We start from the raw sequence: 60948 nt of genomic DNA on the forward strand, positions 1-60948 counted from the left end.
CCTGTTTCATGAGATCTCTAGAAAGCAACCCCAACTTTCATAAGAAATGGCACCACTTCTAAGCTCATAGGTTTATGACTAATTGGACAATTCCATCGCTGCACCGCCAACGCTGCACCACCCATCATCATTGTTGCCATGCCGTCACTACTACCACTGCTGCATCACTGTCCTAGCGCAATCTCACCATTCACCGTTGCCCACCATCTTGAGTTGTCGCCCTCACAATGTCGTCCATCCATCGTTTGTCTACTAGTGTTCCCTTTTTTTTTTTTTTTTTTTTTTTGTTAGTAGATTTCCTAAACATTGGCTAGGCCATTGCATTGTGTAACTTGATTTAGGTTCAATTCTAGTGTTATTAGAGTTATCCTAGGTAGAGGAGCTCATGTGATTAAGTTTGTATGGTTTCTTCATGATATGCTTGGACTATAAGGTTTGAGGATAGGCAAGGAGCGAGTAAGTGATCATCAAGATTGTTCTGGTTGGTGTAATTTGTAAAATAATCCGTTTAGGCTTAAGTTATTGCTTGGGTTAGAAAGATTGCCATGATTGTTGCTTGGGGACGGTTCGTTATTGACATCTAGGCTTAATATTATGTTTGATTGTTATGGTTGGTTGTATAAGTGTTATGTAATGTAGATTATTTTGTGTCATGACTATTGTTGGTTGAATCTTCCTTATGTGTTACTACTAGGTTCGATTGTCAAGAATTGTTATTGCAATATGGATGTGGTCTTCGCATATAGAAATCCATAGTCATGGTCGATGCTTGAAATCACGTGAAGCCTCTGAAGTTAGAAATGTGTTGGTTCTTAGACATGCATGGGAATACACCGAGCTGGGTCACTCTCCTGCATCGGTGATATTGAGACGTTTCATCCGATCTAGGTTTAACCTAAGCTAGTGCTCAAACGTAAGGGGTCAAGCCACGATTCTCATTTCGTGCTCAGCATATTTTATCAATACATTTTCGATAGGTCATGAGTTACACATCACTTGGCTCGCACTTGGGACACTCATACCTTAAACTATAATGGAAGATAAAACCAATTGTGTGCTTGATTCGTATGATCACACGAGGGATTCCATCACCGAAGGTTTTGAGGGATGATGCCACCACCAAGAGACATCAGAGGGCGATGCCCAAAGGTTTCCGGTTTCTGTTCGCAATGATGATTATGGAACGATGCCCAAAGGGATGCCCAACAAAGGTTCAGATGCCGTGCTTGATAGTGCGAGTCGATGTCCCAGATATTTTCAAAAGAGGTGGGGGTTTTGGCTATGTGTAATTAATAATTTAGACTCGAGATAGCATAATATTATGGGGTATTATGTGATTGTCGAGGTGCTAAACGTGTGCAAAGCAGTTGAGAGTTATGTGCATATTTTAGAAGTTGATATATGGCTTGTGCGTGTTTGATATGACCTTATATGAGATGTGTGAAACACATGCATAATTTAATTGTCATTTTTAGTGACTTGGAAGGTACATACATGCAATGATTGTTATTATTTTGACATAAGAGGCATGTGGATGTTTTGAAAGTCATTATTTAAGTCTCGAAACCTTGGTAATATTTTAGAAGTTAATAAATGACACGTGGGAATATTAGTAGCTATTAGTTGCACTATGTATAGCACGTGTGAATTTTTATGTTATGATTTAGGACTCAAGGAAGTGCACATTGTTGAAGTGATTAATTGGTGTGCTTAGAAAATTTATGAGGGTGGGATATTCTGTAGATTCTTGTTAGAAGGGATGTTTAGGCAAAGGATGAATACCTCTCATGTACATAGTCAAGTCAAAGAAAAAGCTTTATTATTGATATGCCATTGACATGTTGGGGTCGAGTAATCGTAAAGTTTTCATGCAAGGCATCTGCCTATACAAGATTTAGGTTATTTACTTATTGAGTTTTCAACTCATTTATTGTTGTTAAACCTTTTTCAAGCTAATAGTTATGGATCCACTACCTGCTTGGTTCATGCGTTTTGGTGTACCCATGAGTATGGAAGTTACGGTCATAGATGTGTTAAGAGAGGATGCCACCTTACGAAGGATCACCATCACTATTTAGGTGGATGAAGGCTATCGCGATCTCGTCCTCCATAGCTACCAAGCTTGATATGCATGGTTCAATAAGGATCTCTTCGGACCTTTCTATGGGTTCCATGGTCCACCCGGACTAGACGGGGATGTTGGCTCACCAGACAATTCAGTAGGTGATGCTTAGGCAGCAGATCCTCATAAGGGAGCCACTTTTAGTTGTCTTGTTAGAGGAGATAGGCTCACCCTGAAACTCGTAAACCCCTCCCCCGTATCTATTTTTGTGGGGCGTTAATCAAAATAGTCCTAAGAAATAGGCTTGTAATGAATCATTCCGGTTATATAATGAAGCATATAAGTTGCGTATTATGCATGCTTTCCTTACTATCCATTTGATGTTGTTGATTAGATGATTGAGTTGCATGGTTCTGCATATGCTTAATGGAAAGATAAAATCAATAGGACGACAAAGCCTCTTGGGACATCGCAAATTAATCCCGACGAAGCGGTTGTCGCATTTCCTTGGCGAGGGTAAGGTCCGGGGCTTGACAATTGCACTTGGTGACAAATTCAAGACTCAATTGCACTCCGTGACAAGTTTCATGATTCAATTGCATTTCATGATAAATTTCATAACTCAATTGCACTTTTTGATAGTTTTAGGACTCAATTGCACTCATGTAACAAGTTTTAGCACTTTCGATACACTTATTCCATTTTAATAAAAACAATTGGAATATACATCAATTATTTTGGAACTTGACCTTGAGACTTGACTCGGATGAGACTGATTAATCAAACTATCTTTGTAGGTTAATGATTTTCTTTTGAGGTGAGATTGCACAACGTCGACCTAAGGCCTGGCCAATATTATATATGCTAAAACTTGCGGGGACTAATTATAAAATGAGCTCAAAACTTTAGGTGGAAATAATGGGATGGTGAAAATCGTTTCTAAGGTATAATTGAAAGGGAAGAATTAATGAAGTTGTGATGGTTGGCGATCACAAAAAGGAATTTGGTTTGACTTAGAGGGATGCCGCCTGAACCTCATTTATACGTGTTAAATAACATTTTAATGTTTACCCTTTATTGTGTTGAAAAAAAAAATTAATTGTCCTCTCCTTTTGAAGTTCTCGATGCTGGACAAGCGCCTTGTCGTTCACTTTTCAAGGGATGTAAAGCCGTCCCAAAAGAAGTGGGATTTTGGTACCGCCTCTATGATTAACATTGACAACTCTTTTTTTACTTTTTTTTTTTTTTTTGAGGAGAGCAGTTTTTTTTTTTTTTTTTTTTAATAATTCAGAGACATTGGCTTGAAACTTAATTATCTAAAAATTTATGGAAGATCTTGCAAACCTCACGAATTTAGTTTTTTGTTTTTTTTAGGATTAAATTTGTTCTTGTGGTAGTTTATAGAAGTTGAATGGCAAAGTCATTATCTCTCCTCTCTATCTTTTTAAGTCATTTTTTTTTATGCCCAGGATCTGCCGGGCGTTTTAAGTTGTCCGTGGCCTTTAAAATTGAAAAAATAAAATAAAAAGGACACACATTAATTGATTTAAGTTTGGCTGATTAACTTATATTGATATCTCTAATAGTGTACATCAGATGTTGAAATTTATTGGAATTTAAATTGATCTCGGAAACTCTAACTTGAGGCTTGACTCAATCAACACCAACTAATCAAACTCTTTTTAGGGGGTACACTGAAGAGATTATGCGGTGTCATCGCAGGAGTAACGAGACACTAATTTAATATGTTCACCTTTTTACTATTGAATAATTTACCTTGCAGGCCGCAAGCAATTTTGATATCTTTTAGGAATGACAACTATCTTAATATCAATTTCAACAAATATGTCGCTGCTCCATTCGTAGGGCCTGAAGAGTTTCGGTAGCTATGGGGTAAGGTATGGATTTTAGAGGTGACCAATGGATAGTCTCTGCCCCGGTCCATACGATGGGCCTAATTTGCCACTAAAATCAAGTTAATCTATATGAGTTTTGTTGTGATCATATTATGACTTCAAAAGTGGCAAAGCTTCTTATATTATACCAGATGTCTTTCAACAGTTTTAACAACTTTCTAGGTTAGAAACTTAATCCTTATAAACAGAATTGTTTTTGGCTACATACGACAGAGCATATCGGGATGATATGCTCCAAATAAGTGGCATTCTAGAAGGTGCATTGCCTAGTAAATACCTTGAACTTCTATCAAAATCTGGCAAAGCTGAGTGACAAGGACTGCAAACCATTGGAAGAATGTCAAGCATTTGACTTTTGCAGGCAAACTCCAACTCATCGAATCAGTTATATGTAGTTTGGCAAGTTATTGGAGCCAAAATTCTTAAGCTGCCAAAGAAATTGTTGAAAGCTAGGGGAAAGCATGCGCACAGGTACTGCAAAAGGCTTAAATAGCAATGAAGAAATCATTTTTCGTGGGTTAGCAGCTCAAGATTGCAATTGAATAAGTGCACGCTCGTCCGACCGGATTCAATACTGTGCACTTCAATTGTGTCTCCTTGCATATACGAACTTGAGAGCTTCAATTAGGGTGAGGGGTTTTGCGTGCGTTGCTTAGAAAGCTCCATCGACGATGCTCCTTGTAGGTCACTGACAGGGATTTCATTGACTTATAAGAGATTCAAAATCAACAGGAGAAATTAGTTGAAAACGATTCGAATCGCTATGAAGTGTTCACACCATATACAATATTAATTTTGTAAATCAATTTTCTCTAACGAAACTTCAAAAGAGACTATACCAAATAAAATTATTCGTTCTTATGGTTTGAGGGAGTTTGATACTTGAGAATGATTTGTATTTTCATTGCAATCCCAAAGAACCTTTTTTTTTCTCACTTGGTGAGACCTAACATGAATCTCAATAGTCTTTTACCATTTGATCACGTGATTCATTAGATCGAATCTAGCCAATTACTTTTCAACAAATAGATTATTCCTCTAGCAAAATGCTTTGTTATTGTTTTTTTTATTAATTGCTTGATACCTGCCCCGAAGATTAGGTGAGTTAGAGACAAAATTGAGACACCATCCTTGTGCCCAAACTACTCTGTCAGTCTGTTTCCCACTTGATTAGCTGGAACGCACTCGCTGAAAATTATTTATTAATTATATATATATTGATTAATTGAAAGGGCTATGTATAGGGATCGGCGCTCGATAAAGACACTTTAAAATGTCAGTGGCCTTATTAAATCATCAAGGTTAATTCATAGATCCTCAACTTGAAAATGCTGGTCTCTGTATGAAGTTAATTGTGTCCATAAACAAGTAGAGTTCTATGCCCTTAATTTCTTGATTATAATTTTCAGTGTATCACCTTCGTCTTGTTATGAATAATCAATAATTATTACAATACAGTTCAAATTGACCATAATATATTTGAAATTATAAAAAAAAAAATCATTTTGCATCACTCAAGGTTACTCACCTCTGGACGAAACAAAAAAAATGATTAGGGAAACTATGAATGTCATTCATTTGGTTGATCAAGCAAACTGTGAAAGTCATTTATTTGGATTTAGAGATATGACATACGGTGTAAACATACTGCTGAGATTTACATATTTAGGCAATTTAGCTTTGTTCATATTGCGCAAATAAGAACATATAACATGTCTGAATTTCCAATTCTAAATGGAATTCACTGGAGAAGATTAGCCGACTTCAAGAGCTGTTTTACCTTTGCCATCTTAAAGGTAAAAGTCAAAAAAATCATCATCAACTTGCTTTTATGAGCCCACCGCACATTACCAATTCAATACCAACTTATAATTTCTTTTTTACACGCAAAATGATTCCTACTACTTTATTCACATGAGACTTCATAATCTTTTTTTTTTTATTCGGGCAAAAGCAGAGATTCATGAATATAAATTCTTTTACCATGTGAAGTTAGATAGTGAAGTTGCCTAAAACTGGAGATGGAGTATTTATTCATTAAAATTTCAAAATCTAAAATTAAATCGGAGAGAAAAGCTCATAGACATATGATCGGGAGAGCAAAGCTTCTAGATCTAAAACTAGATCAAGAGAAGTAGAAAAGAAATAAAAGGAAATAAAAGAAAAAGGAACTGGGAGGGAAGGGAGAAATCTAGGTAAAATCCCTCCCCTCCATAAGTGGAAAAGACGAAAAAAGAATAGAGGGAGAAAGAGAGAGAGGAAGGCTGCTTTCTGAGACAAATGATTGGATCGGATCGGATCTTATGCCCGATTGCAATTATTAGTTGACTGTTAGCTAAATCGTAGGATGTGCCCTGCACTGGTCGTTCGTTATAAAAGAAGAGAGAGAACCAGCTCAAGACCAGCGAAAGGAACGAGAGAGTAAAGAGAAGATCAGATCGAGCGTTGAACGATCATAAGCATGGCCAAATCGTCGTCCAATTCCTCCAACATTTTCCTTGCTGCGGTCTTGCTTTTCTTTGGAAACGTCTTCCTCAGAGCTCAAGCTAGTGATGTCCACTACTACGACTTCGTCGTAAGTAACTCAAGTTTATGTCTGTGATGCTAAGTGTGCAGTTCACGTTGTTCAGATTTTTGCTAAAATATTTAATAGACAAATGAAACTTTCAGTTTCCAGAGCATATGGAACCAGTGATTATGCAATTTGCATGATAGCGATTAATTATTCTCAAATCTTTTTCTTCTTTTCCTAAAAATCGTCTCGGGTAATGATCCATTTAGAGGCAAAGAATCTTACTTTCCTCGGTGTGGACGTTAATCCAATTTGCATGGGATGTTAAATGAGGTGGGACCCATTTAAGACGCATGTGATCTGACTGTGCATATGACTTGGGCTCACATATACATCAGCCCCTCCACGGTCCCCTTATTTCGCCACTTAGAGAACCAGCGGGATGATGGAGTCGTTTTCACCAGACAAATCGTGAACATACCCATCCAAAAGAATCTGCAATTTGGGAGACACCGTACAGAGGGACCAGCCAACGGCTCGGCTAAAAATGGTCCACAATCATTTTGCACGTGCTTAGACAATCCCGTACCTTACGATTTCATGTTCTTTTATACGGGCGGTAAATTTCATGGTGACGGTATGAAGTTTATCTTCTTCCTTTTTTTACGCTGCAGTTGAGAGAAATCAACGTCACAAGGAATTGTACAACCAATACGATTCTAGTGGTGAACGACAGTCTTCCCGGACCAACCATTCAAGCTCGAAAGGGCGATCTTGTGTACGTGAAGGTTCACAATCAAGGACCATACGGGGTCACTCTTCATTGGTAATTTTACCCTGCCCACCTTCTTCTTACTTTTTATCGTTCTCCGGTTGTTAGCTTGTGATGCCATAGACAGTTAAAAGGAAGCGAAATTGTATCTGAAATTATACTACAGGATATATTCTCAAGAACCTCTGATTTTCTCTAGTGGTGCTCATTAGTAGGTTTAGGGTCGATTTCATAAGATTTCTCCTTCTGACAAGAAACAAATCATTTTCTCTAATTTTTTACTTCATGTGTAAGTGAGAAGAATCAGTCTGTCTATGTCTTGTTTCTATCACTCATGAAATAGTTTTCTCTTTTTGATAATTTTCATTTGTTTTTTTATCCATAAATCTCTTCTAATATCTCCTAAGTATACTTATTCGGGCTCGGGCACGTTCTTAAAGAGCTCAAGAGAAAAGAAAAAGTAGGAGATCCACCCTAGGGTGAGAAACCCTGTAATGTCACCTCTTGTATTCCCCGATTGGTGGAGAAGAACAAAATTCACCTATCAACGAGAAATATGAGGCGTGCGAGTATCGGCACATTAAAATAAGGAACGCTACCTGAATGAGCGTCCCATTTGGGGACTACCCTGGTGAAGATAAAAAGGATTCATCAACAAATCCTTTTCTATCTAATGATCCTCAGGCACTCTCCGAGTTGATTATTAATGTCAATCTTCTTCTGCTTTTATGGAAAGCACGACCATACACAACATTTTAAAAACGTGACTTCATAATTTCATAAATAATTTCTTTGTAATTCATGTCACGTTGATAGATTATAAAATAACTAAAACAACGTTGACTCTAGTTTATTAGTTCCTAATGTTATTTTTAAATATAGAAGCTGCGTTTAGTAGGTTCACTTATAAGCAAATACTTTGAAACTAAAGTTTTCAACTTGATTCAGCACAAACAAACAGTAAAAATCGATTTACTTTCTGAAATTGAATTTCCTGAAAACATTTTCCAGCGGCAAGAAGTCTTTGGTGCAACAAATATACCCTTAATTCAGCTCGGTTTCTCAGTTAAAACAAGAATGATTAACATATGTGCACAGGAAATCTGAAAATCAAATACTTTTATACTTAGGCTCCATTTATTTTTCAGAAAATAAATTATTCGGAAAATATTTTTCTAAAAATGATCACTTGTATCGCTTGAAATAATTAGTCAATAGAAAATGATTTCAATATTGATAACAATTTATGTATAACATTTTTGTGGACAATGAAATTTTTTTTTCATTCATTCATTTTCATAAGTGACACAAACAATTATTTTTAGGAAAATATTTTCCAAATCATTCATTTTTTGCAAAACAAATAGAGCCTCAATGATGAAAAAATATTTTACCTAAAATATGTGCAAGAAAGACAATGAATTTTGACTATTAAATGCAAACAAAACATTGCCTAGCTCCTCGAGTACTTTTTATGTGATCAAATTCACTGATTTGTAGGCACGGGGTGAAGCAACCGCGAAATCCATGGTCAGATGGTCCGGAGTATATTACGCAGTGCGCTATTCCACCGGGAACAAATATTACTTATGAAGTAAATTTAACTGATGAAGAAGGAACTATTTGGTGGCATGCCCATAATGAGTGGACAAGATCTACTGTGTATGGTGCTATTGTCATTCTACCACGTGAAGGATCAAATTTCCCATTCACTACGCCGGATGGAGAACATTTAATCTTGCTCGGTATGTGCTCTTAAGATTTCTTATGGGTCCTTTTAGACATAAAACTGGAGGCCAAGGGCAGGAAGTGGATCAAGAGTTAAAAAAAGTAGAATTCATCAGAGCATGCCTCTTCCTAAAAGCATACAAAGTAACTGATGATCGTGGGCTGCTATCTATTTGAAAACCTTGCAAAAGTGTATATTATAGTGAAGATCAAACTCCCTCACTAGAATATTGAGATTATTTGAATGTTTCATTTGGACATTGTGTTTAATGATCAGAACTTTCTACGATGGAACTCCTCCATCGCTATCTCTGTTTTCCAACTATGCATTTCTTTGCGGTTGCATGGTAAAGGCAAAGGTTGATGTAATTCAGCTTCCAATTTTCCTTTCATGATTTGCAGGTTCTTGGTTTAATGAAGGAATTTCTCTAAATAAAGCTTTAGAGATGGAATTGTCTGCAGGCACTAATCACGTACCTCGTGCAACTGGTTTCCTGATCAATGGACAATATGGAGATTTTGTTCCTTGCTCCAACGGTACATTTATACTCCCATCTTCTTTTTTTCTTTTTCTTTTTTTCCTTTCTGGTTGGACATTATGCTTATGAGGGTAGGGATGCAGACCATGAGGTAAAGGCTAGTTCCTTGAAATGTTTGCATTTCAAGTTATTGTAGATATATGATTCTCTTTGATAAAAATATGCTGCAATGTTGATACTTATTGTGTATCTAAAAGTAAAACTAACATTTTCAGTAGCGCCTGTCTATAGTAAATCTAACTTGCATTGAATTACATAGATGTGTATGATTAAGCATTGAATTGTCTAGATCATGGATAATGGTTTGTCGACATGTTTGTTATGTACAATGTCTAATATATTGTTTTTTCATGCTATTAATTTTACAGAAAGCACGCCTCACTTTTCTGTCGATTATGGCAAGACCTATCTCTTTCGTATAGTCAATGCAGCGGTCGGTTCAGAAATGTTCATCTCCATCGCCGATCATAACATGACGTTAGTTGGGATGGACGGAGCGTACACAAAACCAATCGTTGTTTCATATATAATGATAGAATCTGGACAAACGATGGATGTATTAGTTACGGCAAATCAATCTCCAGGAAGGTATTACCTGGCCGCTCAAGAATTTTCAACTGAAGACATCGATTTCACCGATTATGTCCACGAAGTTGCTACTGCTATCATCCAGTATAAAGGGAATTTTAGTCTGACGTCACCACCAAGTTACCCAAATGACACACTACCACTTTATCATGACTACAGTGCTGCAGCGAGTTTCATACAACAGCTGAGAAGCTTGGCATCTGAAGAACATACCGTGGACGTCCCTCGCAACGTGACGACAAGGATGTTCATCACAGCTTCCCCGAATCATGTGGCATGCCCAGATGATTCGTGTTATTTCAATGATTACAAAGTTGCCGCAACCTTAAATAACATAAGTTGGGAGGACCCATCTGTCGATGTGCTACAAGCTTATTACAGGTTCATCTCTCTCTCCCTTCTGATTTGAATATTTTTTCACGTTAATGATAGATGAAGATCATGAGAAGCGCATCCTTTTGCCATTAATATGCAGAAACATCAGCGGAGTTTACACCATGGATTTTCCCGATCTTCCTCCCGTTATGTATAATTTCACGGGAGATGATTTGTCGACCAGTCTTGCCGACGCTGCCCAAGGGACATCCGTGAAAGTTCTGAACTATAACGAAACTGTAGAGATCGTGTTTCAGGGGACTAATCTGTTGGACCAATCAGAATATCATCCAATGCACATGCACGGATATAGCTTTTATGTTATTGGGGTCGGCTTCGGAAACTTCGACAACGAGACCGATCCTCAAATGTACAATTTGGTTGACCCGCCTAAAGTCAATACGTTTGGAATTCCTAAAAGAGGGTGGGCTGCGATTAGATTCAGGGCAAATAATCCAGGTATTCCTCATGCCCTTTTCTTTCCTTTTTGCATTTGGACAAAAATACCATTTTTGCATTAGGAAAAGAATTCCACAACTAACATTCGAACATCGTACGTGGCAGGTGTATGGTATTGGCATTGTCATATAGATCGACATATGAGCTGGGGAATGAGCACCGCTTTCATAGTGAAAAATGGGGACACAGAAGAGACGAGTATGAGGCCACCTCCTTCCTATATGCCTCCTCGCATCACCTCCAAGGACAAACCATACGGCGAAATAGATCAAACTTTAAAAGATGACATCTAAGTACTAAGATCGGGTACAATCACTTAGCCATGGAAAGTCAGATGCATCATATGAGTATAAGTTTGGTGCTTTTGGTGTCACAAAAAAAAAAAATTGGAATAAATATGTTATATAAGTACAAGTTTAAGGTTTTTTGTGTCACAATAAAAAAAGTTCGGGACAAATATATTATCGTGAGCATAGTTTAGGATTCATAATGGCTTCTTCTTCTTTTTTTATCAATTTGTTGTTATTCTTGTTGTTGTTGTTGTTGTTATTTGTTGTTATTTGTTGTTATTGTTTTTTGGTCCTTTTGTTCTCATATGTCTGCAAATTTACCCTTTCTTCCTCTCTTTCCTTTCTTTCATTCCTTCTAGGTATTTCCTTTTATTTCACCTAAAAAAAGACAAAAAAAAAAAAAAAAAATCAAAGCTCCCTAAATTTCTCGGTGCTTGTTGGGATGGACCACCATTGGTAATTTTATGGGTTCCTAACATTTTCCCTGATGTGGCTTTAGAATTCATAAGGAGAAGTGCGGGATTGTTCAAAGGTCCTACGGTTAGGATTCTGAAAGTAAAGGAGGATACAAACTATAATTGAAGGAAAGGATAGTTGAGGGGATTTCATAATTTGACCTTTCGTTTGATTGGTTTGAACGACAATAGTCGTCTTCAATCATAAATGTTCCGCCTAACATACAACTTTTTGACATGTGGTGAAGTTGTGGTACTAGCATTGCCACATAGACCGACATCTGACTTGGGGCATGAATTTACGATTTCCTTAGTCAAAGATGGGGATACTGAGGAGACGAGAACGAGGCCATGATGCCTCCTTGCACAAGTGCACCCAACATTGCCACGAAGGACAAGCCCTTTGCTGAAATGGATCGAATTTGAAAGGTCTTACAAGCGCCTTCACGAGTGGTGGTGGTATTGAGTTAAGAGTTTATATTATCCCACAGAACGATTGAATTATATAAATCACTTGCATAATATCCGTGACATCAAACATTGCCTCCAAGGAATCTAGCATGGTATTAGCTTTTGGCTCAGATATGTATGTTTTGGGTATAGTGGGTACGTGATGAGATTGGTTTGAAGCATCATCCTTCTCGGCAATGCCACTCCCTTTTCTTGTGTGGAAATCAGAGAGAGATAATTACATTATGCGATAAAGGGGAAGGACCAACACGATGAATGAGATTGATGGTCATGGTTTGGTCTCGGGATACCTAAAACCTTTTACCGAGATGTTATTTTCTTCTATTGTTAAAGCCCATCTATTCATCTGTACAATTTTTGTATCATCATACTACAATTGATTAAAAGAAAGCTTTCATGTGTTGGATGTAGAAACAAATAGAGCATTGGGGAATAGGTGATTCTACCAAATTTTAAATGAATTAGTTTATTATCAAATAATATAAATTTTATAAGTGCTGTAAGTGAATTATCGACACTCATATAACTGAAGAAATTGTCCTATAAGTCCTAAACTTAATGTACGGATGTCTATTCAATCTTAAATTTTTTTACTAATTTTGTCCTAAAACTTTATGCGGAATTTCAATGTTATCTTTCTTACCAATTTTCCTCAGGAATCACTATCATGGCAGTGTGCTATGCAAGACAGCCAACTGGATTGCCACATCAGCGATTTATAAGAAAAATTGACCAAAATGACTATATCAAAATTATGCACATTTTGGAAAATTTAAAAATTTAAAACTGATTTGACATGCTTACGTTATATTTAGAATTGATTGGGTAATTTTCCAGCTATAAATCTACCAACATTCCAATAAATAGTAAGTTACCAACTCCTTTGAATTATTACAAGCGTAGTCACTTACATACCGACCATATAAGGAGTTTACCACCATCCTTATATATTAGTAAATTACCTATTTCTGTTAAAGTTTACAAGTGTTGTTAATAAAATACAAGTACTACGAGGAATTCACAACATATCAATAAATTAATAGATTAGCAACTCTTTTGAAAATTGAGTAAAATGTCAACCGAATCATTAATTTACCAATAAACCAATAAATTAGTAAGTTAGTAACTTTTTTGAAATTTCACAAGTGCGTTTGGTAAACTATAGATACGATTGCGCATTTTCCTACATGCAGCAGCAAAAACTTGATTCTTGGCACTATCAACTCTCGTTGCGAAAACCTAAAATTCAAGGACTCACGAGTTCTAAGAAATAGTGATGTTAGTGCTTCAAGGTGCTTCATGGTGATTGTGTGGTACGTAAGCCAAGAATTTGATTCGACCTTTAACGTTTTTCTTGTTTGCCAGGATTCAATTTTTTATGATTACGTGTTGAGATAGAGGGGACGGAATTAGGCATTCATCTATCACCCGGATTCAATTCTGGCGAGTGCACTTTATTTCATTCGATTCAGACCCCTAACAAAATTTCGAGGGAAAAATCTGATTTTTCATCCAAATGTGGACGAAATATTCAGAGACAACACCGACAAATCAACACGTGGCGTCTACTTGAATGGATTTTTTAGAAAACTATGCTGCGGTCCACGTACCTTTAGAAATATTAATTTTTAGTCCATGTGCTTTGTTTCAGAATATAAAAATAGTCCTTGGATTATTTTTCGCAACGAAAATATAACTTCTATATCATCACATATTGATTGGAGATCTTATGAAAATGTTGTTTTAGTGGGAATTACTTTCACCATAAGAGCAATTGCAATAATGGAGCACTTCCGTTCCACTAACTCTCATCAACTCAGTCTCTTGCTCAGAATCACACTGAAGATCTAGCTACGGGCGACAATAGTATCTCACTCTCGTTCTCCTCGCTGCTTATTGTTCTCCTCTTGGCCTCCAAGGCTTCGCCATCGCCACATCCAAGCAACATCAGCGCCTCTGCCGCCGCCGCCGCTCCTCCTCCTCCTTCTTACCATGCAACCGCAGCAGCGGCCTCCCCGGCAGCCGCCTCATCGCGGACAACTTGGGGCTGGAGCACCTGATCGATTCTCTGCACATCCTGAGCCATATTCTCGCGGGTTCTTCCAGCGTGACCACAAGCATAGCCGACCCGAACAATGCAGCCAGATGCGGGAGAACCTCAGCAGGCAAACCTTACGAACCATGCACTCCCGAACAGAATGAGAGACCCGCCAATTGCTGTGTATACAACCGGGCTTTGCTAAACACCGTGAAAGATCCAAGCATCATGCGCATTCAGGCGGTCCCAGGGTCGGCAATGCCGCTACCATTTTAGTTTGCTTGATGAATCCGCCTGTGCCATGCAAGTCCGGATCATATAACAGTACTTGTACCTTAATGTGTGCCTCTTTGGACGATGGAGACAATGAGCCCGATCTTGGTCTTCCTCCCGGGTTCTCTAAATTGTTAGAGTTGCACTGTGTGGAAATGCGTCGTATTACCCACCTATTGACTTCTACATCGACAGGCATCGGCGGTGCTCTGTGTCGAGGCCTAGCGATCACCCATCTATCTCACCTCAAACCATCTTATATGGCGATCAGCCACAAGCGACAACGACTTCGACGGTCCTATTTCTTCTTATATTGCATCGTTGTAGCTCAGATGCTCCGGTATGACATTTTTTGTCTCGTGGAGTAGAAGAAGAGGATGGAGGACTTCCATTCCATGCGAGAATAGAGTTTTATCAGGATTCGACTTACTTAGTTTTGGTGTGAAGCTAGCGTTGTGGATCAGTTTCGGACAATTCGACGGTTCAATAAAGGAAATTCTGAGAAAGAAAATTCACTATTGGTAAATTTCCAAAAACGTTGGTCAAAAAATTATTGACCAGTGATTTAATTGTTAGGTAAAACAATAAATTGATTATAGCGATGGTAAGTTATTAATGGCACATTGGACGTTTGTAGAATCCTAACAATTTCAGTCATTTTGAAGAAGTAGGTAATTCGTGTCGGTAAATTCATTATGTTATTGTAGTTTACTAGTTCACGCTTCCAAAATTCGAAAGAAGTTAGAAACTTAGGTCATCTTTGGTAACCGGCTAATAAACAAAAAAAAAGAATAGAAATCCATTTGATAACATCAGCTAATTTTTCTATTCTTGGGAACAGATCGTGGTCGAGAATAGATTTAAAATGAAATCAAAAAGTAAAAAAAAAAAGTTACTTCTTTTATTGAAAACAATTCAAGATTCAAGCCATTTTCTTTTTTTTTTTTCTTTTCTCTTTTTATCCTCTTCTTTTTCATTTCTTCTTCTTCCTCCTCTAGCCAGTCATCGAGCTCGACGATGGAAGTTGACCAACCAAATACAAGGTCCGACGACCTCACCTAAGCCTTGGTTGATAGAGGCTGGCCTCACTATGTTGGGCGAGATTTGGCGAGGTCAAGCCTCGCCCATACACTGGCGAGGCTTGACCGAGGTCTCCGGCTCTTGTCCTTGGCCAATCACTGGCCATAGCCGAGGCCTATCAACTGACTAGAGGAGGAAAAAGAAGAGAAGAAAAAAAGAAAAATCTCAGAAAATGTTTGAAAAATTAAAAGAAATTATATATCACAAAAGAATTTAGGGTTGTACCAAACACATTCTTACTCTCTCTCTCTCTTTTTTTTTTTTTTTTTTGAGATAGAATTTTTTTGCAGTTACCGAATGTATTCGAATGCTCACAAAATCATTTGGGGATTTTGGGGATCAAAATCAGAAAAAACTATTTATGATTAGGAATTATTCTTAGGAACATAATGGTTACCAAACATACCCTTAGTAATTAATTGGAAGACTAGTAAATTCTTTATAGAACTACTATTTTGCTAATCATAGTTATAAAATTTCACAAAAGTTGGTTAGCTATTAATTCGGTGGAATGTTAATAACTTGTAAAATTTAAGAGGATATGGTAATTTATTAAATTGTAAATTCTTGTAACGTTGGTAACTTAATTACAAGCTATCTAACAAGCGAGTGGCCGGTCAAATTTTCTTACCAACAGTATTGAAAAAATTACAATGGACATGAAGTACCAAGTTATGAAGTGCCAAGGATATCTTGGGCTTGTTTTGCAAGATAGTGAACAAATTAAGGAAGATCTCACCTACAATATTATATGCAAGCAAGTTTAGAAGGAGTTGAGAAACACGTGAGGTTTTGAGCAAATTCCAGAACTCTAATAAATCTCACGCACTTTCTCTATCATTGCCTATACGGCATAGCTCCCAAATGAACCAAAGTCATAAATCAAAGTAGGGAAGAATCGCCCTTTTGCTCGTATCAACTTTTGATTCGTCAATACGTCTCCCAATCTTTTCATCCCGCTTTCAAGGGAGTGAGAATGTCGAGAATCGAAGAGAGGAAAGAATCATTTGATGTTGAATGTGGTTTGGGTCACCAACCCGCCCTAACAGTGATCACTGATTGGCAGCTCATATCCTCCAACGCCGATAAGTTCACGGGCTTAATTGGCCGAGTCGTGCCTTGGGGACCAGGTCCCTTTCTCACACTAGCTACAAGCTCCCTCACGGCCTCCCCTCTCATGTGAACACCATTAATGAAATTTGATCAAAAGCCCTGCCGTCCTGCTGATGATGCTAACCGAAATCACGACGATCCTAGCATCTGGCACATTCAGGTGGTCTCAGGGTTGATGATGTCGTGACCACTTAGTTTGCTCGTTGAATCTGCGTGTGCTATGTAAGTTGGGATCATATAGCACTTCTTGTTATCTTGATGTGTGCCACTTTAAACCATGGAGGCGATGAACCCGATCTTCATCTTTTGCTCCTCTAAATTGGTTGATATGCGCTATGCGAAAATGCATTGACGACCAGCGGGGTTGATACGTTTACATACATCCTGATGAATTTATTAATATTTAGACGATTATTATTGATGAATTGCTTTTGACATGTCATTATGTACTCTAGGAAGATACCGTATTGCAATATTGTATTTTACAGGATACAATTATGTTTATGTTGGCGCCCAAATTAGCACATTGGGCTTCGGAAGCTGGAGAAAATAACGCAGGCCCAAAACATAGGAATCCATGAAGAATAGGCCAGGATGTCAACAGTCGACAAATGGGGGTCTTGAACAATGCAACAAGGGGCTTGCCGAAACCAACGAGATAATGATGAAAGCAGTTACTGGAATCGATACCAACAAAAACATCGGCCAGGCAGGGCAATTATTAATGTAGAGTAGAGACTTCCGAAACACCATGGATATTGAAATAATAATTGTAAAAAGACAGTTATCTATAGAATATCATTATAAATGGCCGAAAAGGCATCAATGTAAGAACCTTTTGCCAAATCAACAATTGATCATTCAGTTTCAAGTTATCTTTCATTTTATCGCACTTTTGCATTCAATTGTGCTTTACGTTTCCTCTTGTTTTCCTGCACTTTACTTTGCCATTAGTTTAGAACAGTTGCTTCATTTCCAAAGCTACATAGTACCCATTACAAAAAATAAAGCTGAAGCTTTGCCTCTTTGGTGAAAGATTTTGTCGAGGGAACTTTCCATGACGAACAATTTACCTGAAAGAACCAATATATGTGATAATTACAATAAAAAGCATTATTTTTTAAAATATGATGGTGATGAAAAATTACCTTTTGCAACGTGACCAATCTCTAATTTTGCCTTGTTGGGAGCAGTCCAAGAATAAAAATCTTGAATGCATCAAGGTCATATAGGGGAGTGCTCCCTTAAATCCCTCTATGAATGATCAATAATAATAAAAAAAATGAATAAATATGCATGGAAATGAAAAGAAAAAATCAATTTAAAGTAACCTCAAGAAAGGAAGTGAGTAGTTATCATCTGAGTGGATAGATGGAGACTGACCGTTGGTACCTTTACTAAAGCGGATAACTTAATTGTTCCATTTTTCTGGGTGTTTTGGCTTGATTATCCAAACATGGAAGAGATATAAACACGATATCATGAAATTTTCTATTTTATATTTACTAGGGAAGTTATTTTTTTAATCGAGCAAAATATGAACAAATCTTGCTCCTTAGTTGAATAAAGTTTTTAGGGATGAAAAATCTAGATTGGTCTAGCAAGTTTGGACCTATTTTGGACAGGAATGCCCTAGGCCCGCCTACCTTTTTTTGGCATGTTTGGATAGATTTTTACTTTTTACCTTTTACATAATTTGAATCTTATGGCATACACTTTTTAAGCTTTCTAACAACGCATGAAAACTTCATGATACATTAATGTTGGCCTGTAGACTCATATATGATATTTTTCATAATTTTCTGAAATATTGTTATATTTTAAATTTTGCTGGCAAAACAAAAATTTGTTTTTAACTTTTTGAATTTACTATAGCGTTGGTAACTTGCTAATTATAAATTGATAATTTACTAATTGATTAGGATGTTGTTAGATTCTTTATAGATTGGTATTCTACTAAGAACACTTGTAAAATTTCTTAAAAGTTGATCAATTATAATTTAATGGAATGACATTACATTTATTACAGTTTTGAAAGTTACTAATGACACATACATTTGAACGTTGAAAAAAATCTTATGTTGGTAATTTTGAAAAAGCAAGCAATTTACTAAATTGTTGGGATGTTGGTAAATTTATTTTAGTGTTGATCAGTTAAGAATCATGCTTGTAAATTTTGAAAGAAGTCAGACACCTACTAATCAATTGGGAGGTTGGCAAATTTTTTATAGGGTTGGTATCTTGCTAATCGTTTATAAAATTTCAATGAAGTTGGTAAGTCATTTTATTATAGTTTTGGTAAAATACTAAGTAACACCAGTAAAATTTTAGAGTTAGTAACTTATTAAATCGTCTCAACGTTGGTCAATCCTAATTAGGTTGAAAAAAAAATTACCTGAATGCAAGTGCCCAGTCCAATTTTATTACCAGTAACTTCACTAACCGACCAACACAGAAATTGTTCAGACTTTAGGACGTTAGGAGTTTGCTGCATGTGGAGCTTCCTCCAAAAGTTTGATACTGACCTTGAATTGTTCGTGCATATTTTTAGCGCTTTCCAACTAGAGAGTTAAATGTTCTATACGTTCTTGGATGTGCCAACTGCCAATTCCCCACCTTATAGTTCTCTCTGAATGTTTTTTTTTTTTTTTTTCTCGTGAATGTAGTTCTCTTTGAATGTTCGTTGTCAGCTTCATCAAGAAAGTAGTTTTCCATAGTTCTCCTTTTCCTTGAGCCGCAAGGTAACGGAGATCATTATAGCATTTCAAATAAATTTCATGATGAGTTAAAAAGCCAGTACTCAATCATCTGCCGTGCCGAGTGTCACCATGCGACCAAATCTAAATTTCCTGCTATATAAGATCACGATACAATTCAATTTCTCCTTTTTTTTGGCTGCCAAAGGGCGTGGATATACGAAGCCAGAGAGCTCGATGACGGTTATATGGGTTCTTTCCAGGTTTTCCTCTGGCTATTTTGATGTTCTTCTTTTAATGATGAATGAGGTTTTCATTAAGAATGTATCAAGGGGATGCCGTCCCTGTACAAAAAAGGCTTCAGATAAAAGCCGCCCACATACCAAATTATGCTTTAAAAACTGTTTGTAACATTTTCAACAACCATATATGAAACTCAACTTTGCTGCTGCACCAAAATTGAAGAGTGTACAACCTATCATCCCACTTAAACTCTTCTAAATCTTTGCTCATACTTCCATAGCCAGCACAAGTAGCAAAGGTGACAAAAGATCACCCTGCCTCAATCTTTGCACCAACTTGATAAGTTTTAGGACTTGATTACACTTTTTGAAAGTTTTAAGACTCAATTGTACTTTTGTGATAGGTTTTATGATTAAATTACACTTTCTTGACAAATGTTAAGATTTTTAGCGCACTTATCACTTTCTATATGGGCTGCCTTATGAGTAGGTGGTGGAAGAAGCTATTTACCGAGTAGCAGTGATTATTAGCCCAGTTAGTGATGTGCGTGTGGATCAGAAAATTTCAGCAATCTAGAAAAATGGGAGAGCTCGTGGGAATCTCAACTCATCTGGACCTCTAATCCAAGGGACTTTTGCGAGTAATAAGGGGAAAATTTTCTAAATGGATTTTAAATATGAGAGACTGCCTATCTTTTGTTATGCTGGCAGAAATTAATTGAAAGCTAAAGCCAAAGAATATATCCCTTACTTGAAAATGTTCTAGGGTAATATGAATAAGGATCTTATGGAGGAAGAGCTTATCCCTAAAACCCCATAACATGCTTTATTGGCAATATCCAGCGAAGTGGAAGGGAACCAAGCAAAACACAAGGAAATACCGATGCAATAGAGAAGGGGGAATGAGGTTTGTGTAGGAGATGAGAACACTAACCTAAAGGAAAAAGTAATATCTGAGAACCCTAAAAGCATACGCGCAAGCGGGAACACAGAGAAACCAATTCCAAAGACGGAGGTGATGGTTTGGCGACGAGTCGGCCATGAGGATGGCTTGGCTTAGCCATAGCAAAGATCCAGCAGCAACGACAACTCATCGATGGCCGCGACAGATATTTCAGGTCTTCATTAGCAGATCTACGACAAGATGTTTGTTCATTTTTTTAACTTTCTTCACAGGGCAGCATTACTTCTACTTCAATTTTGGCTAAAACACTCCTTTTTTCAACTTAATTTTCTTTTTTAATTACTTATATTTCTATCTCTCTTTGCCCCCATTACACCCAACAGGATATCGCATTATCGGACAAGATTGTTAATTTTAATTTATAGTTTCATATTTTTAATCACAAAATCTACATATAAAATTAGAAATTTTTGTTTATGACTGCTTAAGAATACAACATTAATTGCCTATCTTTTATTCAAATAATTTGAGTGAATTTATATTTCAAAGTTGAAATTAAATGTTAAGATAATTATCTGATTGATCTTGATCTTGTGGGTCTTTTTCTGGAATAAGTTTGTAGATTTCTAAAGCTAAAGCTTGCTTATTTTGTTCTTTCTTTTGAACTTTTCATATTTTAATCTAAGTTGCAATATGGGGATTGAAGATCTAGTTACACATTCTTCACTTTCAAACTCACATTAGATTCTTACTGTGGAAATTTTTAACACATTTATAGTTTTAACACATTTATAGTTCATTTTTCCCCTTTTCATGCTTATCTTTCATTAATAATTTAGATCATCTAAATATAACATGTTTAATGTTTTAATCATGCTTCTAACAATTTTTATCAAGATTGACTAGATAATTATATTGGAATTTAATTTTTCAACTTTGAAATATAGTTTCGCTCAAACTATTTGATAAGAAATAGGCAATTGATTATGTTTTCATAAGCAATCAAAAATAGGAATTTCTATGGAGCTTTTGTGAGTAAAGCATGAGATCATAAATTGAAATTAACAACATTTCTCGAGGAAAGTTATAACGTGATGTAGAATAAGATGATATATTGTTGATTGTAATGTGACATTTGTATTGTGAAACCGATGAGAGAGATCATATAAATAATGGTTTAGCCTGAAAAAATAAATAAATCGAAAAAAGAGAGATAAGGACATTTCAGTCGGTCAATTGAAAAAAGAGTATCTTAAGCAAAATAGGGGTGAAAATAGCACCTCAATCTTCATATTTCATTTATTTTATAAAATTTTGGTATGCTTTCTTAAATATTAAAACAAAAACATCTTCTTCTTCTTTTTCAGAATTACATGTACAGTTAGGGATTTTTTTTTTTCCATTTTATAGTATAACAAAAACATTTTTTTAAAGATAAAACCAAAATATGTGCTTCATTCATCAAATTTTAATTGACTTATTATTTGCAAACTTTTTCATGTCTAGTTGATTGAGTTTTCTTTTTTTAGTACGCTATTTCCATGTTTTAGGGGAAAAACTATTAGCTTGTATTTGGTCGTCCGAATTTGGATTGAGATATGATAAGATTGGATAAGATGGGATTAGAGATTCTCCAAATGCCCCATGGAAAACTATATACAATGTATTGGTAGAACCTGGAACTGAATCTACGGATCTAGGGAATATTGGATAAGTTTTACATTCTACAAATTCAAAACTGGTCCCAACAAGTAAGTCCAAGTTCCAGGTGGAACCAAAATCTACCCTAAAATTGTGCAACCCCCCGCCCCTAAGTGTAGCAATATTTGTATGGATTTGGATGGTGTTAGCTTCAAGTGGAGTTGTAACTAAAAACTCCTGAGGTAGTAGATACATACTAGGTAATTGACACAAATAGTGCTTGTAATGAAGTGGAGCACGTAGAGCCAATGATTGTTGTAGTTGCTGAGTTTGACAGGGTGCATGTTCAATATCCTAATAAATATGGATGCCATTGTCGTCTCATTTTATTTGTAAATTGAGGATGTTGTGTCTAAAAATCATTGTGGAGCAATTAAAGGTGTAAGGGCAATTGGTGGTATTACAATGAGACCCATGGATATGACTGAGTTTAAGTGAGACTTGGACTTGGGAGATGTCTAAGGCAATTGAACTTGTGAGGAACTGTGGGAATGTAGCATACAAGTTTGGATTTTCAGAGAAGCAATTAAAGGACTTAGCTCAAACATTAAGCCGGGGTGGAAATTGTTGGAAATTTTATCTCAAGTTTGAGCTCGAAAAAGAAATTCTCTTAAATTGAATAGCTTTGCTAGTTGTAGTTGGTTCCTATTTTAGTTCTTACCTAGTTTGAGTAGGCTTCCTATTTTGAATCAAACTCTTATCTACATATAAGAAATGAGTTTTCTTTGCAAAGAGCATCCAAAATGAGCTGCTAGTGAACCATGTAAATCCAATATCCGATTTTTTTTTGTTTTGTTTATTTCATTTTATCACTTGCTTTCCATAACATAGGAAATGTAATAATGAGGCCATTTTTATTATTGTTGTAATTGTAATAATATTACTAGTACTTATCATAATAATAAAAGTGCAATGAGGCATAATCCATTGTGCTGCCAAATAAATCTCGCACAACCTCAAACTAGCGTGACGCATTGTAAAGTCATGCGAGCCTGTGCTAGCGCCGGAGTAGGGTTGCCTATAGTGGTATCAAGAGTGGGGATATGGGTTTCAGATCCCTCATCACCTAAATGTAGACCACTGCATTGGTAGATAAATCTTGTGCAACCATAAACCAGCACAAGTGAGCCGCAATCAAAGCATATAATATCGTGTTGGCCCTTAGATGGGGCTACCTGCATGATCTGACGAGATCTGGAGGTCCCTCTCCCTATATCTGGCATCGCCGTGAAATCTCATGAGATCTCAATGGCGATGACCAAATCTCGGTGTGGCTTGACGGTGGCGTCAAGACCTCGTCACAGTCTAAGGGAGGGCGAACAGAAATTGAGTGAGGGAAAGAGCATGAGGGACAAGGTGGGGTGAATGGCCAAGCGAGAGAATTGGATCAGCGACTTTGATGGCGACGGCCACGGAGGAGGGTTGTGTCCAGGCATGGTGGTCGCATCGATGCGGCTGTGGCAGCGAGCAGATCTCGGTGCCTCCGCAATAACATTGACACTAAAGAGTGAGGTCGATTTAATGCGCGAATGTTATCCAGAAATTTCTTTTTCAAAGGAGGGTGCACTAAGCTTTTGTGGAGACTCTCTTGCCACTTCTCATTTCGATGCTAACGTCTTTGCACGCGTGACTGATTGCTCCACTCCACATCCACTTCATCTGAGGGCCACACTGCCCCAATACGATTGCGCATTGCCCCTCTTGCAAGCAGCACCACAACTTGATTTTTTGACACCATCAACTCTCACCACGAAAATTCTAAAATTCAAGGGCTCTCTGAAGCCCAGAGTCGGAATGTTAGGGCTTCAAGATGATGTCGATGACCTCTAGTTAATGGTCCCCCTGGTTAGGGTAGGAATGAAAGAAATTGATTCAATTTTCAGAGTAGAAATGGTAAAATAAGTCATACATCCATTTAGTAACTCATTTTTATCATGCCAAGTGGGATATCGATGGATGCAATCCTTATTAAAGAAGATCGAATTGATTTTGAAAAATGAACCCCGTTGGATACGAGTCTTAATGTACTTAGAATATATCGTTTTTGACACATTTGGACCAATTAGGTAAACATTTTTCCCAAAAAAAAAAAAAAAAAAAAAAAAAAAGAACTGGCTATAGTTGAAAAAAAAAAAATAGAAAGTTGTTCATTGGGGTCTAATTGAGTATACTGAAAAGTTTGAGGACCAGATAGCAAAGTTTAATAGGCCAATACGGCCAAAAATTGGATAAGGTCATTTCTGGCATACAAAACTGTTTTACCCTATGGGCTAAAACGTGAAGATGATTTTCGGTATTTTCCCTTATAAAAAGTGTCGTTCCATATGTTTTAATTAATTTTGGAGCTCTTGTCTCATACTTGAATAAAAGTGAGTCACTTTTGGAAATTACTATCGCTATAGCCTAACTGCAATTATGGAGAGAAATTGACATTACAACTGTTGTAACTTTGATACAATGCTCACTTGAGTATCATAATTTTTTTCTCGATCAATTGAATGTCATAACTTATGTACCGCGCTTATCCGAGTGTGATAACCCTTTTTCTGACCACTTAAGTGTCGTTTAACTTTTCATTCGATTACTTGAATATCATAACTTTTTGAAAACATTCACTACAAATACTATGTCACGTCAGATTTCCGATACTTAGGTGAACGTTTTTAAAATATTTTGGTGCTCAAGTGAATGACGTACGAAGATTATGATACTCATGGTGTCCTCTGGCGCCCCACTTCCACTAATCTCATCAACATGCCTCTTGCACGTACATAAGCGTTGTGCGTGCTCCAAAAACCAAGACATGAAGTGAGCCGTCTGAGAAGGTTCGGCAAATCCTACAAGATCATATTCATCGGCATGGGAGAGCCTGCTATAGGCGACAGTAGTCGCTCTATTACATTCTCTTCACTCCTCGTAGTGCTCCTCCTGGCCTCCCGGACTTCACCGTCACATTCAAGCAACATCGGCCCCTCCGCCACCGCCTCCTCACTGCACAGCCACAGCCACAGCCTCACCGCCGGCAGCAGCCTCATCGCAGATGACATGGGGCTGGAGTATCTGATCGATTCTCCACACATTCCGACCCGTATTCTCACGGGCGCTCGTTATGTGACCCCGGCTACAAGCAAACGAGTCGATCCAGCCCCATGCCGAGAAACCGGCAGAGGAAGAAGTTACAAATGCACTCCCCAACAGGGTGCAAATCCCAGATGCGATCGTTTGTTCCGGGGCCAATGCTGAAGCTAACCAAAAGCATGACGATCCAAGGCATCATGCACATTCAGGCGGTCTCAGGGTTGATGATGTCGTGACCATTTAGTTTGCTCGGTGAATCTGCGTGTGCTATGTAAGTTCGGATCATATAGCACTTCTTGTATCTTGATGTGTGCCACCTTAAACCATGGGGCGATGAACCTGATCTTCATCTTTTCCTCCTCTAAATTTGGTTGATTTGCGCTATGTGAAAATGCATTGATGACCAGCGGGATTGATAAGTTTACAAACGTCCTAATGAATTCATTAATATTTAGATGATTATTATTGATGAATTGCTTTTGACATGTCATTGTGTACTTTAGAAAGATACTGTATTGCAATATTGTATTTTACAGAATATAATTATATTTACCTGAAAGAACTTACAGTAAAAAAGCAATATAATTTTAAAATGATGGTGATGAAAAATTCCCTTTTGAAACGTGACCGATCTCTAATTTTGCCTTGTTGGGAGCAGTTCAAGGGTAAAAATATCGAATGCATCGAGCTCATATAAGGGAGAGCTCCCTTAAATCCCTCTAGAAGGTGGATTAATAATAATAAAAAGTTGAATAAACATGTATAGAGATGAAAAGAAAAAACCAATCTAAAGTTACCTCAAGAAAGGAAGTGAGTAATTATCTTCTGAGTAGATAGATGGAGACTGACCATTGGTTGATTTGCGCTATGTGAAAATGCATTGATGACCAGCGGGATTGATAAGTTTACAAACGTCCTAATGAATTTATTATTATTTAGACGATTATTATTGATGAATTGCTTTTGACATGTCATTGTGTACTTTAGAAAGATACTGTATTGCAATATTGTATTTTACAGAATATAATTATATTTACCTGAAAGAACTTACAGTAAAAAGCAATATAATTTTAAAATGATGGTGATGAAAAATTCCCTTTTGAAACGTGACCGATCTCTAATTTTGCCTTGTTGGGAGCAGTTCAAGGGTAAAAATCTCGAATGCATCGAGCTCATATAAGGGAGAGCTCCCTTAAATCCCTCTAGAAGGTGGATTAATAATAATAAAAAGTTGAATAAACATGTATATAGATGAAAAGAAAAATCAATTTAAAGTTACCTCAAGAAAGGAAGTAAGTAATTATCTTCTGAGTGGATAGATGGAGACTGACCATTGGTATCTTCACTAAACGGATAACTTAATTGTTCCATTTTTCTCTGTGTTAAATAAGAAGCGAGACAAATAGGTGTTTTGGCTCAATAATCCCAACATAAAAGAGATATAAACACGATATCATGAAATTTTCTAATTTATATTTACTAAGGAAGTTATTTTTTTTAATCTAGCAAAATATGAATAAATCTTGCTCATTGGTTGAACAAATTTTTGGGGGATGAAAAATCTAGATTGGTGTAGCAAGTTCGGACCCATTTTTGAATGGGATTGCCCTAGGCTCACTTAATTTTTTCGGGGCATGTCTAGATAGTTTTTTACTTTTTTTCGCTTTACTTAATTTGAATCTTATGGCGTACACATTTTAAGCTTTCTAACAACACATGAAAATTCCATGATACATAAAAGTTGGCCTGTAGACTCATATATGATATTTTTCATAATATTTTGAAATATCGATTCTATTTTAAATTTTGCTAAAGAAACAAAAGGTTGTTTTTAACTTAGTAAATTTACTATGACATTGGTAACTTACTAATAATAAATTGATAATTTACTAATTTATTAGGATGTCGGTAAATTCTTTACAGGATTGGTATTATACTAACAACACTTGTAAAATTTCTTAAAAGTTGATAAATTATAATTTAATGGAATGTCAATACATTTATTACAGTTTTGAAAGTTACTAATGACACATATACATTTGAACGTCGAAAAGATCCGATGTTGGTGATTTTGAAAAAGCTAGCAATTTACTAATTTGTTGGGATGTTGGTAAATTTATTCTGGTGTTGATCATTTAAGAATCATCCTTGTAAAATTTGAAAGAAGTCAGATACTTACTAATCAATTGGGAGGTTGGCAAATTCTTTATAGGGTTGGTATCTTGCTAATCGTTTATAAAATTTCAATGAAGTTGGTAAGTCATTAATTTAGTGGAATATTGATAAGTTTATTATAGTTTTGGTAAAATACTAAGTAACACCAGTAAAATTTTAGAGTTAGTAACTTATTAAATCGTCTAAACGTTGGTAAATCCTGATTTTATTTTTTTTTTGGTCAGTAGGTAAATCCTGATTAGTAGGTAAACTTACTAAAGAATTACCTGACAAGCAAGTTCCCAGTCAAATTTTATTACCAGTAACTTCAGTAACCAACCAACACAGAAATTTTTCAGAGTTTAGGACATTAGGAGTTTGCTGCATGTGGAGCTTCCTCCAAAAGTCTGATACCGATCTTAAATTGCTTGTGCATAACGCAAGGCTTGATCTCGGAAAGCTCTCGTTTTGCGTAAGATATAAATGTTGCACTCTCACAATAAGCAGCAAAAGAATAAATAAATAACGTATGCCCGGAACAGTCTGGTGCAAGAATTGTCTACTCTGCTCATGTTTTCGTTACTGTAATTTGTTATTTACTTCCTGAACTGACCCCTCCGAAGGGCAGAGTATATATAAAATGAAATTCCAGAGAAGCAAGGAGTTGAAAATGCATTGACAACAACGGACATAGAAGTATCGTGATGCAAAGCGCTTAGAATATCTTGGCTTTGCTTTGCAAATAGGGAACAGATTGAGGAAGATCTCACCGCTGATGATATATACACAAGCAAGTTAGGAGGAGTGGCGAAACACGCGAGGTTTTGAGCAATTCCAGAACTCTAATTCAGCTTAATCACTTTCTCTATCTTTCCCTACGCAGCATATCTCCCAAGTGGACCAGAGTCATCTAGCAAACTAGTGATTTTTTACAGTGGAATGATCACCCGTTTTGTCTGTATCAACTTTTGATTCCTCCTTATGTCTCCTAATCTTTTCATCCCATCTTCAATGGTGTTTGATATTGCGTTACTATTCAAATGAGAATTTTGAAGATAAAAGAGAGGGAAGGTTATCTGTTCCAATTGAAAAACTCACAATGTTGGACCAGGAATTGGGGTTGGATCCCCAACCTGCCTAAAGGTACAGTATCAATAGTTCGGGTCGGGCCGGCTTGGGTTTTGCTTCTTCTTCTGATGAAATAATTAAATATTAAACCATGACTTCATCTAACGATTTAAACTTTAAAATTAGTTAGCAATAATTTCATAGAATCTCACATGATATTAGAATAAGAGATCCCAAGTTCGAATCTTTAGGATGGAGTCACGAGAAGGAGGGCGCTCCTACTAGAATTGGAGTTGCAAAATCGAGGACTGGGATGGAGGAAGGACACAAATGAAGTTTTTCAGATCTGGGAAGTTTTCCAGATATGGACATAAGGTGTTCCAGTTCAATTCGACTCGGGTGTTATGATACCAATTTTTACCTATCATCCAAACTTTAAAAAGAAAAAAAAACGAACTTCTTGGTTTGGGTCGAAACGGATATATTCAGTTCAGGTTTTCTTAACACACGCTGATTGACCGATGTACACAAGTATTGATCACGGTGGCCTATATGCGACACCTGCGTGCTGAACGGTGAAGATCAATGTTGGAGATTACCCGAGTCCGAACAGGTAATTTCCCATCTTACCGTGGCTTTGCTTCGAGTTTGGATCAGTAATTATCTTGTGCTAACCATACCTGAAAAAAGAAAAGCCCTACACGCTCTCCACACCCCTCATCACTCTCCTTTCCAAACCTTGCCGACTGCCCAGCCAACATAGAACGAACCCCAACCTCGAGCAGCCGCCACCTCTAGCCACCAAAATGGCCGGCTCCACCATCCCGCCGCCGCCGACGACGATGATCAAGCTTGTCTCCTCCACGCCCTCTCTCCTCATCGTCTCCCTCTCCGCCTCTCTCTAAATGCCTGCCTCTCTGTTTCCTCTCACTCGCTCACCTGGAGCTCGCACCGGCAGCCGCATGGGAACTTGACATGGTGGACCGAGCTCCGCGGGACAATTATTTCTTATGTTTTCTTCTTCTCAATATCCCACATCCACTGCTTTGTAAAGGTTGAGCTTATTTGAGTCTACGGAACCAACCCACAGGGCCTCTTTCTTCTTTAACATTCCCCATAAGGCTATTTTTTTTTTATAAATATGCAATGTAATAATGCGGCTATTTTTGTTATTATAGTAATAAAATAGTTTGATATTATTTAGTAATCATAATAATAATAAAAGTGAAGCGAGGCACCGTGACTCCGAGGTGGTAATTTTTGGGTAGATACTTTCTAATACCTATCCTCATTGCACTAGAAAATAAGTCTCCTGTAACTTTTTAAAGGGAGAAGTGTATTAAAGGTCCTAAAACTTGTTGATAAAGTGTAACTTAGTTTTGAAATTTCTAAAAAGTACAATTAAGTCTTAAAACTTATTATGAAAGTGTAATCGAGGTCTAAAACTTCTAAAACATGCAATTAAATCCTAAAATTTATCAAATTTATCAAATCAAGTCCTTCATTTAATATCACTTTTTGAAAGTTTTATGACTTGATTGCATTTCCATGATAAGTGTTAGAACTTGATTACACTTTTTGAAAGTTTTAGGATTCGGTTGCACTTTCGTGACAAGTTTTAGAACTTAATTGCACTTTTTGAAAAAATTTGAACTCAATTATATTTTCATGACAAATTTTACGATTTCTAATGCACTTATCCCATTATTAAACTACATGACATACTTTTATTTACACGAGACTTATTTACCTTTATTAAACTAACATGACTTATCCTTATTCCAATACTTTTATTTACACGAGACTTAACTTTTTTAAAATTCCCCCTATAGTGGGATCAAGGGTGGGGATCTTGAGTTTCATATGTATCTGATCCCACGTCGCCTAAATAAAGGCAAAAAAATCTTGTGCAACCTTAATCTAGTACGACATGTTTTAAAGCAATATGGGAACAGGAGTGGATAATATTGTGCTGGCACCCAGATGAGACTATCTACATGATTCATCGACGGCAACGAGATTTGCGAGAGTGGCCTCTAGATTTGGATGCCCCTCTCCTCTACATCCGACATTTTCAAATAATTTCGTCGGATCTCAAAGGTGATTCACCAAGGCCTCGTCCAAATCAAGGGGAGGGCGAACAGAAATCGAACGAGGGAAAGAGGAGGGACATGGCTGCATGAATGGCCGAGTGAGAGAGTTGGAGCGGCAAGTTGATGGCGACGGCAACAGAGGTGGGTTGTGGCCGGTCAGGGTGGTGGCGCCGATGTGGCGGTGGCAGCGGGCAAGCGGATCTCGGTGCCTAGCATGGCCAATGAGGGCGAGGAGAGAGAGAGAGATCCATGACACTGGTCAGGCGATGGAGGATCCGCATCCGCATGCACATTCACACTAAAAGTTAGGTCGACCTAATGTCATAATAATGTTAATGAAATATTTCATTTGAAACGTTAGGGCACTAAGCTTTAGTGCTCTCTCTCCATCTGAGGGCCGCACTGGCCTATAACGATTGCGCAGTTTCCCTCTACAAGCGGCAGCAAAACTCCATTTTTGGCCACTACCACATCTCACCCCGGGGAAAACCTAAAATTCAAGGACTCTCTTGAGTCCTAAAATTGTGATTTTAGTGCTTCCCAATGTTTGTGGACCTCTACCTTTGGGTCTCCATAGCCGGGATTTGATTCGACCTTTAATGTTTTTTTCTTGTTTGTCAGAAGCCGATTTTTCAATGATCACGTACATCAAAATGTATCATAGATTAGAGGTGGCGACTCATTTTTCATTACGTCAAGTAAGATATGGATGGATAAAATTCTTAATGAAAAAGCATAAATTTGAATTTGAAAAGTGAAACCTATTTGGATATGAGTCTTGATGTATTTAAAATATACTGCTTTTCGGATTCGATTCTGATCCTCGTACTATATTTCATTCAATTTATACTCCCGTCACTTATCTTCAACAAAAATTTTGAGGGAAAAATTCGACTTTCTATTCAAATAAGGATGAAAACTACTGAGTCAACTCAAAACGTCTAGTTGATATAAATTAATGAAAAAATTACACCACGGTTCCTGTACCTACCTTTAAAAATATTCACTATTACTCCATGTAATTTCCCTTTAAAAAATAAAAAACCTAGTCCTCACATATGAAATTGCCGGGTTAATGGAATTTGCTATTCCTAGGACACGCCACTTCCGCTCTTTGCACATACCTAAGCAATGTTCGGCAAATCCTAGAACATCATATTTCATCGGCATGGAAGCTCTCCCTCCTGCCGGCTACAGTGGTCGCTCCCTCACGCTCTCCTCACTCCTCGTTGAACTCCTCCTGGCCTCCCGGGCTTCGCCATCACATTCAAGCAACATCGGTGCCTCCGCGGCCGCCGCCACCTCCTCACTGCACAACCACAGCCATGGCCTCACCAGCAGTGGCCGCATCGCGGACGACATGGGGCTGGAGTATCTGATCGATTCTCTGCACACTCCGGCCCGTATTCTTGTGGGCGATCCTTCCGTGGCCTATGCCACACTCTACGCAAAACAACAGAATGGATGCGGGAGAACCATACGAGGCAAACCTTACGGACAACCATGCCTTCCCGGAAAGAATCCGAATCCCAATTGCAGTACATACACCCGGGACTGCCATAAGCAATGAAGATCCAAGCATCATGCGCGTTCGGGCGATCTCGGGGTTGGTTGGTGATGCCGCGACCATTTTAGTTGGCTCGATGAATCTGCCTGTGCCATGTAAGTCCGGATCATATAACAGTAATTGTACCTTGATGGGTGCCTCTGTAGACGATGGAGACGATGGGCCTGATCTTTGTCTTCCTCCCGGAACTTTTCTTTTTCTCACCCTCCTCCTCTAAATCGGTTGATATGCGCAGTGCGAAAATGCGTCCCGTTGCCCATCTATCAACTTTCGTATCTACACGCGTCCGCGGTGCTCTGTGTCGAGGCCTAGCAATCCCCCATCTCTCTCGCCTCAAACCATCTTATGACAATCTACTAGGGGTGAGCGGTTCCAGGTTCCGGTTCGGTTCCGTCTGGAACCTGGAACCTACCCTCGGGTATAGGTTCCTCAAAATGAGGAACCTGGAACCTACCCGTGGGAACCGAGAACCTGGAACCTACCCTGTCACAGGTTCCAGGGTCGGTTCCAGGTTCCAACAGGTTCCTTTTTCTTTTTCTTTTTTTGTTATTTTCATATTTGAACTATAACATATGCGCACATTCCCCAAAAAAACTATAACGTACGCGCACGGTACCAAAAAAAAAAAACTATAACATATGCGCACATTACCAAAAAAAATATAACGTATGCGCACGTTACCAAAAAAAGCTATAACGTGCACGCACGTTACTAAAAAAAATATAACGTATGCACACGTTACCAAAAAAAACTATAATGTACGTGTATACTACATGGTAACTTCCCATTGACATGTTATCTTGATACATTAACTCCGCACTGCACAACAATAATAGAATATAATTAGAAATTTCAAAACAAATAGCAAACTAGAAAGTAGAAATAAAACACCACTAGAACAAGAATGTCTAGAGGTACAAGTTTTGAAAACAATTTCGATTAAACCCTTAAATGAACTCAGAAAATTCTGAAATTTGGACACGTTGTATTTAAGACCTAGAGGTACAAGTTTCATCAAGAAATCGTAGTCCAATTCGTTCTGGATTAAAAGATAAAATCGATTTACTTTTCCTATTCTCTACTTGCACATTTTTTAAACATTTTTGGTTAAATAGGCAAATGAATTACAAAAATTACGAAATTTAAATATGTTGTAGGGAAGATATGAAGAGAGATATTTCATCCAGAATACATTTCCAAAAGAACCTCATACAAAATGATATAGTCCACGCATTGCAACTTACAAAATCCGAACACATCAGATTGCACAGTTTTAGAAACATTTCCGATTAAATACCCAAATGACCTTCAAAAATTATGAAAGTCGACTATGTGATAGCCAAGACCATAAGGTATATACTTCATGAAAACATCGAAGTCAAATTCGTCCTAGATAATTAAATATGGACGGTTAAAATCCCTGTTCGTAGTATCGTAATTCCAGATCTAACCATCTCCAAAGGACCACGATTTCACCTATCTATTCTTGTTTTTTTCTCTAAATTTTTGATATGTTGTACCTCAGGATGTCCTTTACAACTTTTGTTAAGAAACCGAAGTGAAATTTCGACAAAAAGGTTGCCTTACAGTCCATGCATTCATCAAGGGTCGGTCCCAAAATCTCCAGATCAGTCTTTCCAAAGAATAACAATTTCACCCACTTATACTTGTTTGTTTTGTCCCAAATTTGAGTATGTTATACTCCAAGAAGTCCTTTACAACTTTCATTTAGAGGCCGAAGCCAAACTTCAACTAGAACATCACATACAAGTCACTAGAACAATCCAAGGTTGAGCTTTTTCTGCCATAAGTAACCGGTTCGGTTCGGTTCGAAACAGGTTCGGTTCGAAACAGGTTCGGTTCCAAAACCGGTTCCGGTTCAGTTCCCGGACGGTTCGGTTCCGGAACCGGTCCCCCTTGGAACCCGGAACCGAACCGGACCCTCCTCCGGTTCGGTTCTGGTTCCCGGGTAACCCGGGAACCTCGCTCAGCCCTACAATCTACCGCAAGTAACAACAACTCGACAATCCTATCTGTTCTCATATCGAATTGATGTCATAAGAGGTTTTCTAATATAGGTAACATTAATTGATATTATATTTTATCGTTTTACCGGGCTAGTCTAAAAAGTGAGATATAAGGTTTTTTTATTAGTCTAATATCGGACTGGCTAGTATGGATTGAGTTGAGCTCCACTCGCGCTGAGAGAGTCTACCTGAAAACTCTATAAATAGTGCTCAAGTCTCTCCTCTAATCATGATGCACAAACATCCTCACATAAGGAGCATTTACTAAATGCTAAGGCCGAGGAGCTCTTGAGTTTGGAACGCAGTAGAGAAGAAGCTCTTGAGTTTGGATCGTCGCAACTCCACATCAAGAACGACGGATTCCAAATCAGGAGCACAAATTTCTCTACTTGATTATATATGTGTTCTTAATTCTAGTTATGAAGATCTTGAATTGTGCTTTCATGACTTATAGATGTAGCTCGGATGCTCCAATATGACACTTACCCTCTCATGGAGTAGAAAATGAGGATGGAGGACTTCCATGCAAGAATAGAGTTATATCACGATTCGACTTTATAGTTTTTGTCTAAAAGCCAGCGTTGTGGATGAGTTTCGGACCAATCTATGTTTTAGTAAAGGGAAAATCTGAAAAAGAAAATTCATAATTGGTAAATTTCCAATGTCGTTGGTCAAAAAAGTATTGACCAGTAATTTAATTGATAGGTAAACTTGTTAGTATAAAAGTTATATGATATCGGCAAATTTTATTATAGTGATGATAAGTTACTAATGGCATATTTGCCGTTTGCTAAATCCTGATAACTTTAGTAATTTTGAAGAAGTAGGTAATTCGTGTTGGTAAATTCATTATGGTATTAGTAGTTTAAGGGGCCGCGCTGCCAAAATCTGAAAGGAGTTAGAAACTTAGTAATTAATCGGAAGGTTTGATAAATTCTTTATCGGGCTGCTATTCTGCTGATCATAGTTATAAAATTTCACAAAAGTTGGCGAGCTACTGATTTAGTGGAATGTTAATAAATCATTAATAATACTTGTAGAATTTCAGAGGATATGATAATTTATCAAATCGTTTCTACATTGGTAAATTTTGATAACTTTGGTAATTTAATCACAAGTTATCTAACAAATTGAGGAAGATCTTACCTACAATAACACACACAAGCAAGTTAGTAGGGATGGAGAAACACGCAAGGTTTTGAGCAAATTCCAGACTCTGGTAAAGCTTTACGCACTTTCTCCACCTTTGCCTATTCAGCATAGCTCCCCAAATAAACCGAAGTCATAAATCAAACCAGGGATTGTCGTGCTGAAAGAATCGCCCTATTTGCTCGTATCGGCTTTTGATTCGATGATACGTCTCCCAATCTTTTTTATCCCACCTTCAAGAGAGTTTAATGTTGTGTTACTATTCAAACTAGGATGTCGAAGATTAAAAAGAGGACTGGTTCCCTCAACGTTGAACCACAGTTTTTGGTCACCAACCCGCCCAACGGTGTCCACTGATTGGCGGCTCGTATCGTCTACCGTCGATAAGTTCACGGGCTTAACTCACCGGCAACGACAGCCATAGCCTCCCCAGCAGCTGCCTCGTCGCGAACGACCTGGGGCTGGCATATCTGGTCGATTCTCCTCACGTCAATGCAAACCACCATGAAGATTCTAGCGTCATGCACATTCAGATGGTCTCAGCCTCTCAGGGGGTGACCATTTAGTTTGCTCCATGCTTTATCATCCACTATACAACTTGACAAGTGTTGTAAGTAAATTTCCGACACTAATCTAAATGGAGAAATTGTCTAATGAGTCCTAAGCATATTGTATGAATGTCAATTAAGTCCTAAACTTTCAAATTTTTTGTCAATATTATTCTGAAACTTTACGCGAAATTCCGATAGTCATTCCTGCTAATTGTCCAACGATTATCTAGTGCTAACCATAACCCCTACACACTCTCTACTCGCCTCGTCACTCTTCTTTCCAAACCTTGCCAACTGCCCAGCCAACACGGACCCAAGCCCAACCTCGAGCGGCCGTCACCTCTAGCTACCAAAATTGCGGACTCCACCGTGCGGCCACCGTCACTGACGATCAAGCTCGTCTCCTCTGCGCCCTCTCTCCATATCGTCTCCCTCTCCACCTCTCTCTAACTGTCTGCCTCTCTGCTTCTTCTCTCTCACTCACCTGGAGCTCGCACCGGCAGCCGCATGGGAACTTGACATGGTGGAACGAGCTCCGTGGGACAATTACTTCTTAAGTTTTTCGTCTTAATAATAATAATAATAATAATAAAGAGTGAAGCGAGACACCATGACTTCGAGGTGATAAGTTTTCAGTTCATTGCGCCAATAAATAAGTCTGGTGTAACTTTTTAAACTAACAAGACATCCTTTAAAGTTGTGTTGGTGCTTGGGTGGGGTTGCCTGTAGTGGTATCAAGGGGTGTATCTTGAGTTTCGCATGTATCGGATCCTATGTTGCCTAAATAAAGGTAAATAAATTATGTACAACTTTAAACTAGCACGACATGTTTCAAAGCAATATGGACTCAGGAGTTGATAATATTGTGCTGGCACCTAGACGAGACTACCTACATGATTCATCGATGGCAACGAGATTTGAGAGAGTGGCCTCCGGATTTGGATGCCCCTCTCCTCTAGATCCGACATTTCGAATAATCTCGTCGGGTCTCAAAGGTGATTCAGCGAGGCCTCAACCAAATCAAGGGGAGGGCTAACAGAAATGAAACGAGGGAAAGAGGAGGAGGGACATGGCTGCATGAATGGCCGAGCGAGAGAGTTGGAGCGGGAAGTTGATGGTGACGGCAACAGAGGTGGGTTGTTTGTGTCCGATCAGGGTGGCGGCGCCGATGTGGCGGTGGCAGCAGGCAAGCGGATCTTGGTGCCTGGCATGGCCAATGAGGACAAGGAGAGAGAGAGAGAGAGACTTATGATACTAGTCAAGCAGCAGAGGATCCGCATCCACATGCACATTCACACTAAAAGTTAGGTCGACCTGATGTCATAATAATGTTAAGGAAATATTTCATTTGAAACGTTAGAGCACTAAGCTAGTGCTGTCTCTCTCTCTTGCCACTTCTCCTTTCAACACCAACATCCTTGCGCGCATAAGGCTAGAGTGCTCCACTCCACCACGCCCCACTTCATCCGAGGGCCGCACTGCCCTGTATCGATTGCGCAGTTTCCCTTTACAGGCAGCAACAAAACTCCATTTTTGGCCACTACTACCTCTCACCACGGGGAAAACCTAAAATTCAAGGACTCTCTTGAGTCTTAAAATCGTGATTTTAGTGCTTCCCGCTGTTTGTGGACCTCTATCTTAGGGCTTCGATAGCCGGGATTCAGTTCGACCTTTAACATTTTTTCTTGTTTGCCAGAAGTCAATTTTTTAATGATCACGTGCGTCATCAAAATTTATCATAGATTAGAGGTGATGACTCGTTTTTCAGTGAGATATGGATGGATAAAATTCTTAATTGGAAAAGATAAATTTGAATTTAAAAAGTGAAACCTATTTGGACGTTAGTTTTGATTTATCTAAAAAACACCGCTTTTTGGATTCGATTTTGATCCTCGAACTATATTTCATTCAATTTATACTCACGTCACTTATCTTCAACAAAAATTTTGAGGGAAAAATTCGATTTACTATTCAAATAGGGACAAAAACTGCTAGGTCAACTTGAACCGTTTAGTTAATATAAATTAATGAAAAAATTACACCATGGTTCCCATACCTACCTTTAGAAATTCACTATTACTCTATGTACTTTCCTTTAAAAAATAAAAAACCTAGTCCTCACATATGAAAATGTCGGGTTAATGGAATTTGCTAGGACATGCCACTTCCGCTACTCTTATACACTAGTCTCTTTGCACATACCTAAGCAATGTTCGGCAAATCCTAGAACATCATATTTCATCGGCATGGAAGCTCTCCCTCCTGCCGGCTACAATGGTCGCTCCCTCACGCTCTCCTCACTCCTCGTTGTACTCCTCCTGGCCTCCCGGGCTTCGCCATCACATTCAAGCAACATCGGCGTCTCCGCCGCCGCCGCCGCCTCCTCACTGCGCAACCACAGCCACGGCCTCACCCGCGGCGGCCGCATCGCGGACGACATGGGGCTGGAGTATCTGATCGACTCTCTGCACGTTCCAGCCCGTATTCTGGCGGGCGATCCTTACGCAACCTATGCCACAAACGACGCAAGCCAACCAGCTGGATGCGGGAGAACAGCCCAGAAGGGGAAACCTTACAGACCCTGCACTCCCAGCGCGAATCCGGACCCCCATTGCAGTGTGTACAACCGGGGATGCTAGCGAAGATGAAGATCCAAGGCATCATGCACATTCAGGTGGTCTCAGGGATGATGAATCCTCCTGTGATATGCAAGTCCGGATCTTATGACAGTACTCAGTATCTTAATGCGTGCCCCTTTTACGTCATGGAGTATAACATGTAACATTTTGTGTGGCTACCGTTACTAGTTTTAAAAGTTTAAATTATTAAAAAAAAATACGTGACTTATTATATAAATATTTTAAGACGATGAACTCAATTTCTTTTCACGCTGCTACTTCTCTAAATCGTTTGATATGGGCAATATGAAAATGCGTCCCGTCACCCCATCAATCTGACTTTTGAGTTTTCCTATGTAAAGTTATAGATACTGGATGAGCTTCAGATGAGTCTACAGTCCAATCGAGGGTGTATCTAACAAAAAAAAAAAATGTCGTAATTGGTTCGGTTTTAAGATTATCGGTAAATTTCTAATATCATTGGTAAAAAGAGTATGATCGCCGAGTAACTCACTGGCACAATAAGGATTATACCAACTTTTAAATGAATTAGTGAATTATCAACTAGTATAAAATTTTACAAGTGCCGTAAGTAAATTATCAACACTAATATAATTGGAGAAATTATCCATTAAGTCATAAATTTATTGTACGAATATCAATTTAATCATAAACTTAAATTTTGCCAATTGAGTCTTAAAACTTTACGCAAAATTCCTATGTTGTCATTCCTGCCAATTTTCGCAAGGAATTGCTATCGTGACAACGTGCTATGCAGGACAGCCGACGATGATTGGATCACCATGTCATCAATTTCCGATAAAAATTGACCAAAATGACTACACTAACATTATGCATAATCAGGAAAATTGAAAAATTAAAACTAACTTGACATGCGTACGATATATTTAAAGTCGATTGAGTAATTTTCCCGCTATAAATTTACCTACATTGCAATAAATAGTAAGTTACCAACTTCTGTGAATTATTACAAGTGTAGTCGCTTATATATCAACCATATAAAGAATTTACCACCATCCATATAAATTAGTAAATTACCAATTTTTGTTAAAGTTTACAAGTGTTGTTAGTAAAATATAAGTACTATGAGTAATTTACAACATATCAATAAATTAATATATTACCAACTCTTTTGAAAATTTAGTAAAATACCAACCGAACCATGAAATTTAGCAATAAACTAATAAATAAGTAAGTCAACAACTTTTTGAAATTTTACAAGTGCGGCTGGTAAACTACTAATACTATAAGAAATTCACCTACATATCAACAAATCAGTAAATTGCCAACTTTTTTCAAATTGTTGAATACATTAACGTTGATAATTTACTGAATATACTTTTAAAATTTCAAAGAAGGTGATACTTTACGAAATTATCAGGATATTAGTGAATACGCCACGGTGACTTGCAAAATTTGAAACAAATTAAACACCGACTAATTCATTGGGATAATGTTCATTAGGATTAGTTCTTATTAACACCACTTGTAGAATTTCTAAGAAATTGGTAAGTTACCAATTTAGTGGAACATTAATAATTTTAGGGAAAAATAATAAAAAAAGTCATTAACATATTGTATTGGTATCAATTTAGTCCTAAACCTTTCAATTAGGCAAATTTATTCTTAAACATTTTCACATTTGTACAAATTAAGTCCATCTAGTCAATTTTAGATCAAAAATTATTGACATGAACTCCAACCATCCTACATTATAGGGCTAGTGCTCATGTTAACATTTTTTTTTTTTATAATTTTTCTTTTCTTCCTTCCCTTTTTCCCCCTTTTGTTTTTGTCGATGGCTAGCTACCAGCTACAGGCCATGGCCAGCAAGGGCTGGCCTTACCAGCACTCACCCTCGCCTAGGGGCGGCCTAGCGAGGCCAACCCTCACCTACATCAGGCAAGGCTAGCACTCTCTAGCCATCAGCCAAAAAAGAAGGGAAAGAAATAAAAAGAATGAAAAAAAGAAAAATTCAAAAAAATTATTAGGACCCCCAGTATCCATGTTAGCGATTTTTGACCTAAATTGTTTGAATACACTAAATTTGTACTAATATAAAAATATTTAGGACTCAATTGGTTGCAATTGATTTATGACTTTTTGGATACTATCTCCGTAAATTTATAAAAGTGTAGGTAAGTTACTAATGACACTTGTACATTTGGACGTTCATAAAAGTCATGATGATATTGATAACTATGAAGAAGTAGGCAATTTACTAATTTATGGAGGTGTTGGTGGCCACGCCACCTAATTTGATTGCCCATTTTCCCCCAGCAAGCAGCAGCAAAACTTGATTTTTGGCACTATCAACTCTCGTTGGAAAACACCTAAAATTCAAGGGCTATCTTGAGTCCTATATCGTGATGTTAGTGCTTCATGATGATTTTGGACCTTTAATCGTATGGTCCCCATGGTCGGGGTAGGTATCTAAGAATTTGATGCGACCGTCAATGTTTTTCTTGCCAGAGTTCAACATTTAATGATTACGTACATCAAACATGTCATAGAGTAGAGATGAAAACTCTTTTTATTACATAGAGTAAGGTATGGATAGATGAAATCCTCGATAAAATAAAATAAAAATAAAAATAATCAATTTGATTCTATAAATTGAAACTAACTGTTTTTATTACATAGAGTAAGTATGGTATGGATAGATGAAATCCTTGATTTAAAAAAAAAATCAATTTGATTCTAAAAATTGAAACTTTTTGGATGCGAGTCCCAATGTATTTTTTTTTCTTTTTTTTCTTTTGTGAGCAAAAGTCCCAATGTATTTAGAGCGAAGGAAATGAAGGAGCAGAAGAAGGAGAAGGAGGAGAAGAGGAGAAACAGAAGGAGACGCATATTGAGATAGAGAGGACAGGATTAAACATTCACCTCATAATCATATATATTATCCCGGATTCAATTTTGATCATTGTATTCTATTTCGTACAATTCATACACCTAATAAAATTTTGAGGAAAAATTCAATTTTCCATTCAAACGTGAATTGAATATTCTGAATCATAATCGATGAGTCAACACGTGGCGTCTACTTATACAAGTTTTCGAACAAACTATGTTGCGGTACTCATACCTCTAGAGATATTCATTTTTAGTCCATGTGCTTTGTTTCAAAATATAAAAAATAGTCCTTGGATTAATTTTTTGCAACGAAAATATAATTTCTATTGTATCTTATGAAAATGCCGTGCTAGTGGGAATCACTTTCACCATAGGAGCAACTGCAATAATGGAGCAACAGAGGAGCAATGGCCATACCACTTCCACTAGCTCTCATCAACTTGTCTCTTGCTCAGAATCGGAACTGAAGATCTAGCCATGGGCGACAATAGGTTCTACCTCTCACTCTCCTCACTGCTCGTAGTACTCATGCTGGCCTCCAAGGCTTCGCCATCACCACATTCAAGCAACATCTCTGCCTCCACCTCCGCCGCCGCTGCCTTCTTACCGTGCAACCACAGCCGTGGCCTCGCCGGCAGCTGCCTCATCGCGGACAACTTGGCGCTGGAGTATCAGATCAATTCTCCGCACGTCCCGAGCCGTTTTCTCGCAGGTTCTTCCAGCGTGACCGCAGCCACATCCAACTCGAACGATGCAGCCAAATGTGTGAGAACCTCAGCGGGCGAACCTTACGGACCATGCAATCCGAAACGGAACAAGAAACCCAAGTGCGGTATATACCAGCGGGCTTGCCGAACACCATGAAGATCCAAGCATCATGCGCATTCAGGCGGTCTCCAGGCCGGCGATGCCGCAACCATTTTAGTTTGCTCGATGAATCCGCCCGCGCCATGTAAGTCCGGATCATGTAACATTACTTGCACCTTGACGTGCGACCAAACCCACGATCTTCGTCTTCTCCCAGAACTCTCTCGTTTCACCCTTCTCCTCTAAATTGTTCGATATGCGTCGCGTTACCCATTTCTTGACTTTTGCATCTACCCGCGTCGGCAATACTTTATGTCGAGGCCTAGTGATCACCCATGTTTGTCACTTCAACCATCTTATCAGTACAAAAGTATATTATGATATTGATAAATTTGTTATAGTGATGGTAACTTACTAATGGCACACTTGACGTTTGTAAAATCCTGATAATTTTTGTTTATTTCAAGTAGGTAATTTGTATTGGTAAATTCATTATGGCATTGAATTGAATCACCTTGGAATTGAATCGGACAGATGGTTTGATTTCTAAGTGGGTCCATGAAGCGAACGAGTGATTTATGGTTCTCATTTTGTGAAACTAGTCCTTAATAGGTCGTTCTCGATTCTAGAGTAAGAAGTGCCCATCCTAAAATCAATCATCACTAGTGCACATGGTCTCAACAAGGAAAGTAATTTATTTGTCGAACCTTCGTCTCCCCATTAAGATATACTTGGTCTTAAATAATTATGGAAAGACTACATTGAACGATTTCATATCATTTAGGGACTAGATTGAACATGTACAAAAAATTTATGGATTATATTGAACAATTAAAAAAGTTGAGGGTCCACATTGCACATTGAATTAAAGTTTGTGAATCACATTTAACAAATCAAAAGTTCATGGATCAAATTATACATTGGAATAAAATTCATGGACTATTTGTGTCAATTTCCCTTTTCAAATTCACGTAGAATGTTACCAATTTGATAAATTGAAAGAAATTTACTCCAAGTCTACAACCACGCTAAGCAATGTTCTTCTAGGAAATATGCATATCCAGTCTAGGCAATATTTATCATGATTGCAATCGAGTATTAATAAATGACAAAAGAAAACCAACTGAATATGATTTTTCCTCAATCAAGATATCATTAGCTCATGTAGTAGTTCGACAAAGTGAAATTGAAATGTAAAACTTCGATAACTATAATACAAGATATTTAATCCATCGGGAAAAGTGCACTAGAAGTCTTAGGCGTCAGTTACATAATAATTGAGTCATAAGCATTTTAAGGTGAGTTTAGCATAACTTTCCTAATTGGCTTTCGATTTCCAAAGTCTTTTGGAAAATGTTGGGCTATTTGGCAAGTTTTCCCAATAAGCTTTCGATTGAATGTTGGCCTTGAGAAAGTTAAAAGCCTAATGCTAGTCCTTATTAATATTGGGCTTTTAGCATTTGGTCAAATGCGGAGACTAATTTTTTCTTTCAAAACTACCCTCACTAAAACTTCAAAATTTCAATTTTGTTTCTCGTCGTATGTTTTATGATTAAAAAAAGGACCAAACCCTTCTCTAAACTGACATAGAGTGATAGTTGTTAAAAAGCCAAATATGACGCCAACAGCACATGACGCCGATGTGGCGGCGGCAAAGGGCAAGCGGATCTTGGTGCCTAGCATGGCCAATGAGGGTGAGGAGAGAGAGAGAGAGAGAGAGACTTGTGATACTAGTCAAGCAGCAGAGGACCCGCATCCACATGCACGTTCACACTAAAAGTTAGGTCGACCTGATGTCATAATAACGATAATGAAATATTTCATTTGAAACGTTAGAGCACCAACCTAGTGCTGTCTCTCTCTCTTGCCACTTCTCCTTTCAACACCAACATTCTTGCACGCATTAGGCTAGAGTGCTCCACTCCACCACGCCCCCACTTCATCTGAGGGCCGCACTGCCCTATATCGATTGCGCAGTTTCCCTTTACAGGCAGCAACAAAACTCCATTTTTGGCCTCTACTACCTCTCACCACGGGGAAAACCTAAAATTCAAGGACTCTCTTGAGTCTTAAAATCGTGATTTTAGTGCTTCCCGCTGTTTGTGGACCTCTATCTTAGGGCCTCGATTACCGGGATTCGATTCGACCTTTAATATTTTTTCTTGTTTGCCAGAAGTCAATTTTTCAATGATCACATGCGTCGTCAAAACACATCATAGATTAGAAGTGACGACTCGTTTTTCATTAAGTCAAGTGAGATATGAATGGATAAAATTCTTAATGAAAAAAGATATATTTGAATTTAAAAAGTGAATATTTGGATGTGAGTTTTGATTTATCTAAAATACACTGCTTTTTGGATTCAATTTTGATCCTCGTACTATATTTCATTCAATTTATACTCACGTCACTTATCTTCAACAAAAATTTTGAGGGAAAAATTCGATTTTCTATTCAAATAGGGATGGAAACGGCTAAGTCAACTCGAGACGTTTAGTTAATATAAATTAATGAAAAAATTACACCATGGTTCCCATACCTACCTTTAGAAATTCACTATTACTCTATGTACTTTCCTTTAAAAAATAAAAAACCTAGTCCTCACATATGAAATTGCCGGGTTAATGGAATTTGCTATTCCTAAGACACGCCACTTCCGCTACTCTTATACACTAGTCTCTTTGCACATACCTAAGCAATGTTCGGGAAATCCTAGATCATCATATTTCCATCGGCATGGAAGCTCTCCCTCCTGCCGGCTGCAATGGTCGCTCCCTCACGCTCTCCTCACTCCTCGTTGTACTCCTCCTGGCCTCCCAGGCTTCGCCATCACATTCGAGCAACATCGGCACCTCTGCCGCCGCCGCCGCCGCTGCGCAACCACAGCCACGGCCTCACCCGCGGCGGCCGCATCGGGGACGACATGGGGCTGGAGTATCTGATCGACTCTCTGCACGTTCCAGCCCGTATTCTGGCGGGCGATCCTTACGTAACCTATGCCGCAAACGACAAAAGCGAACCAGCTGGATGCGGGAGACCACCCCAGAAGGGGAAACCTTACAGACCCTGCACTCCCAGCCCGAATCCGGACCCCCATTGTAGTGTGTACACCCGGGGATGCCAACGAAGATGAAGATCCAAGGCATCATGCACATTCAGGTGGTCTCAGGGATGATGAATCCTCCTGTGATATGCAAGTCCGGATCTTATGACAGTACTTAGTATCTTAATGTGTGCCCCTTTTGTGGAGTATAACATGTAATGTTTTGTGGCTATTGTCGCTAGTTTTAAAAGTTTAAATTATTAAAAAATACATGACTTATTATCTAAATATTTTGACACGGTAAACTCAATTTCTTTCCACGCTGCTACTTCTCTAAATTGGTTTATATGGGCAAAATGAAAATGCGTCCCGTCACCCCCATCAATCTGACTTTTGAGTTTTCCCGTGGAAAGTTATAGACACTGGATGAGCTTTAGATGAGTCTACGGTCCAATCGAGGGTGCATCTAACCAAAAAAAAAAAAATCGTAATTGGTTCGGTTTTAAAATTATCGGTAAATTTCTAATATCATTGGTAAAAAGAGTGTGATCCCCGAGTAACTCACTGGCACAATAAGGATTATACCAACTTTTAAATGAATTAGTGAATTATTGACCTATATAAAATTTTACAAGTGCCATAAGTAAATTATCGACACTAATATAATTGGAGAAATTGTCCAATAAGTCATAAATTTATTGTATGAATATCAATTCAATCATAAATTTAAATTTTGTCAATTGAGTCTTAAAACTTTACGCAAAATTCCTATATTGTCAATCCTGTCAATTTTCATGAGGAATTGCTATTGTGGTAATGTGCTATGCAAGACGACCGGCGATAATTGGATCACCACGTCATCAATTTCTGATGAAAATTGACCAAAATAACTACACTAACATTATGCATAATCAGGAAAATTGAAAAATTAAAACTAACTTGACATCGTGCAATATATTTAAAATTGATTGAGTAATTTTCTCGATATAAATTTACCTACATTCCAATAAATAATAAGTAACCAACTTCTGTGAATTATTACAAGTGTAGTCGCTTGTATATCGACCATACAAGGAATTTACCACCATCCATATAAATTAGTAAATTACCAATTTTTGTTAAAGTTTACAAGTGTTGTTAGTAAAATATAAGTACTATGAGTAATTTATAACATATCAATAAATTAATAGATTACCAACTCTTTTGAAAATTTAGTAAAACACCAACCGAACCATGAAATTTACCAATAAACCAATAAATAAGTAAGTTAATAACTTTTTGAAATTTTACAAGTGCGGCTGGTAAACTACTAATACTATAAGAAATTCACCTACATATCAACAAATCAGTAAATTGCCAACTTTTTTTCAAATTGTTGAATACATTAACGTTGATAATTTACTGATTATACTTATAAAATTTCAAAGAAGGTGATAATTTACGAAATCATCAGGATTTTAGTGAATACGCCACGGTGACTTGCAAAATTTGAAACAAATTAAACACCGACTAATTCATTGGGATATTGTTCATTAGGATTAGTTCTTATTAACAACACTTGTAGAATTTCTAAGAAATTGGTAAGTTACTAATTTAGTGGAACATTAATAAAATTAGGAAAAATAATAATAAAAAAAAAATTCATAAACATATTGTATTGGTATCAATTCAATCCTAAACATTTTAATTATGCCAATTTATTCTTAAACATTTTCACATTAGTACTAATTAAGTCCATCTAATCAATTTTAGATCAGAAATTATTGACATTACAGGGCTAGTGCTTGCATTAACTTCTTTTTTTTTTATAATTTTTGTTATCTTTTATAATTTTTCTTTTCTTCCTTTCTTTTTTCCCCCTTTTTATTTTTTGTCGATGGCTAGCTACCAACTACGAGGCCATGGCACCACCGGCCTTGGTGGCGAAGTTGGATAAGACCTTGAACCTTGGGGGAAAGGTGCAAGGATCAAAACCCCAGTGGAAGCATCGGCATCTTAAGCGTGATGTCGAGGTGGTGGGTCCTCCGCTAGCATCACTCCCGAGGCGGCTATGTACCGCCGTAAGGTGACAACGGCTATTACCAAAAAAAAAAAAAAAAACTACAGGCCATGGCCGGCAAGGGCTGGCCTTCACCCTCACCTAGGGGCGGCCTAGTGAGGCCAACCCTCACCTATGACAAGCAAGGCTAGCACTCTCCAGCCATTAGCAAAAAAAGAAGGGAAAGAAATAAAAAGAATGAAAAAAAGAAAAATTCAAAAAAATCATTAGGACCCCCGGTATCCATGTCAGCGATTTTTTATCTAAATTGTTTGAATACACTGAATTTGTACCAATATAAAAATGTTTGGAACTTTTTGGTACTTTCTCTGCAAATTTATAAAAGTGTAGGTAAGTTACCAATGACACTTGTACATTTGGACGTTCATAAAAGTCATGATAATATTGATAACTTTGAACAAGTAGGCAATTTACTAATTTATGGAGGTGTTGGTGGCCACGCCACCTAATTTGATTGCCCATTTTCCCCCAGCAAGCAGCAGCAAAACTTGATTTTTGGCACTATCAACTCTCGTTGGGAAACACCTAAAATTCAAGGGCTATCTTGAGTCCTAAATCGTGATGTTAGTGCTTCATGATGATTTTGGACCTTTAATCGTATGGTCCCCATGGTCGGGGTAGGTATCCAAGAATTTGATGCGACCTTCAATGTTTTTCTTGCCAGAGTTCAATATTTAATGATTACGTACATCAAACATGTCATAGAGTAGAGATGAAAACTCCTTTAATGATACCACCGCCTACGGTGATCTAATTAGATAAAAGCTCCCATGATCATTTGCTAGAAGAGAGGAGTTCGAATCTCGATGGCCGCATGGGATCTTAAGTGCGACGTCGGGGTGGTGGGTCCTCTGTAGTCGCCTCATTTACCTTCCGAAGCTATCCATGTTGGTACAATAATAAAAAAAAAAAAAAAAAAACTCCTTTAATGATTACGTACATCAAACATGTTAGAGTCGAGATGAAAACTCCTTTTATTACATAGAGTAAGATATGGATAGATGAAATCCTTGATTAAAAAAAAAAAAGATCAATTTGATTCTAAAAGTTGAAACTTTTTGGATGCGAGTCCCGATGTATTTAGAGCGAAAGAGAAGCAAGAGCAGGAGAAGGAGACACGTGTTGAGATAGAGAGACGAGATTAAACATTCACCTCATAATCATATATATTATCCTGAATTCAATTTTGATCATTGTATTCTATTCCATACAATTCATACCCCTAATAAAATTTTGAGCAAAAATTCAATTTTCCAATCAAACGTGGATTGAATATTCTAAGCTAGCATTGACGAGTCAACATGACGTCAGCTTGTATAGGTTTTTGAAAAAAAACTATGTTGCGGTACTCGTACCTTTAGAGATATTCATTTTTAGTCCATGTGCTTTGTTTCAAAATATAAAAAATAGTCCTTGGATTATTTTTTGCAACGAAAATATAATTTCTATTTGTATCTTATGAAAATGTCGTGCTAGTGGGAATTACTTTCACCATAGGAGCAATTGCAATAATGGAGCAAGAGAAGGGGCAATGGCCATACCACTTCCACTAGCTCTCATCAACTTGTCTCTTGCTCAGAATCGGAAGTGAAGATCTAGCTATGGGCGACAATAGGTTCTACCTCTCACTCTCCTCACTGCTCGTAGTACTCATGTTGGCCTCCAAGGCTTCGCCATCACCACATTCAATCAACATCACTGCCTCCACCTCCGCCGCTGCCGCCGCCTTCTTACCGTGCAACCACAGCCGTGGCCTCGCCGGCAGCTGCCTCATCGCGGACAACTTGGCGCTGGAGTATCAGATCAATTCTCCGCACGTCCCGAGCCGTTTTCTCGCAGGTTCTTCCAGCGCGACCGCAGCCACATCCAACCCGAACAATGCGGCCGGATGCGGGAGAACCTCAGCAGGCAAACCTTACGGACCATGCACTCCCGAACAGAACGCGAGACCCCCCAATTGCGGTGTATACAACCGGGCTTGCTAAACACCATGAAGATCCAAGCATCATGCGCATTCAGGCGGTCTCCAGGCCGGCGATGCCGCAACCATTTTAGTTTGCTCGATGAATCCGCCCGCGCCATGTAAGTCCGGATCATGTAACATTACTTGCACCTTGAAGTGCGACCAAACCCACGATCTTCATCTTCTCCCAGAACTCTCTTGTTTCACCCTTCTCCTCCTCTAAATTGTTAGACATGCGTCGCGTTACCCATTTATTGACTTTTGCATCTACACGCGTCGGCAATACTTCATGTCGAGGCCTAGTGATCACCCATGTCTGTCACCTCAACCATCTCGTCAGTACAAAAGTATATTATGATATTGATAAATTTGTTATTGTGATAGTAAGTTACCAATTGCACACTTGACGTTTGTAAAATCCTGATAATTTTTGTTACTTTCAAGTAGGTAATTTGCATTGGTAAATTCATTATGGCATTAGTAGTTTACTAGGCCACGATTCCAAAATTGGTAAGGAGTTAGAGACTTAGCAATTATTGGGAAGGTTCGGTAAATCTTTGTAGGGCTGCTATTTTGCTAACCATAGTTATAAAGTTTCACAAAAGTTGGTTAGCTACTAATTTAGGGGGAAGTACATAAATTACTAATAATACTAGTAAAATTTCAGAGGATACAGAAATTTATTAAATCGTTTCTATATTGATAAATTCTGATCTGGTAACTTAATAACAAGTTATCTAACAAGCCAGTGGCCGTTCAAATTTTCTTACCAACAGTATCGAAACAATTAAAAATGGACATGAAGTACCAAGATAAGAAGCGCCAAGGATATCCTGGGTTTGTTTGGCAAGTAGTGAACAAATTGAGGAAGATCTCACCTAGAGTATTATATGCGTGCAAGTTTAGGAGGACTTGAGAAACACGTGAGGTTTTGAGCAAATTCCAGAACTCTAATAAAGCTCACGCACTTTCTCCATCTTTGCCTACACAGCATAGCCCCCAAATGAACCGAAGTCATAAATCAAACTAGGGATTGTCGTGACGGAAGAATTGCCCTTTGTCCTCGTATCAATTTTTGATTCGTCAATACGTCTCCCAGTCTTTTTATCCCGCCTTCAGTGGAGTGAGAATGTCGAAAATCGAAGAGAGGAAAGGTTCCTTCGATGTTGATTGCGGTTTGGGTCACCAACCCGCCCAACAGTGTTCACCGATTGGTGGCTCGTATCATCTAACATCGATAAGTTCACGGGCTAAACTGGCCGAGACGTGCCTCCGAGACCGGGTCCCTTTCTCTCACCAGCTACAAGCTCCCTCGTGGCCTCCCCTCTCATGTGAACACCAATCATGAAATTTGATCAGAAGCGCTGCCTCCAAATAACTCCAAAAAGTTGCGTAATGCAATGATCATAACAAGACAACTCCAGAAGGTCCCCTTATCCCAAACCCCATCTTTCCCATTTCACAATCACACGAACATAAGGCCCTAATTCCTCCAGATGTAGCGCCGCCACCTTCGAAAGTATCTCATGTCGTCTAGCTCGTTTCTCGTTTATATCCGACATTCAAAAAACGAAAGCCAGCCAACAAGAAAACATTGAGGAAGCTCTTCCAGGAGAAACTCTTCATAGCTCAATCCCCCACATCTCTCCTCCACATTCAAAGACCCCAAGAGAGAGGAAAAAATGGTGAAGAAAGAATTGGAAGTCGTGAAGGACGTGGACTTGGAGAGGTACATGGGAAGATGGTACGAGATAGCGTCGTTCCCGTCCTTCTTCGTGCCTAAGGGGGCGGACACGAGGGCGACATACACTCTGAACCAGGATGGGACGGTGCATGTGCTCAACGAGACCTGGAGCGACGGCAAGAGAGTGGCCATCGAGGGCTCGGCGTACAAGGCGGACCCGAAGAGCAACGAGGCCAAGCTCAAGGTCAAGTTCTATGTCCCTCCGTTCCTGCCCATCATTCCTGTCGTCGGGAACTACTGGGTGCTGTACCTGGACAGTGAATATCAGTATGCTCTCATCGGAGAGCCCACCAGAAAGTACCTCTGGGTATGTCCAAACACTCTCCATCTCTGTTCACTGTAATTCATCGTTTTTAGGTTCACAAAAGCAGGACATGTTCGTGTGCGCATACGCGAGTTTCCTTCTGATAAGGCTTCTGAGTTTTCCGACGCTTGTCTTCTGTGTTTCAGATATTATGTAGGAAGACTCATCTGGAAGATGAGATCTATGAGATGCTGGTTCAGAAGGCTAAGGACGAAGGCTATGACCCAAGTAAACTCCGCAAGACTCCACAGAGCGACCCTCCGCCGGAAGGAGGTCCTCAAGACAAAGGCGCCTGGTGGCTCAAGTCCCTTATTGGCAAATAGGATGCAATCGGCGAAAGTGGCATCCTGAATATTCCCCGAAAATAAAAACACAGAGCCCTGTCTGTCTATGGTAAATAGGAGTTTCTGCGTTGATGAGTGATGTGTGAAACATGTAATTTATACATCGAGTCGTGTAAAGTTGCTGTGATATTGCAAATATTGAATTAGTGTTTAAGAATGAAATGAATAAAGATCGCAACGCGAAGACTCCATCTTCGGCTCACTAATCTCTTAGCCTACCATCATTTTTATGCATGTCGAATGAGCATGTTCTAATGCACACAACCACCACGGAACAGTCTGTCCTTCTCCTTGGGAAAGCAGTGGAAATAATGGCAGCCCTAGCTGGCACCACGCTACCATATGACACAACAAGGACCTATCAAAAAGATTTGATGACCAACATATATTATGCAAAAGAAGAGTTCACAAGTCCAAAGACAATTCCAACGTGGGAATTCGGAGAGTGAAGAATCAGACAGGAAGTCTTGGCTTGCAAAGCCATCGCAGTCTTCTCTCTTCTGTTCACTAGCATGAACTACTAATTTTCGTGGATTGTGAAGTTAGGACTTCAAGATGATGCTCCTCTCTGAGATTGATTTCGGACGAGGTAGAGATATGAATACCGAAGGTGCAAAGTTTATACATAAGGAGGTAAATCAAAGCACAGTGGACAATCAACTATGGATGCTAAAAAGCTTTTATACATATCTAAGACAAATTTCGCAAACCAAAAACCACGAACCGCAAGTTTGCACTTATCAAGGCAGCAGGAAGAAGGTATATCACCATGATGGCACATACTATGCCATTTGCTCTACATTCCTCAAACGGACATGCATTGACCCCTATTGGAACCAAATTAGGTGTTTATCCTCAGAACGCTACAGTATGGTGCAGCACTGGTTGGTTTTCTTGGCTTGTTTGTAAAACAACTGTTCCAGGAAACAAGAAGAGGTTATTGTGTCAGCAGCTAAGTGTACGTTCTGATACACATGAATAGAAACAGTAGCAATGATCAAGTCTTCCACCTCAAATTCATGACTCAACAAAACTCAGCTCAAAACTCAGTTGCATGATACTCCAATAAACTTCTGTTACATTATTGATGCAGCTTAATCTGTCCGAGAAATAATCTAAAACAATAAAAGTAGTTGTCTCCATAACAAAACAATGTTCGAGGAAAAAGCACAATGTTCAAGATTTGCATATAATGTGTAAAGGAGGATAAACTTTATGCCAAATATAACTAATCAAGAATCAAGTCAAAAGGTAGCAGCTATGTCCAAGGCTATGAAAACTCCCAGATTTGGTGTGGAAGAGGTACGCTGTGAATTACTTTAAGCATTCAAGTTCGAGATATTTTGATGAAATTCAGCAGAAAATGACATCCATAGCAATGTCGCAGAAAATACTTAACAGAAAATCTGCCACAAAGAGACAGCAAATTGCCAGTACAAAAGCATGTTCAGACAAGTGTGGATCACTGGAAGTGGACAGAAAGAAACAAGGACATTGAAACTTATGAACCTGTGGTCAATGCAGATTACTAGTGGCAGAGAGACAATTAATAATGCCAAATTATTGGTTTTCCTCTTTCAATCATAGATAGTACCTGTGATGATGCGCTGAGATCTGAACTCTTCTCAACCAAACTGTCCAACTTCTCGCCTCGTTCAAGCACACTATCAATAGTTTTGTGCTGTATCAAGGAGAAAAGCGTCTAAGAGATGGAGGAAAAGTGGAAAGCAAAATGAAAAAGCCAAAACCTGTCTTATGTCACTAATGTACATTTATGTCCTTTGAACATCTAAGCACATGTTCTACATGGCAGCAATCTAAGAACAGGACAGCTCCATCAAGGATCTGTGCTTGAACACTAATACGAGGCAATGACACTTAGACGTATGCTTTATTTTTTCCAAGGGCCAAAAACATTACAGGAAACATATCTGAAAAAAAAAATCTCTGAATTGTTATTTGTACTAGGTATCCCTAATTTAGCTCTGTAAGTGGATGTAACAATAACGCATATCCTCATGAATGAAACCAAAAGATCCCAATTCAGATTTCCACCACTATGTTACTAATTGAGAATAATGCCAGTTTCTTCACGTGCACCAAAATGAAATATCAAATTCAAATATTTGTCTTCCACATGAACTTGCTGCAGAGAAATTGCTATCAACAGATGAACTGTGCTATCACACGGACAAAATCACTGTTGCAAGAGAAAGTCCCAAACTCCCAACTTTCTTTCTTTTTTCTTTTCAGTTCTGGTGTCCACAGAAAATCAGTTTTAAATCCAGCAAATTGTCCAAAAAACTAAGTGATTACATGACCAAACAAAAGCTTATGGTTGTAGAAGAGTATCTAGGAGGCTTTACATAGGCAGATATCCCTTCTATATTCCATATGATTGATATTAAGGATTTCTTAGCAGAATTATGAGTACTGAATACCCTAAGGGGAACTTCTCAAGCGAAAACATGCATGCAAAATTATGAGAACGCATCAGGATGACAATTCATACTTGTGTCATTGTGTTCATGTCAATGAGCATTGTTGCCTTACATCACTTGCTCGCTAAAATTTTGAGCAACAATATAATGCAGAGATGATCCTCACAAAAAAGTGGGTCAAAACATGACAATTTAATTATGTTCATGTAATATGACATTCAAATATCTGTCCATAATTTCCCTCCTGCTGATGTTGCATTCGCATCAGTGCTTTCACGTTTTCCTACTTAAAATTGCCACCCCAGAAATGTAGATTGAGACATGCATGAGAGAAAGGGGACACCTATGAAAATGCATATGACTTACCAGAATAATTTTTGTTTCGTCCAACTCCCTCTGAATTTTCAACAATTTATCAGCCTCGGCTGGATCCTGAAGATGCAAAGAAGAAATAAACATAATCACAAAAAGAGGACTTCATCTTAAAGCTCCAGTCGATAACCCAAAGATAAAGTAGAAATAAAAGGCCCATTAATTTCTTAAATATCACTTAATGTGATGGGAGAATGGACAGAACCTGAAATTTAGTCAGTGCTTCATTCAAATATGGCCATGATTCAGTGCTATCCGAGTTTGTACTCCTCCAAGAATCACCAAAATTCTTCTGATACTCATCCAGCACCTGTCCACAATAAAACCATACATAATCCATAAGTTTCAAACTATTATATGGATGTGCAAAGATTTATAAGGCTATAGCGTCAAAGCTTGAAACCCAATGACCTGTTTGCTTTAAGTTGTGATCTATAAGTGCGTTCCTACACTCGTTCTCCCTAGATTTATTCGAGAATCGATGTAGTTGAGTCTCCTTTAAAATTTCTCCATAAGCTGGAAAGTCACTACAGAATTAATTATTAATTTCTCAACTTCGTTATTTTAAAAAGATTCATTTCTAAAGCTAATTATTTAAAAAGAGGCTTTTGTTACTTCTGTTCTTACTAAACCTAAAGATTAATATGCAGTCAGTCACCAATCCAAGAATCTTTTAAAGTCTAACTGTTGTCACAAGTCATCAGCCAAAGGAATCCTCCATATACTCAAGACTAATTGTCTTAAAACATCACTTAAATTCTAATTCCTAAATGGCACTAATAAGAACAGTCCAGAGTTCTAACAGTCTATAAGAAGCCTCCTATCTCTACATGCAATGTATTAGTTTCTCACATGGGCAGGACCCAACAACCTATCCATTTCAATGGACTGTTACAATTAGAAAATTTTGCAACATGCAGATGCAACAAATTTTGCAGGTTATACCAATTGAAGTGGTGCAAAGCACATTCAAACATTCGGTCGCTAGATTTGAAATGAGAGTTCAATATATCGGCATATCAGTAACAAATCTGCAAGCAGAAAAGGCCTGAATAGGTAACAAATTTGCGGGTTTCTACCTGATTCAACAGAGAAAATGCACTTCGAACTGGATAATGATCGTCCATGAATCCCAACGCACAAAGGCCATTTCTATTGTAAGCGTGCACCTTGTACTCTGCGGAAAAAAAAGAAAAATTACCAAAACAGACGAATTCATTATTCATACAACTTGCACACAGCATGTAAAAACTTTTACGCGACGACGAGATAATGATCATACGAACATCATCTCAAATGAAATCTAACCAGGTTCCGGCGCGACTTCCCACAGATTTATAGGGCCAGGACTCAAGAGCACACAGACACAAATCTAGTGCTAACTATTAGTCTCTTCGAGTCATGAGTCATGACCAAATCACAAGACCTACGAGAAGTTCGCAATTTCACAATTCAATTTCGTCTGCCGAGCGAATTTCCACGCAATACGATCAGACATCCCTCCATCGACGTCTACACACAGCAAGAGGCCCCACGCGGCACGCGATTTTCATCCGGAACGAGTCGAAACCCGCATCGGAAACATAAACCACGGCCTCGAGCACCGGACGCCGACGATGAAAGAGGAGAACACAACCGGAACCGAGACCGAGACCGACCTTCGTGCTGCACGGACTGGCGCTGGCCCGGGGGCGTGCGGCGGGCGACGGTGCGGCCGACGAAGACGATGAACTCCTTGACGCTGGAGCGCTGGAAGTAGCCGAAGCGGCTGACGTCGGTGGCGTTGGCGAGGATCACCGGATCGCCGCCGCCGCCGGGGTCGCACTTGAGGACCAGCAGGGCCGTGATCTTCATCTCGCCGGCTAGATCCGCTCCTCCGAAATCGGTCGATCGATCGAGCGAAAACCAGATGCCGTCGGCGATGGCGATGGCGATGGAGGAGGACGGAGAATCGGGTTCGTTCGTTGTTTGTTCGTTCCCTCCACCAACGCCACCTAATGCTAATTTAATTTTTCTATTTTTATTTTTTATTTTTCCTTTTTCCTTTTCTTTTTTATTCGTCACTTTATTTTCGGAAGCACGTGGGATGTTGCCAACTTAATATTCTGCTAGGAAATATACGTAATTAGTCTGGGCAATGTTTATCGTAATTGCAATCTAGTACTAATAAAAGACGAAGGAAAACCAACTTAATACGATTTTTTTTCTCAATTAAGATATCATTACCTTGGTGAATAGTTTAGTAAAGCGAAAGCGAAATGTAAAACCTTGACAATTATAATTGCAAGATATTTAGATGCAGTTGGTTCGACATTTTAAATAAGTTATGAGACTATAAATCCTTTTGCCAAATACAAATAGCGTTTACTCAACTTTAGAGAAATACAATTTTCATCTCCAAAGGGTCTTTTAGATCGGAGGTCCTTTAGAAAGTTGTAATCTCAATATGCAAGTCTTAACCCATTGTTTATTGTTCATCTTCACCATATTTTGCATGGAAAAGCCGATTAGAGGCTAATAACCGCTGGCCAAGATGTCACGTGCGTCGGTGACCATTGCCTAGGGGTCGCTCGACCCCAAGCGACCGTCGCTTGGCCTCATGCAACACTTGGTCATACGACCCAAGCTACCATTGGCTTGAATCACACTTTCTCGCAACCATTGCTTGAGGTCGCCCAACCCAAATTGCTCCTTTTTAGAAAGGCTAGACGCTCAATTGAAATTATACGACCTATATGCATATTTATAGAAAGGTTGAGGACTTACTGTACAATTTTGACAAATCGTTACTCTTCTTGCTTAATGAATATGTGAAAAAGAAGAAGAAAATAAACCGAAAAATAGCAAATAAGGGAACCTCCATTAAGTCTCTCATATCATTTTTTTTTTGTGTGACAATGGCATAGGCATAAATTATAATAGGGCACTAAGAAAAGATTGGAATGATAAACCGATGACCGAATTTTTAATGAATATCCTCCTTCCTACGTTCGGTTAGGAAAAATTCACTTCGACTTTCTTCCTTTACCCTTTTTAATGGCACCTAGCTATCGAATGCAGATATAAAAATAAGAATTTCGAGTGATCGTGTCGGACGAGACTACATTATTATCAATTTTTATTTCTTGGGTAAAATTCCCTCCTAACCATTCAATCTAAACACGGCGAATACCATCTTTTGTTTCTCTCTCTTTCTCTAATCTTGTTAAGCAAAAGCGACGTCGTTTTAAACTGTAACAAACAACCATTTCTCAATATGGTGAACGCAATTCCTTTTTAGCCAGTATGTCTGCAGACTCATCATCAATATTTGACCTGCCTTGCTGTTTTTACATACAGTAAATGCTCTCACATTGATCACTTTACTCATTTCGCATCATCTTTCCCCAAAATTTCTAATCTCCTCCTGACATTATTGTTGCGCAGAGCTCCAGCTACGGTGAACATCAAATTCATGCAAGAGTTCACCATTTCCGACAAACACATCATCGCCGGCGGCTAAAACCGAGACATCTGCAAGAGAAGAAAATCTTGAAAACTCCCTTAAAACAAATGATAAGAAAAAGAGTATTTTACTTTTTCTTCTGCAGGAGCAGAGACGGAAAAGGACGACCCATCTTGTCGATGTAAAAAGCCCAGAACTCAAACACGACTACACAGAACTTGAGCGCAAATTTGGAAAAATGTGCAGGGAAGAGAACCCAGAACTCAAACACGACTGCACACCAGCCATCGATGCGAGGCAAAACAGAGGGTAAAAATTACTGAGAGAGAAAAAGAAAAGAAGAAGTGAAAAATCAGGCACTGGCGAAAAAGGACCGATAAAGATCCTACCTTTTTTTTTTTTTTTTTTTGGTAAAAAGATCCCACCTTTTTCTTTTTTTTTTTTTTTTGGTAAAGTAAGATCCCACCTTTTTTGTCACAGCAAAACACAAGAAACCACCATTAAACAAGATTAGCAGATCTGGGTAGAAGGGAGAATAAAAAAGAGAATTAGGGGCAGAAATTGTTGGAAGATGGGGAGGCTCAGATTCGCGTTTAGATCAGACAACTGAAAGGAACCCCGCCATGGCTGCGACCGGTTCTGGCCGCCCCGCCAAGATACGGCCGGTTCTCGGTGCCTGTCCGTGGTCTCTCTCCTCCATACACCGTGCGAATCATCACAGCCTCGTTCTTTCTTTCTTTCTTTCATAAGCATTCAAGTTCTTTTCCGAAGCGGAATCCGCAGACACAGATGGAGGAGGATACGGTGATGAATTCTCTGGGGAATCATCGATGAAGATGACGAGGAAGATGACGATGAAGTTATGCGAGGGAGATGAAAGCAAAGCAGGAACCAGCATCATTTCCCCTTATCTTTTCATCTTTTTTTTTTCTTTTGGGGGGCTATGTCATGGGTTGGTAGACATAGAGATACAGAAAGATTACATATATATATATACAGACGCACACACACGTACACAGGTACGTTCGCGAGAACGCCGTCGTGACGGGGTGGCGAAATCATCGACTCCGCCGTCGACCGGAGATGGAGGGCTACCGCCGCCGCCGTCTCCGGGGGCAAAGCCTCCTTCTTACGCTAATCTGCTGTAGCCCGAGGAGCCTCTTGATTTTGTACGGGTAGAGCTAGGGGGTGGAGGCTGTTATTACTTTTTTACCCCTCACTGATGGTGTTATTTGCTGGACTGCACACGGCCTTGGAGGGAAGGAGGGCAGGGCAAAGAGGTGAATTCACTGTCCTTTTTTATTCGCGTGAGGAAAGGGGTGAAATTGGATTGAACGGAGCGGGGGTGTCCTGTGTTTAATACTTCCAATAAGATTTATATGTCTCGCTCCTTCCCAAAATTTGTGGCTCTCCAAGTTTTCATATATCATCCCCTTGCAAATTAAATAGTTGTAAATTTTTATTTCGCTGTAAAGTTATATTTATGTTTTTTGAGTTGACAAATTTTGAACCGATGTCATGTTCTTTTGACATCCCAAATATATGAGCTGAGAAAGATGAAGCATATCATGAAATTGTCATTGCATTCTAAGATGGTTACACATAGCAACAACTCTCCATTAAAATTGGCTAAGTATTCCTCCATAGTATACATGCAAAAAAGCATGAATATCAAGAGGCTCTATTATTAGCATATTTAATTTTTTTAAGACGTGAAAAATGAATATTTCATGTAGTATAAATTACTGGGTGAATATGTACGGATTGGATTTTGGAAAATTCTTGGTAAGTCCATATGGATTCGATCAAATCTAACGATCCTCTTTGATGTTGATATAAATAAATTTTCACGCATGGCATGGACCTATTATAGCTAATTCTAGGAACATACCACATATAATAAGTTATAAGTGATGGCCATAGCTAATTCTATCCATAAGGCATATCACATGATATGCGATGATGAGTATGAGTACACATTAAGAGTGTGCAAAAGAACCAAGAATCGCTTGGACCACCCAAAACCGAATCAGCCTAGAACCAGCGGTTTCCAAGGGGACCAGTCCAGTTCTCGGATCCAAATCTCGTTCCTAGGTTTGAGTGTGGAATCACCTACTTGAACTGGTACACACATACACACAAACCCCACCTATATATGCAACTGAGATGGTGGGCGGCACAAGGAACTCCTAAAACCCAAACAAATTTGATATCCCAATCACCAACGCTTCTACGAACTCCACTCGTATTCAACAAAGATTGCCCAATGGCTCTAAAAAGATGGACACTTAAAGGAGAGATGGGCTCTAGATTCATGGGCAAGCGATATAACAGACATATGTCATTTGCTGAGTACCATTTATTCATCTTGTCAAAGTCAAGTAGCTCGCTCAAAACAACAAGCCAGGCAACAATCCCAAACCAAAGACCACAAAACCAATAAACATGCTTTGGGGTTCACTTTACAAAGTATCTAAGGAGATGAGGCGAGATCTGTGTGAGATTATAATGATTGTAGATCGGTCCACCTTGAAATCGAATCAGATGGGTGGTTTGATTCCTAGGTGGTCCATGAAACCAACGGGTGATTTTTAATTCTCATTTTGTGGAACTAGTCCTTAATAGGTCATTTTCGATTCTAGGGTAAGAAGTGCTCATCCTAAAATCAATCATCACTAGTGTACATGGTCTCAACAAGAAAAGTAATTTATTTGTCGAACATTCGTCTCCCCATTAAGATATACTTGGTCTTGAATAATTATGGAAAGACTACATTGAATGATTTCATATAATTTAGGGACTGAATTGAACATGTACAAAAAATTTATAGATTATATTAAACAAATTAAAAGTTGATGATTCACATTGCACATTGAGTTAAAGTTCATGGACCATATTTATCAAATCAAAAGTTCATGGATCAAATTGTACATTGGAATTAGATTCATGGACTATTTGTGTCAATTTCCTGTTTCAAATTTGAGTAGAATGTTACCAATTTGATAAATTGAACGAAATTTACTCCAAGTC

At 38.5% G+C, this 60948-nt stretch overlaps 3 protein-coding genes across 3 annotated transcripts; 2 read left to right on the forward strand and 1 right to left on the reverse strand.

Annotated features, from left to right (window-relative positions):
• Window positions 1-6373: 6373 nt before the first annotated feature.
• LOC104428673 (putative laccase-9) lies at window positions 6374-11394 on the forward strand. Its single transcript, XM_039310481.1, has 7 exons — window positions 6374-6553; window positions 7165-7316; window positions 8763-9007; window positions 9393-9527; window positions 9898-10498; window positions 10593-10951; window positions 11057-11394. The coding sequence occupies exons 1-7, from the start codon at window positions 6440-6442 to the stop codon at window positions 11242-11244; spliced, it is 1794 nt and encodes a 597-aa protein (XP_039166415.1). The 5' UTR covers window positions 6374-6439; the 3' UTR covers window positions 11245-11394.
• A 39333-nt stretch (window positions 11395-50727) lies between these two features.
• Window positions 50728-51849, forward strand: LOC104428666 (temperature-induced lipocalin-1). Its single transcript, XM_010041628.3, has 2 exons — window positions 50728-51319; window positions 51463-51849. Exons 1-2 carry the CDS (start codon window positions 50951-50953, stop codon window positions 51637-51639), a joined length of 546 nt encoding a protein of 181 aa, XP_010039930.2. The 5' UTR covers window positions 50728-50950; the 3' UTR covers window positions 51640-51849.
• Window positions 51850-52028: 179 nt separating this feature from the next.
• On the reverse strand, window positions 52029-56465 carry LOC104438414 (VAMP-like protein YKT61). The gene is made up of 6 exons (XM_010051562.3): window positions 56132-56465; window positions 55553-55650; window positions 54679-54783; window positions 54468-54533; window positions 53255-53341; window positions 52029-52574 (listed from the first exon to the last, which is right to left on the reverse strand). Exons 1-6 carry the CDS (start codon window positions 56325-56327, stop codon window positions 52524-52526), a joined length of 603 nt encoding a protein of 200 aa, XP_010049864.2. The 5' UTR covers window positions 56328-56465; the 3' UTR covers window positions 52029-52523.
• Window positions 56466-60948: the final 4483 nt, after the last annotated feature.

Source organism: Eucalyptus grandis, chromosome 3, assembly GCF_016545825.1.
Source record: "Eucalyptus grandis isolate ANBG69807.140 chromosome 3, ASM1654582v1, whole genome shotgun sequence".
Classification (NCBI taxonomy): Eukaryota; Viridiplantae; Streptophyta; class Magnoliopsida; order Myrtales; family Myrtaceae; genus Eucalyptus; species Eucalyptus grandis.

Bases quoted from the DNA above. Each gene is read 5' to 3' on its own strand.
- LOC104428673 (XM_039310481.1), top strand. From the start codon at position 6,440: ATGGCCAAATCGTCGTCCAATTCCTCCAACATTTTCCTTGCTGCGGTC. The intron at 6,554-7,164 runs GTAAGTAACTCA...TTTACGCTGCAG, and splicing joins TCCACTACTACGACTTCGTC to TTGAGAGAAATCAACGTCAC. The intron at 7,317-8,762 runs GTAATTTTACCC...ACTGATTTGTAG, and splicing joins TACGGGGTCACTCTTCATTG to GCACGGGGTGAAGCAACCGC.
- LOC104428666 (XM_010041628.3), top strand. From the start codon at position 50,951: ATGGTGAAGAAAGAATTGGAAGTCGTGAAGGACGTGGACTTGGAGAGG. The intron at 51,320-51,462 runs GTATGTCCAAAC...TCTGTGTTTCAG, and splicing joins CCACCAGAAAGTACCTCTGG to ATATTATGTAGGAAGACTCA.
- LOC104438414 (XM_010051562.3), bottom strand. From the start codon at position 56,327: ATGAAGATCACGGCCCTGCTGGTCCTCAAGTGCGACCCCGGCGGCGGC. The intron at 54,534-54,678 runs GTTCTGTCCATT...TTGCATCTTCAG, and splicing joins AAGCACTGACTAAATTTCAG to GATCCAGCCGAGGCTGATAA. The intron at 52,575-53,254 runs GTACTATCTATG...TTCCTGGAACAG, and splicing joins ATCTCAGCGCATCATCACAG to TTGTTTTACAAACAAGCCAA.